At 35.0% G+C, this 72,089-nt stretch overlaps 1 pseudogene; it reads right to left on the minus strand.

Annotated features, from left to right (window-relative positions):
• Positions 1-35,081: 35,081 nt before the first annotated feature.
• Positions 35,082-35,367, minus strand: LOC143400374 (non-histone chromosomal protein HMG-17 pseudogene; annotated as a pseudogene).
• Between the last annotated feature and the right edge of the window lie 36,722 nt (positions 35,368-72,089).

A 72,089-nucleotide genomic window follows, 5' to 3' on the forward strand; every position in this document is an offset into this window, starting at 1 on the left:
AATTTTTATGATTTCTTTATCTGAAGTGTGTCTAAAGATATAATCTTTTTAGTTTCTGCTGATTCTCCCTCGATTATATGTTCTAGTTGTGTTTCTGTGATTAAAAATAATATTAACTATACTTGGTCGACCTTAACTTGTGAGAAACTGCATCTGACTTAGAGATGTTTTTCTCCAAAGAGGATTTTATTTATTTATACTGGGGCTAAGAGCTGGTAATCTGATACTTTGTCATCCTCAGAGTTTCAGTCTTAATCCAGATTTGTTAAGTCCAACTCCTTCACTTTATAGTCATCTCAAGGACGTGTCTTCCATCTCAGCATCACTCTAGGTATTAGGAGCTGGATTAGACAGACTCCTGGATATCATTAGCAAAGTAGACAACATAACCAGCCTGTAGAATCACAGCTTGTTGTGTGCATGTGCTGGGATTATGTTTTTATATATGTGACACATAACTGTGTATGTTACTTTGGAGTAGTGTTGATGGAACACAGAATTAGATAATAAGTGAATACTTTTATTCATATGTGTCCACAATAAGATGAGAAGGCAAATTCTTGTTGGAGATGTACCTATAACACTTTATTCTTCTAATTAGGTTAATACATTTTTTTTTCACTTTGACAACCTCTTGGGAAACAAAATGTAATAAGAAAATGCCTTTTTTTTTTTTAGTCTGTGAGTGATTTAATAGTGTCTGAAAATAATTTCACCTATTTGCTCATTGTTTTATGCAAAGAAATCCAAAAAAATATCCAATTAACCTCAAAATCCTGTGGGTCATTTAGAGTATGTTGTTCATATTACCTTTTGATAGACTACTCCACTGTCTTTGTGGTTTTGCTTCCTCATCTTGGCAAGTACCTTCAAGCTAGTACATGCATCAGAATGGCTGAACAGCTTCCTAAGGGTGGTCCATGAGATGGCTGCAGAGAAACCCCAGGCCTAGGTGATACTGCGGAGGCACAGGGTGAAAGATTACTCCTGCACCAGCTCTTTGCTGGCTGGAGTGGAGGAGGAACCTGAGGATGTGAGGAGGATGGGGATCAGGAGGAGGTGTGTCAGATACACTCTCCAGAATGTTCATTTTGAACAATCTGTTCGGAATCTCTATACAGTTTGTCCACTCAGACTTTTTTTTTTTTTTTTTTTTTTGCTGAGAATGTCACTCATGAACTACTTCTGAGGTTGTTTTGTCTCTGCTTTTGGCAAGCTTGGGATTATTTGGGACAATTTTAGGCAAGCTTCTTAAAGAACTCATGGATTTTTAAAAATTATTTATTTATTTATTTATTCTATTTACTTATACATAAAAGTAGAATATATTTTGACATATTGTACATATATGGTGTATAACTTCTCATTCTTCTGGTTGTACATGATGTGGAGTTACACTGGTTGTGTATTCATATAGATACATATGAAAGATATGTCTGACTCATTCTACTGTCTTTCCCATTCCTATCCCTCTCTCATCCCTTCATTTCCCTTTCTATAATCCAATTAACTTCTTTTTTTTTCTCTCCCACCCCTTATTGTTTGTGTGAGTATCCAAATATCAGAGAGAACATTTTTTATTTGATTTTGGGGGGATTGGCTTATTTTACTTAGCATGATAGTCTCTGGTTCCATCCTTTACTAGTAAATGCCATAATTTCATTCTTTGTTATGGCACAGTAATATTCCACTATGTATATATACCACATTTTCTTTATCCATTCATCCATTGAAGGGTACCAGGTTGGTTCCATAGCTTAGCTATTGTGAATTGAGCTTCTATAAACATTGATGTGGCTACATCTTTATAATGTGCTGATTCTAAGTCCTTTGGGTATATGCTGAAGAGTGGGGTAGCTGGGTCAAATGGTTGTTTCATTCCAAGATTTCTGAGGACTTTCATACTGCTGTCCAGAATGGTTGCACAAATTTTCAGTCCCACCAGCAATGTATGAGTATACCTTTTCCCCCATATCCTTGCCAACATTTATTGTTACTTGTTTTTTGATACTTGCCATTCTGACTGGAGTGAGATAAAATCTCAGTGGTTTTAATTTGCATTTCTTTAATTTCTAGAGATGTTGAACATTCTTTCATCTATTTGTTGACCAATCCTATTTCTTCTTCTATGAAGGGTCTGTTCAGTTCCTTTGCCCATTTATTGAATGGGTTATTTTGGTTTTTGTTTTTGTTTTTTTAGTGGTAAGTTTTTTGAGTTCTTTATGTATCCTGGAGATTAATGCTGTATCTAAAATAAACCAAAATAAACTGAAGTGTTTATGCTTTAAAGCCAAATAATTGGCCATTTAATATGTTTTGCATACAATCAACATTAGAGAAAAAAAGGACTACTGTATTTATCCTAGGGCTGGGAGGTGGGAACTCTTCTTCAATCAGTCTATAATATCAGATACACACTACTACTCACATTAAAGGGAAAAACAAATTATAAAAACAAATTAAATTTAGGAATACTTAAAAAGAATGATGATGAATATTGTAAGAAATATGCATTACTAAAAGTGCTTAAAATAATGACACATTGTTAAGTACTTGGATTAAAGTAAATTTTTAAAATTGCCTGAAAATACTTCATAATGATAACTCTTTATGGATCCATGGCTCAGGTTTTAATGATTGCTCTTAATATTAATTATCAGAAATCATAATCATAAGTGGCTGTGTCACATAAAGCCTTGTAAAACCAAATTCATGAGATTAATTCAGCTAGATTTTTGTATTTTCACTTCATTAAAGGGTACTGAAGAACAGTGGAATTGTCTTTTCCCTTAAAAATAAAAAGAGCTGTTCTATAGCACCTTCTGCATAACAAGTTCTTAATATGCCTTATAATTTATGACAAATATAAATACTACAATTACTCCTTAGTGCTTAATTACAGAAAAGCAGAAAATTTAATTCTATACTTATAACATTGCAATTCGGGAAATTGAATTAAGAACATAGATCAAACAACCAGAAGAAAAATCCATGCTTAATTTTATAAATGCTTTATTGAGAAAGGCACAAAAGAACAAACATGTGTATATGTATATATCTATAACCATCTCCCTTTATCCATAAGGGATTAGTTCAGAAACTCTCTGCCAATAAAAATGTGCCTTATATAAAATGGTGTAGTATTTGTTTATGACCTATACAATCTTCCTGTATACTTTAAATAATCTCTAAATTACTTGTAAAACGTAATACGATGTAAATGTTATGCAAATAGTTGTTACACTGTATTGTTTAGAAAATAGTGACAAAAAAAGTCTGTATTTATTCAACACAGACACATTTTTAAAAATATTTTCTATCCAAGTTTGGTTGAACCCATGAATGAGGAACATGCAGATGTGGAAGACCAAATGGATAGTGATATATTGTAGCTAATCTAATTGTTTATGTAATTGCAAATTTTAAAAGTGCAGTGTCTTTAGTTTTGTTCAGAATGCAATAAGTTGAATATGTTTTCCAATTCTATATTCAAATATATGTAGACTGTCGATGTTAATTACTCAATTAATCTTTCCAAATGTGACAAAGAAGAGATTAGAGTGAAGTTGAATTTATGAACTTCTTGAGATTACTGATTCTCAAAAATCTGAGCAGCTAGCTTGTTTTGTTTGTTTTCCTCTGGAAATCAGGATGATAGGTGAAAGAACAAGAAAAATGTTAAAATCAAATTAGAATTTGAAAGAATCTCTGAAAGTCAGCAAGCATGAACCAGATAGCAGAGAAGAAATGGAAAGTTCCAAAGGAAGAATTAAAAAACTGCTGAGAGACACAGCAGTGAGGAAGGCCAATTACAGAAAGCATACTGTGGCTACAGGAGGAGGGTGAAAATAACAATAATTATGTCCAAATGATAGAAACAATCAGTGAAAAAAGTCATTTTTCTAAAGATACTGAGGTAAAGGGTGTGGATGTCACCTAGGACAGAGCCTGTCTTCACATGAGATTTTTTTTTATCTTTCCATTTAAATGGAGGCAGTCACCTGAGTAGGCAGATTGGTTTTATTAAGGTAAACTAATTGTGTGCTTTTTATGACAGCAATTCTATTCTCAGGCATGTATTCTAGGGCAAACTGCAACAATACTGCTGCTGCAAAAGGTGGAGGTAATTTAAGTGTTTCCTGGTAAAATTTCCTAATTTTCCTAAAATTTCCTATTTTACTAGGAAATGTGAGTAAATGTATACCATGGTGAAATTTTCAAGGCTGCAAAATATTGATTTAGATGTGTACATGACAAAATACATATATATTTTTGCCTTTTAAAATTACGTTTATTGATGAATAATTCACATACATTCAAGTTTACCTTTTCAAATATACAGTTTGATGAATTTTGACAGACCTCTACAGTCAAATAAAAACAATAATAATCAAAATATACAAAATATCCATCATCCAAAAAATTCAGTTATGCCACTTTGCAGCTAATTTCCTCTACCACACTCATTCTCTGTAGTTTTGCCTTTTCTAGAATATTATAGAAATGGAATCATGCTATATATTTTTATGTGCTCTTTTTTTAAAAATCTGAATCCTTTCCCTTAACATTATCCTTTTGAGATTCTTCTGGTGTTGAATGTATCAACAGTTCTTTGTGTTGCTAAGTAGTGTTCTATTATCAAAATTGCTATAGTTTTCCCAAAAAGCTCATGTGAGAGATAATTCAAGAATGTTTCCATGTGAAATGTTTGGATTCTGAGAGTCTTAACCTGATCAGTGCATTAATCCCTGTCAGGAATCAACTGTAGGTAGCTGTAGGCATCTAGGGTATGGCTGGAGGAGGTGTGTTATTGGTGATGGGCTTATGTCGTTTATATTTTGTGAGCTGAACTTAGTCTCTCTCTGCTTCCTGGTTTCATGTCCTGAGCAGCTTCTCTCTGCCTCACCCTTCCACGCTGATCTGAAGCTCTATTTGACTCACCTCATTACCAAAGCAAAAGCAACAGAGTCAGCCACTGAGAACTCTGAAACCATGAGCCCCCAAATAAAGTTCTTCCCTTCTAATTGTTTTCATCAGGTCTTTGGTCATGGCAAAAGACTGAAATATAGGCTATATGAAAAACATGTTGATCCTTTTACCATTGGATGTGTATTTAGATTGTTTGCATATCTAGACTGTTATAAATAAGCAGCTGTGAGCATATGCATACCTATATTTGTGTGAACATATACTTTTAGTTTTCTTGAGTAAATTGCTAAGTCATATGGAAAACATGTTTACCTTTATAAGAAATGATAATATGGTTTTAAGAGTCAAAACCAAGGGTGATGAATCATAAATCTATTTCCCAGACCTTTTTATTTTTTATTTATTTATTTATTTATTTTAATTTAATTTTTTTTTTTAAAGAGAGAGTGGAGAGAGAGAGAGAGAGAGAGAGAGAGAGAGAGAGAGAGTTTTGAGTTTTTCGGCAGGCACAACATCTTTGTAAGTGGTGCTGAGGATCGAACCCGGGCCACACTCATGCCAGGCAAGCGCGCTACCACTTGAGCCACATCCCCAGCCCCCCCCCCCCTTTTTTTTTTTTTTTTTTTAAAGAAAGAGTGAGAGAGAGTGAGAAAGAGGGAGAGAGAGAGAGAATTTTAATATTTATTTTTTAGTATTTGGCGGACACAACATCTTTGTATGTGGTGCTGAGGATCGAACCTGGGCCGCACACATGCCAGGCGAGCGTGCTACCGCTTGAGCCACATCCCCAGCCCCCCAGCCCCTTTTTATTTATTTTTTACTTTGAGAGAGAGTCTTGCTAAATTGCCTGGGTTGGTCTAAACTTTCCACTCTCGTGCCTCAGCCTCTGGAGTCGCTGGGATTGCAGGCGTGCACCGCAGCACTTGGCTGTACATTCAGTTATAAGAGTTAGTTTCATATTGTGGATCTTAAGTCTTCTATTACATATGTGTTTTGTCAATATTTTCTTCTAATCTATGGCTTATAATTTCTAACAATCTTTGAAAGCACACATTGTAATTTTGATCTGATCCAATTCACTTGTTTCTTTTATAATTTAGCTTTGGATACCATAAAACATACTTTGTTGTCACAAATATTTTTCATGTTTGTTTCTTCATAATTTTATATTAAGGACTTAGATTTATATTTATGATCCTTTTCCACTAAATTTTGTCTGTAATATATAATAAGTAAGAACAAGCCTAATTTTTTCCCATGAATATTCAGTCATCCCAGCATCATGTTAAAACCAATATCTTTTCTTCATCAAATTGACTTGACACCACATATACATATGTACATGAGTGTCTTTCTATTCAAACATAAATTTCTTGAAGAGTCTTTCTAGAGTTTTATCAATATTTTTAAAAGCATTATGCTTTTATCTTTATTCCTTTAATTTTCTATATTATAAATTTTAATTCTTTTCTTTCTTATTTACTTTCTCATACTTGATTTGAGTTTAATTTGATCTTTCCTTTCTAGTTTATTACATTAAAAGCCAATATCATTATTAGAAGTTTTTATTATAAGAATTTAATGCTATAAATTTCTTTCAAAATAGTGCTTTTGCTGTATTCCACAAATTTTGATTATGTTGTTTTAATTTTCATTCAATACAAAATATTGTCTAATTTACTTTGTGATTTTTTTGAACCATGGATTATGTAGAAATGTGTTCTACTTTGCGATTACTTGAAGATTTTTTCACATATATATCACTGTTACTTATAAATATATAATTTAATTTTAGCATAGTCAGATCACAGTTTTTATGATTTCATTTTTTAAAAATGTATTAAAATTTCCTCTGTGGCTCAGGTTATGATGTCTCTTTGTGAATCTTTCATCTTCTCTTGAAAATAATGTATATTCTGATGTTATTAAATTGAAAGTTTTAAAAATATCAATGAGTTGATTTTTCTCCATGGAAAAATTTCTTGTTTGAAATATGCTTTTTCTGATATTTACACTATAGTTTTCCTTTCATTATTGTTGCAAGGGCATATCTCTTCTATTCTTTTAATTTTACTGTCTATTTCTCTTCACATATGTGTCTTGCAAACATTTATCCCATGTACAGCTTTGATAACCAACTAACAACTTTAAAAAAAAAAATTCCTTTTTAGTTGTAGGTGGACACAATACCTGTATTTTATTTTTATGTGATGCTGAGGATCGAACCCAGAGCCTCATGATGCCACAACCTCAGCCCCTAACAATCTTTATCTTTTCGTTGCAGTGTTTACACCACGCCACAACCTCTATGCCACAACCCCAGCCCCTAACAATCTTTATCTTTTCGTTGCAGTGTTTACACCAATTACATTTAAAGAAAACTATTTGTTTGAGTTTGTATGTATTTTTTTTTCTTTTTTGTTGTCAAATTTTCCCATCTTTTCTGTTTTTTCATTTTCTTTTTTTATGCCTTCTGGTATTGTTTACATTATTCTATTTTAACTCCATTGAGGACTATCTCTGTTTTCTAGTGATTTTTCTAGTATTTCTAATTTATATCTTTAGTTCATAATGGATTACCTTCAGATAATATTGTACTTCTTCAATGTAAAATAAAAACTTAGAGTATTATTTTAAGTTTCCTCTTTTTTGTGTGTGTGTTCTTCTTCTACTTGAACTTTAGCAATTATAACCACTAAAAATACCACTTTTGTTTTTATGTTTGCTTTTAAAGAGATATAAAATAAAGAAATATATATCTTATAAATTTTCTTACATTTTTGTGATAACTGTCACTGTTAATTTTTTGTATAGTTATAAATTTACCTGGTGGTATGCCTTCTCTCCTTAAATGATTTTCTTCACCATTTATTTAAAGTTTTGGTTGGATTGCTCTTTCCCTCAGGAATGCATATCACTCCATTTTCTTCTGGATTGCATGCTTTCTGATGTCACTTTTGTATTTATTTCTTTAAATGTGTTCTGTTTCTAACTTGAATAACTTTTAATACTTTTAATTCACCTTTGGTTTTCAACAGTTTGACTCTGATATACCCATATATGTAATTATTTGTATTTGTCTTGCTTTGAATATTCTGAGCCTCTTGGATCTGTAGTTGATTATCTTTCATTAATTAATTCTTCATTACCTTTCAAATTCTACAACCTTTATCTCTTCTCTCCTATGGTTGTTAGGGACTCATAACACATAAGTTAAACCACATATCAATAGTCTTAGTTATTGTTTTTCTTACTTATTCATATATAGATCTCAGTTTGGAAACTTTCAATTGGTATCAATATATGTTGTGATTTCTCTAACGAATTCAATTTTTAAATAAACTTGGAGAAAATTTTCTAAATTGATATCACATTTTTATTTTTGTCATTTCATTTGATTTATTTTATATTTTCATCTCTATGCTAAAATTCCCCATCTAGTCATTTAAGTCTGAACACCTATATCTTAGTTATTTTAAAGTCCTTGTCAAATAGTTTCAATATATGTATACTGTCTCCTGAATCTAGTTCTATTGAATACCGTATCTGTTGATGATGGGCCTTTTTCTCATGTTTATTTCTGCCTTTTGCAAATTTTAACATCAGATTTTGGACACTGTTTGAAAAGGATGGCTAGGCACTGAGGTAAACAGTTTTCATTCCTGGAAATTAGTAAACTCAGGTAATGTGGGGGGACTCAGACATCTATCTGGTCACTAGTTCTTATGACCTTGAGCCTACAGGCAGGGATTAGGGGGATGCACATTCTCAGAATTTGTATTCCTTTCCCCACAGCAACAAAATTGCATTTTATACTAGGGAAGTCTTGAACACAAGCAAATACTTGCTTCAACCTAAATGGCAACAGCATTCTGCTTTGTATTTGTATAGGATTCTTGAAGCAAGAGAGTTCCTAGCTATCCTCTAGGAACAAACCAATTTTGCTTGAGATCAGAAGAAGGGAAAATACCCCTTAAGAGAAAGGCATCCTTTGTGTTTTACTTATTTGATGACATCTCATCTTTGTCTGAGATCAGTAAGCAGGAAGGTTTCCTGCACCATATCTACTCATATCTAGAAGCAGATTTTGCTTTCCATGAGAGAGGAATTCCATAACTTATGTGTTTAATGATTGTTCCTTAGCAGAAACTTACCATCACTTGCATGTGTTAATTGCATGTGTTTGCATCTATATTCATTAGGGATCTTGGTCTGAAGTTTTCTTTCTTTGATGTGTCTCCGTCTAGTTTTGGTATCAACAAGCAGTTGCCTGGGACTTTCTCATTTTAGCATTGAAAAGTCCCATGAAAACCTGAGTCCCCAGCAAACCAAGAAGGTTGATCAGCTTCCTGGTATCCAAGTCTATAAAAACAGACATTTTCCCATATTGAACCATATTAAAAATTCAATCCCCACCTTTAAAAAAATCATGATTCCAGATGACTTAAAGGCCAAGAATAAAATACAGGATTATATCTGAATGATTTTGTGTTGGGAGGAGTTACTTTTAAAAAGAAAAACAAAAATTTTCTAAAAAGATTCAAAACTTTGGCTACATTAAAATATAAAAATATGGGGACTGCAGCTCTGGCTTAGTGGTACATGTAAAGCACTGGGTTTGATCCTCAGCACCACATAAAAGTAAATGAACAAAACAAAGTTAATGGGTCCATCTACAATTTATAAAAAATTAAAAACAAATAAAAATGGAAATATGACTGGGTGTGGTGATTCATGCCTGTAATTCTAGCAACTTCAGAGAGTGAGACAGGAGGATCACAATCCAAGGCCAGCCTCAGCAACTTAGTGAAGTCCTAAGTAACTTAGTAAAACCCTGTCTCAAAAACAAAAAGGAGAAAGGGCTGGGGATGTGCCTTAGGGGTAGAGTGCACCTGGATTAAATCCCTAGCACCCAAAACAAAACAAAACAACAACAACAAAAAAAACAAATTAAGGTTGATAGTTATCTCTAGGGTAGAAAGAGGGGAGGGGAAGTAGACAGTAAACTTTAAGTATTTTGAGAGGAAATTTTTCTTTTGCAATAAATGACATTCATAATTAGCTCTAAAATATAATAGATAAGTGGTCACCTCAGTGGAAGACAATCCTTGATTCTCTCAAAGTTCTTTTGAGATTTATCTGTGTTAAATACACAGTAGAGTCAGTTTTCAAGGATGTGAAATGGTAATGTGTTTTCTAAGCCCTTGTGATACGTCTCTCAGAAATTCTCTCCATGACCTTTTGGTAATTAGTTGTTATATAGGAAACCTGTGGATTATTATTCCCTTCAATATAAACTTCTTTTTTGTAATTTCTAAAAAAAATTTAAATTACATTATTTGTATTGATAGTCACCATACTGTATAAAACTGCACCAAAGTTTCTTGCTCCTGCGTAACTGTGGCTGGAAAACTGGAAAACATCATTTTACGTTCTACTTCAATGAGATCAAATGCTTTAAATTCTGCCTATGTGTGTGAACATGCAGTCCTTGTCTTTCTGTGCCTCACTAATTTAATTCAGCATAATTATTTTCAATTCCATCCATATCACAAATGAAAGATTTCATTTTTCTTACAGCCAAATGGTAATTTTTAATACATTACTCTGTTTGTGGATATTTAGGTTTTGTCCACTTCTTGGCTACTGTGAATAACACTGAAATAACTAAAGGTAGGAATATAGATGCCTTTTCAATATACTGATTTTATTTCCTTTAGGTAAATACCCAGGTGTGAATCTTCAGATCAAATACTAGTTCTATTTTTAATTTTTTGAGGAACTTCCATACTGTTGTTCATAGTGACTATACTAACTTACATTTCTCCCCAAAGTGTGCAAGGGTTCCCTTTTCTCCACCTCCTGGCTAGCACTTTTTATGTTCAGTCTCTTTAATAGTAGTTAATCTTATTGCAATGAGATGATATCTCATTATGTTTTGCATTTTCTTGATGTTTAGTGATGCTGTTTTTCATATACCTATTGGCAATTTGTATGTCTTCTTTTTGAGAAATTATTTTATTTATATATAATTCCCAATTTTTTAGTTTTTTTTTTAACTTTTAGGTTTTGGAGTCCCTTATATGTTCTAAATAATATCACCATGTTAGGTGTATACATTGCAAGAGTATTTTCCCATTCTGCAGGCTGGTTTTGTATGCTGATAATTGTTTCCTTTGCCATGTAGATGATTTTCAGTTTAATGTCTATTTTTCTATCGTTTCTTGAGTTTTAGGGGTCTTGCCCAAGAATAACCATTGTCTATTTCAAAGTTCTAAAGCATTTCCTCTGTTTTCTTCTAATATTGTAGTTTGGGGTCTATCATTTAAGTCTTTAATCCATTTTGAATTGATCTTTGTGACTCATATTTGTGACTTCTGCATGCGGATACCCCATTTTTTTTCACCAAGATTTATTGAAGACTGTTTTTCCAATGCATAGTCTTAGCACGTTTGTCAAAAGTCAATTGACATAGATGTGTGGGTTTATTATATGCTCTCTATTCAGCTCCATTGTTTATCATGTCTGTTTTTATGCAAATATCATGCTTTAATTACTACAGTTTTATAGTATGTTTTTAAGTCATGTCATGTAATGCATCCTGTTAGATTCTTTTTGGACAAAATGGTTTTGGTGATTCAGGGTATTTCAACTTTCATATAAATTTTAGGTTACTTCATTTTTTCTATTTCTGTGAGAAATACTGCTGGTATTACAACAGAGATTATATTGCATGTCTTACTTGGTCTGAGAAGTATGGACATTTTAATATATTGATTCTTCCACTTCATGAACATAGAATGTCATTTTGGGGGGGGGGGTCCTTTTCAATTTATTTCATCAATGTTTTATAATTTTCACTGTATATCTGTCACCTTTTTGGTTAAATTTATCCCTACATATTTTTTGTATCTGTTGTAAATGGAATTACTTTCTTGATTTCTGTTTCAGATAATTTGATGTTGGCATATAATAACACTCCTGGTATTTTTAAGTTGATTGAAACTCCTGAAACTGCTGAATTCATCAATTACCTGTAACAGTTTTTGGCACAATCTTTGGAGATTTGTATATATAAGATTGCATCATCTGAACACAATTGCAGTGTGACTTCACATTTTCTAATTTGGATGCCTTTTCTTTCTTCCCTTGCCTAATGGCTCTGATTAGCGCATCCAGAGCTATGAAAAACAAATGTGCTGAAGGTGTTCATCTTTGTCCTATTCAAGATTTCAGAGAGAAAGCTTTCGTTCTTCCCCTCTTCAGTGTAATGTTAATGTTTGGCTTATAATTCTATGAAATTATGGCAAAGTACATTACTTGTAAGCCTCATTTTTTAGCATTTTTATCATGAAGGGATGTAGAATTTTATTAAATATGTTTCTTACAACTATCATGATGGACATATGGTTTTGATTTTCTTTCTGTCAGCATGGTATGTGTTAATCAGCTTCTTGTTTCTGTGACCAAATTATTTGAGAACAACATAGAGGAGGAAAAGTCTATTTGGGCTCACCTTTTCAGAGGTATAGTCCGTGGTTCTGTGGTTGGCCGACTCCATTGCTATGTTTACAATGTAAGGCAACTATCATGGCAGAAGAACATGGCAGAGGTAAGCTGCTTAGCTCATGACAACCAGGAAAGAGAGAGAGAGAGAGAAAGAGAGAGAGAGAGAGAGAGAGAGAGAGAGAGAGAGAGAGAGAGAGAGAGGTGTCAAGGACAAATATAATCCAAGGTCATAATTTCAGTGACTTACTTCCTTTGATCATGCTCCACTTATCCACAGTTGCCACCCAGTAGTCCATTCAATTTAGTAACTTATGAAATGAATTCATCCACTGAAGACGTTACAGTTAGTTCTCTTACTCTAGATATTGCATCTCTGAGCATTTCTACATTGCCTAACTTATATCAAAACCATAAAAATCTGCACAAGGCCCAAGAAAGTTCTTGTCCATGTTGCAGTGCAGATTACATTCAGTTCATCAACAAGAGTCTCCATGGTCTTAACAGTTTCATTGTTGCCCAAAAGTCCAAGTCCAAAGCTTCCTCTGAGACTCAAAGAAAACACTTAGCTGGGAGCCACTATAAAGATCAATAAAAAGTTTCATACATCCAACATACAATGGTACAGAGTTAACACTCCCCTTTGGAAACGGAGAAACAGGGACATGGAAATAAGGGAGGGACCAAAGCAAAACTGAACCCAGCTGGGCAAACAAGTCCTGTAGCTTCATGTCTGGGAATCCGGGCGCATAGTGGCAAGAGGTGAGTCTCAAAGGGCTTGGAGAGCCCTGTCCCTTTGGCCTCAGTGGCTTTAGCAGACATGGCCTCTCTTTTTGCCTGGCTCAGCTTGCTTCCTGCAGCTTTTGTCAGCAGATGTTCCACATTCCTGGCATCTCTTAATTCCTGGAGTCTCCATTGCAGCTTTAGCTTTATTTTCACAGCTTCATGAGCTGCCCTCTCTGGGGCTGCCTGCAGGGATTCTGAACCTGCTACACTTTGCCTGGCCTCTCAGGCTTTCCTTTGAAATCTTAGTGGAAGCCTTCATGACCCCTGGATTCTACTCTTCTACATTTCTGCAAAACCAGCATAATGTGGACACTGTGAGTGTCTGCAGCAAGTTTTAGTAATGGCTAGGCCCCCTTGGACTGGGGCTGTATGAGCTGCTGAGTGCCTATGCAGCGGAGAGTGGTAAAATTACTCTTGAGGAAACCACTTTCTAGGAACCCCTGTGTGAGCAGGTTGCCCCCAAGGGTTCTTCTCTGCAACCACACCTTTCCTTGGCCTCAATTTCAAATGTGCTTTTTCTCTGGCAAATTGAAAGTTTTTCAAATCTTTTTTCTTTTGCTTTCTGCTACCATTTCTCCCAGTAGATTTGTCTAAAGGCAACCAACAACAACCATTCCTCTGCATAAATGTTGTGCTGATTTGAAACTTCTTCCACCAGATGAGTTAGTTCCTTTCCTTTAAATTCAGTCTCACAGAAACTCTCAGATCATACACATAATGTAGATACATTCTTTGTCCAAATGTAACACTTGTAGCCTCTGGTCCAATTTCCAATAGAGTTCTTTTTTCTGTCAGAGTCCTCATGAGCATTGTTGTTACTGACCCAATTGCTCTAGGTAGTCTGGTCTTCTGAGCTCCCAACAAAATCACCCGATAGGAACTGCTTACCACATTCTAAGACTTCTACAACCTTCATTTCCAAAAACTTCTCCAATTACCTCCCACAAAATAGTTCCAAAAGCTTCTGAACCATATGCTCAGGTTTCTCACAACAGCCTCACTTTTCAGTACCAATTTCTTTTTAACTTTTTATTTATGTGAACAAAATACCTGACAAGAGCAACTTAGGGGAGGGACAATTTATTTTGGACTCATGGTTTCAGAGGTTCAGTCAATGGTTGTCTGATTCCATTGCTCCATTCAGTTTGAGGCAAAACATCATGGCAGTTGCGGATGGAGGTGAAAATGCAGCTTTACTCATGGCGTCCAGGAAGCAGGGAAGAGGGCAGGGGCAAGATATAGTCCTTACTTCCCCAGAGACTTTCTTCCTCTACCCTTGTTCCATTTGCCTACAGTTGCTACCCGCTAGTCCATTCAAATTATTAGTTCATCGAATGGATTAATCCACCAATGAAGATACAACTCTCAAATTCTAATGATTGCAGTTCTGAATATTTTACATTGCCTAATACACAAGCTTTTCTAGGTACACCTCAAATCCAAACCACAACACAGTAAATCACATTTATTTGTTTGTACATATTGAGCCATCCTTGCATCCCTGGGATGACTCCCTCTTGATTATGATCAATAATCTTTTTAATAGTTGTTTGCATATTCAATTGGGTAGTATTTTCATGAGAATTTTAATGCTTATGTACATAAAGAATATTGGCCTGAAATTTTGTTTTCCTTTCTTTCTTTTTTTTAAATTAATTTTATCTTTATCTTCTTTTGGTATTAGTAATGCTGGCCTGTAGAATGTGTGTGCAAGAACTCCTTAATGTTCTTTTTATTTTTTTATTTTTTTAGAATGACTTAGAAAGAATTAGTGTTTTTATTTAAATGTTTGTTAGAATTCAGCAGTAAAGTTGTGTGGCCCTTAAGCTTTTCTTTGATAGGAAGATTTTTATTACTGATTCAGTCTTGTTATTTATTTTTGGTCTGCTCAGATTTTCTAATTCTTCAAGATTTGTATTTGGCAAGGTGTACGCATTTAGGAATTTGTTCGTTTCTTCTTGAATGTCTTGTTTGTTAGCATAAAGTTGTTCATAATCATATCTAACAAACTTTTGCTTTTTGTGGTGTCAGTTGTGAATGTCTCCTTTTTAATCTCTTATTTTGGTCTCTCCTTTCAAGATCTAGCTCTGAGTTTGTTTATTTTCTTTATCTTTTCAAATAATCAGCTCTTTGTTCATAGGTCTTCTTGATTACTTTTTAAATCTCCATTTTATTTATTTCTGCTGTAATGTTAATAACTTCTGTGCTCATTTTTTTCCTACTAATTTTTGGGGTTTTTGTTTGTTTGTTTTTACTAGTCCCTTTGAGGTGCTATAAATGTCCCTTTACTACTGCTTTTAGGATATCCCATACATTTTGGTATTGGGTTTTTCCATTTTCATGTAAAGTCAGTCAAGACCTGCAGAGTACCAGAGCACCTCTATATCTGTAGTTGATTTTTTTTTTCGCCATTGGTGGATTTCTGCCTAATCTTTCATTATACTTAAGGGTCTGTATCAGGAGCATTAAAATGGGGAATTTTCCAATCATAGTATATTTATGATTCATGGATAACTAACATATTTTATGTGTGGGGCTTTCATGGGGTAGCATTAATTCTCAGAGGTAAGAACTCTTTGAAGGAAAAAAATGATATTTTTGTTGCCATAAACTTGAGAAATCATTTTCCCCTGCTGTTTCCTTTCCTCCTCTCACTGTGTTGACAGATTTTCTGTGCTTCTGAATAGCTTTCCAAGTGCTGGAGTGACTTCCTTCAGAGCTTGCTTTCTTAAAGTTCCCACAAACCCAAATCAATATTATCCTGATCGTCAAAAACTCAATGTCAACACATTTTGAAATAATCAGAGTAAAGATTTAATTTTTTAGTTACTTTATTTTCACTTCACTTATCTTCAAACACAAATTCAAGGTGAAGAAATGGAAGCATTTATTTCCACTGAAATTAAAATATCTTCTGGACACAGAAGTACTTTCTAGCTCTGGATAAAAGGTGAATTGATGAAAGGAAGAAAAAGTAATGGAATTTCCAGAAAACTTCTTTTTAAAATTAGTGTTTTATTTATTTTCATATGTTTAGAAAAGCAAAAGGTCATTTAGAAAGAGTAGTAGAATATAATATTAAGCCAAAGAAGGTTTAGAAACATATGCCTAAGCAAGGAATGGTAGATGTGACATCAGTAAAGATGTCTCAGGATGACTGTGAGGAGACTGAAAGTAAAATAAAAATAGAAAAAGGTGGAGGCATCCAGTGGAGAAGTTAGATTTGGTTTCTAAAATGCTGAGAGGAAAAATGGATGAGTCTTGGTGGAAATCTAAAAATGTTTTTAATAGCTAAAATGTTACAATCCCAATTACTCAAGACTTACAATACTTGATAATTCTAATTTGAAAATAGTAAATGTAATGCATCCACATTTTCTTTTAGTAGCTTTATGTTTCTCATGACCCTTACATTGCTCTAAACATTTTCACGTTCTTTCCTAATTATTTACACAGTGGTGTGCTCTCAGTATAAAATCAAATATCATTTTATTACTTTAGGTAGACCTTTATAAAAAAAGATTATGCTATGAACTAATCAACAAAAGGTAAAGCTGACATTTAAAATAGCCACCCACCTTTTGGCATTACCTACCAAGTCATTCCAAGGAATAAAGCCAGTGATTGCCTCCCCCCTGTCCTCACTGAAACTCAGAGGATACGGAAACCAAACTTGGGCAAGCTGGCACTAAGATGGTTGGATTCCATGCCCTTTAGCTGACTACTCAAGTAAGTGTCTACCTATCAATGTTTTTTTCTAACCCAAACTATTTCTAAGTTGCTTTTTGAACACACAAAAAAAATGCATCTTTCCTAGAGGAAAAACATATTGTAAACTAAATAGAAACCCAGACATACCTATCAAAGTAACTTTAGTATGTATTTAACAAGGAGAATATTAATTGAGATGATGTTGTTACTGAGTCTTAAATTGGCATTAGGGATGAGGTAAGGAAAGACATGTAGTCAAGCAGAAAAAAAGGAGAAAGAGATATTCTTACTATTATAAGTTCAGGGTTAATTATGGGAAAAAAATGTTAAAATAAAGCATTTGAAGTTATATATGTAGGTGTTGGGTGTAATGCCTTAAACTAAGTACATTTTTAAATTTTCTTTGAACATTAAATTTATTATATATTTAGGGTGTACTTACTCCAGAAACAAACATTTTGGCTTACATAGTTTAGAAAATACATTTTTAAAAATAATTCTATCAAACTTATCCTAAATTTAAAAAAATTCTCCTTGTCGCAAATTCTTGTAATGATTTGCTTATCCATCATTTTACATAGTAGACCATGAACTTTTAGAGGGCAAAAGTATTTTTTATCATCTTTGCACTTTGCTGTACTTAGCAGCCATTTTAGGTAAGACAGGTGTTCAATAAATATTGAATGACAGAATGGAAATTGTCCAAATGTTCTCCTTTCTGTAGAATCTTTTCATCCCTTACTTTTGACTTCACAAATCCTCTAATAGTTTCTATTATTAAATTATTAATTCAATTAAACAGAAGCACCCTTGTGAGCCACAAGGAAGGGCTTCTCTATAGCTACAAGGTCAGGAAGAGCAATCATTTGTAAAACAGCTGTAATACGATATGCCTCTTGATATTTCTTGCTAACTATGAGCCTCATTTTTTATTCAATAGGCATGTTCCAAAATGAATGAAATGTTATTATTTTGGAGATACTTATCGAATTGTTTTGATATAAATTAAAAAAAACCTATCACAATCTTTATAAGATGCAAAGAACTATGTTTCTATCCATTGTCTTTTATCCTTTATTTATATTGTGAATTCCCATGTTTTATACCAAGTTATCTTGAGTCTGGATATATTTGTTGCTCAACCATGACATTCATAAAATATTTCCCTACTGTTTTTAATGTCTAAATTATGGATACTAAACATTTTTTATGGAGTTTAGTAAACTAAAAATAAACTTTAAAAATGATTTCATTTTAGAATTACATTTTTCTTCCCATTTTCTCATAAAACATATTCCTCTGCAGGGTGGAATGGGAAAACTAGAAAAGCACAGAAAAGAAGGTTTTGGTTCAAGAGTCAAGAGAGAAGAACAGTGTTCCTCTAGATCCAATGGGACTACCAGGGCTGGCAGAAGCAGCTCTGTCCCGTTTCTGGAAATGAACACCTTACTGTCCAGTGGTCTGTATCTGCACAAAATCCCCACTTGATGCACATAGTTAGAAGATGGCATTTATTCTCCACCGCCATCTTCTGTGCATCTGTGGGGGTAATTAGATCTACTTTCAGCATATTCCACTAAGGAGAGTAGTCTGTGGCCTGGAAAATAGATCACACATAGAAGAAAGTGCAAGACTTTGACAAGTAAGCACCAGATGATCTAGAAAGGACGCGATGGACTGCAGACTCATGCAGTTTTTCTCAAAGTGTGCCCTGGGGCCTATAGCATCATAGCACTTTGTTAGAGATGCATGGTATTGTTTCCACCCCAGACCTACAGAATCAGAAACTCTGAAGATGGCAACCAGCTGAAGGTGCTATAACAAGCCCTGCAGATACTTCTGATGCCTGCAACAATTTGGGAACCCCTTCTCTCAGGGGTTCTCTCATGCATTTAGTCTTACTATTCCTTGCTCCAGGCATTGCTGTAGCTACCTCCTCTGCATGGATTGCAGTAGGTACAAGCTGACAGTGCCCTGCCCTGTGTCTGTGCCCTATACTTCTTGCCTCCACCATAGGATTACTCATTGGATGCCAAAGATACAAAATACAATGAGATTCAATGCAATCTGGAAGTATAGGTAATTCCAAACTTCCTGAAAGACTAATAATCTTTGACAGGTAGAGAGATAGGAACTAGAGGATGTACACAGTTTTGATATGCATTCTACATCGTTGCTTAGAGTTCTGTGAGACCAAGCAATCAGCAGCCACCAATTCAACAGTGCATTCTTAGTTTACTCTTTTTGTACTCTGCCTTTTCCTCAGGTCAGTTCTTTGTGATTGCATTTCCTAAAATAGTAGTAGCACATAAACCTTTGCCTCAAGCTTTAATTTCTGGAGAAACCAGGATACGACAAAAATGCCATTGCAACATCATGGCTGCAGCCCTGACATGCCCTTTGTTCATAGAAAATAAAATGAAAATTTATAATTCATGTTTTTAAAAAGTAGTATAATAACATTTTATTACATTTAACATATTAAGTGATAAAAACACCTAATAATAAGCTAAGATATTGAATATATGCATTTTATTTCTTATTTGTTAGACAATTATAACAGATACTCAATGCTCTCATTGAGTATGTGTTAGCATACTTAACACATTATTCTTCTTTTCTCTGCATCTCCACAAAACTGAACAGTTATGGCCTTTTCATAATTACAAGCTTCTGTACACCATTTGGGAATAAGGAACATATTCCTTGAGCGCTGGATTTACCCTCTCATAAATGACCTCATTTTTATGTTATTCTTTTGGATTTCCTTTGGTAGGAGTCCTTTACTTCACATATGGTATAATGAAAGCCAGTATACATATAGAGGCATGCTAATGCTTTTCAGGATCTACCTGGGGGACAGGAATGCTTAGTCCTTCCTCTGCTGTTTAGATAATGCCATTGTAGTTCCTTGGGTGCCTAAATTACTGTACAGAACTGTCTCTAGTCCTGGAGAAAATGACTTCTGAGCCCAGGCCATTTTTTTTGTGCTGATTTGAGAAATGTTTTGAAAAAGCCCTTGAAGTGAAATATTTCCTTCAACTTGCTCACTATGGTGTCTTAGATTTTCCATTAAGGACCAGTTTTCTTCAGCATATGGATTGTTTTCTAAGTGTTGGTTTCTAGGAAATTAGAATTTTTTCTCATTTCACAACCATTAATGTTATATATAAATTTGCTTACATATTTATAAATATCAATAACCTAAAGTCATAGGTTAAGTCAGAGAAATGGGAAGAAAAAGGAAGAAAAGGAAAAAAAAAGTTTTAAGATTTCTTGAAATAATCAAAAGGACTTTGCGTGGAAGAAAAATATTTTCTTAGTTTTGTCTATTAAAACCAACCTCAAAAAAACATCAGCTTAATGTATCTTTGATACCGTTGGTTAGCACGAGGAGTCCTGCTTCCTCCAATGTTGAAGTAAAACACCAGAGAAGCATTTCAGGGCAAGCATAGAGTAGAAATAAGAAGCTTTATTAAAGGACAGTAAAGCAGACTTCTCCTGAGTGGAAGAAGAGGACCTCAAGGCAGAATCCGGGGGATGAGGAAGTCCTGTCCCTTTTATAAGTCTAAAGTTTCCTTTGTTTTCCTGAATTCTTCTCCCTTATTAGTTCATTTTCCCACTGCTGCATAGTGACTGGAGGATGTTGGTGTAATGGCCAGGGGATGACCAGGTGGGCTGGAAGGGACTACGAAGATTGCTAGGCAGGAAGGGAATCATAGCCCAGGGATCATTGATTAGCAGCTCCCTGACTGCTCAGGAGGTGATTAATTAACAGCCTTTTGGGGAGGTGGGGTATCAAAGGACTTTGGAGACATGAACATTTCATTCTCCCAGGGGCTCTTTCTTGGACTTAAATCCAACTCCATTTTCTCCATCAGACCCGACTGATTTACCTAGTTACACTAACTGCCTATCTTTAAATCTGGCTTCATCTTCTCTAAGGTGTCTATATCTAGATCATTATGGTGTTTTGGGACATGCATTAAAATATCACTTTTGGGCTGGGGATGTGGCTCAAGCGGTAGCGCGCTCGCCTGGCATGCGTGCGGCCGGGGTTCGATCCTCAGCACCACATGCAAACAAAGATGTTGTGCCCTCCGATAACTAAAAAAATAAATATTAAAATTCTCTCTCTCTACCTCTCTCTCTTAAAAAAAATAAAAAATAAATAAAATATCTTTTTCTTCCATTTTAAGCATATTTCAAATTTCATGGTCCTTGGAATCAAACCCAAATGTATCTACTTTTCATACGTATCTAATTCTCTTATGATTGTTTCTCTTTTGTCAATTCCAGCCCCACTCTACTGCTTATCTCTGATTATCCCTCTCTCTCTAATTTGCTGAATCTTTATTAGTATTCCACATCATAATTTCTGAATCAGTCTTATCCCAACATAAATATCCATCAATAGTGATGTCATTACCTAGCTCATAGTCACCTCCCTAAAGTTGATGCCAACAAAACGGGTAATTGGATAAAATGGCAGAGGTGCATATTGGGATCAATATAAAGTAAATATTCTAGGGTTTTATATTTTAAAACTGGAAAAGTAGACAATAAACAAAAATCCATCAGAAGGTCATGAGAAGAGGACATAACTGAAGCTATACAAATGCCATTAATTTAATTTTCTTTAAAAATATTCTATTGCACATCTCCATGGGTTTTATGATAATTTTGATGATGATTCTTAGTGGTTTTAAAATATCCAACCAATCTATATGCACTACAGTTGATCTGAACACTTCTACATATGGAGCTGTATTGATTTTTTTCAATTTCTAAAAGAACTACTGAGTTAAATTCTACTAATGTGTTGTCTTTCACTACATATTATTTCAAAGCAAATAACTCTGTTATTTTAGCTTTGAATATTTTTATTTAAGCAAAATTATTTTACCCACTAATGATGAATATAATGGTATCCTAAGAAATGGTTATTTCTTTTTTTTAAATAATTGACAAGAATGCACATTTCCTGTTTTCTTAATATTTTCTTCTAGAAGTTGCCATACCCATAGGATAAGGTTCTTTATTTATCATCTCTTTTATATCTGTTCTCACTCATTGACAATTTAATTTGTCCCTCACTCACTTAAATACAACAATATGCAAATAGTTACTAAATCATTTGTCTTGACCCTACTTCTCCCTGAGTTTCACAAATGCATCCAACTTCCTACTCTTCAATTACTTGGTTGAGCATCTTGGACACAGGTGCCTAAAAGAGTAATTTTGTTTCATTCCTCAAATCTGTTTCTTCTCAAAATAGAGCTATTCTGTACATATGTTCCTATGCCAAAATCCTCAATTCATTAGACTCATTAGATTCTTTTTTCCTTTCACCCAACTTCCAATCATCAGTAAATCCTGCTCATAGCACCTCCTTTCTTTTCCAGCTTCAAATTAGCTGAAATGTCATCATTATCTACATAGAAGACCACAAAAATGACAAACTAGAAACTTTGCTTCAACTCTCACCTCCTAAAATGTACAGCCAAATAGGAGAGTCAAACGTTTTATTTATACAAGTCAGATCACATTTCATCTGCATAAAATATCCCAGTGGGTTCTAATCCCACATAGAAAGCCATCTCCTTATCTTGCCCTGACAGTCAAGGCTCTAGATGGGTCTACCTGACAGATTCATACCTACCTCATAGTTCTTGTTACCCTAGTTCTTTTTCATTTTCCTTTATTAATGTGGCATGTTCTTCTGTCCTTTAAACTGCAGTTTATTCCCAAGTTAAGCCTTTGCATTTGCTAGTATCTGCATGGTATGTGTATTCTTTTAATACGTGCATGCCTGCTTCCTTTCTGTCATTCAAATCATAGTCCAAATGTCACTTCCTTTGATGTCAATCTTCAGAGACTTTCCTAGACCACTCTATAAAACCAGCTCCCAAATCACTGTTTAGATGATATATTATTAATAACAGTATCATCTGACATTCTTTTTTTCTTTTAACTCATCCATCATTTTCCTTTCTCACTGAAATGGAAGCTCCAGAAGAATCAGCAACTTGCATCTTCAGAATCTTGAATAATGGAAGTAATTCAATAATCATTTGTTGATTAATAAATTAACAGGATAGGTTTTATAGCTATAAATCAGAGTATCATTTTGTGATAAATCTGGACTTCAGTATTGTTTTACTTGCTAGTTTTTTCTTTCATCATCTCTTTCAGAATTTAAATTTAAACTTTTTAATAGGAAATTATTTTTCTGAAAAAGAATTAAAAATTCCAAGCTAGTAAAAGCTGTGTGTTCATGTCTTTTTCCTGTGCCTCCTTCTCATCTCTTTAATTTTCACCTTCATCCTTCAAACAGGAAACAAGTGTTGTTATATTTTTGTGATTTCTTCCAATTGTTTATGTTTATAAAATATAAGTATAGACGAATAGCTAAAATAAGTGTTTTTTATTTTCTACCTTTTTATTTTTTTATTTTTATTGGTGCATCATAGTGGATGGAATTCATAGTTGCATATTCGCACACAGACACAATATAACAATATAATTTGATTTCTTTACCTTTTTTAAAACACAAAGGTTAGCATAATATGAAAGCTATGTTGACTTACCCCCTTTTTTCATTAACTATGTATTCTGGCAATCTTAGGAGATTTTTCTCATTCTTTTTACAGCTATATCATATTCTTATTCAGTAGATAAATTATAATTAACAAGACCAATCCTAATTTCCTATCAATGGGAATTTAACTTTTCCATTAATTTACTTCTAGTATTAATGCTGCATTGAATAACCTTGTATGTACTTCGTTATGCACATGAGCAAATCCCTTGGATACTACTCAAATTCAAATAGCTGTGTCAAAAGTTATATGCCTTTGTACTTATGAAAACTATTGCCAGCTTGCTCTCCATAAATCTTATACAAATTACATGCCTATCAGCTCTGTATGATAACTGTTTCCTCATAACTTTGCCGACAGGAAATTTTATCAAGTATTTGGGATTTTTCCAATCTAATAGATGAAAAATAGAATAATTTATCTTATTATGACTGGTGGTTGAGCATCTCTAAATATGTGTAACAGCCATTTCTAATTTCTACAGAGTGTATGCTTTGCCAAAATTTTCACTTTGACTCATGTATTCATTCAATAAATATTTATTATGTAAGGCAGTAATCTGCAACCTTGAGCTATATGTCAGACATATAGATGAGACATACATTGCAAACATACTTAGATGTGTTGACTTTGCTTATGTTTTCTTTTTCTTTCGGACAGGTAAAGGTTTTGATATGTAACTGATTTTTTTCTTTCTTCCTAAACCTTGTCTAGAACGCTGCTTCTGCCAGTCTCCACTCAAATTATATAATTTGTGTACTACTGAAGGAGCTCCTTACCTTTAGGAAATTATTTATCTAGTACTTTCAAAAAAAAACTACTGCCACTGGGTTTCTCTCCTGTCTCTCTTGTACAGTTTCTGCCAAATCTCACTGATTTCTACAATTTGTTAGTTTTTACTATATGCTTCCCATGTCTCTCCTTATTGCACTGAAAATGGGATGTGTGAGAGAACTCTTTATTGCTTTTCTATAATTTCCATAAGGAACAGGCTGTGGGTGAAGAGCTCATACAGGTATCTATGTTCATATCAGACATCTCTATTTATTTTTATGAGATGCTTGTAATTATACTCCCTAAAATGTACATCTTCTCACATACACACACACATACACACACACACACACACACACACACACACAAAGAATCAGGGGAAAAAAAAACAAAAAAAACTTTTGCTGCTTCCACAGTGGCCAGCTGGGAGGAATGATGTAATGAAGATGTGTTCATCAAAGGGTACTAGTATTGGAAGTGATTTATCCAATCAGAAAATCATCAGAAAAAGAGGATGCACAGAATTACAAAGTGCAAAATGTCAGAGAAACTGACTTCTAAGACAATGTAATTCTATATAAAAAATATCTCTCTAATATCTTCACAGAGGGAACTAAAGACATACATATGCTACAGGTGTTTATCACTCAAGAAAAGGTGAATTCTATAAATCTGGCATCATCAATACTAAATCATTGAATATAATCTTTACCTTAGCTTGGAGAAATGTGAGTCAGATTTATGGTTTTCAGTTGATAATCTCGCATGAAAACTACTTGGGATATGTTGGTTCTTGACAATGCTTGTTTTGTGTAGCATATTTTTGTAGACCTGCTGAGATGAAAATGAAGGGAAAACTTTTAGATCACAGTTCACCCAGTTAATAAAGAGCTAGGTCTGCCTGAGACACCTTTCCATTGTAATGAAATGAATAAGCTGTCTGCGGTTTGAGTCTCAGAGCAGGTTTTCTCCACCAGTCTCAGTGTTGAGGTGGTGGCCTTGTAGTGTGCCTGCTGCTCCCCTCTACCTGGGAGGTTGATGGTCCTCAGCAAGGTGGAGGCAGGCAAGAAGGAAATTGCACAAGAACATGTACATGGATGTTACATTGGGAACTTCAGTTACAAATCTGTATAGCTGTGCCATTTTGATTTGCTCTGCTTTATATACCATTTACACAATAAGAATCCAAAGTTCATTCACTTGTCTTCTGTCTTAGACAATGGGAACCACAGAGTTAGTTCTGAAACTGAAGATTTCACTTAAAATTGTATCTTGATCTTCGGAGTGATACTGTTTTTGTTACTAACAGAGTAAATCTTGTTCAATAAAAGAATTGTGTTGGCATTTGCTAAAAATATTAGGCGGTAGACTGCAGTTGGAGGTGATGGACATAGAATTGTACATTGAAAAAGAGCACCAGCAGATCTGAGTAACTTAGAATCTGTGTTCAGAATAATTTTAATTCTTTCAAAGAATGTTCTTTTGAACTATGTCTAACCTGCTATGAGCAGGTTGTGTAGACCTGAATGCCAAAGGGATTCTGCTATTCCACATCCATGATTACTAAATTTAGCTATTACAAGCCAATTGTTTCTTAATTATTCTTTGGCAAAACACTTACTAGATAATGGGCTAAGTTAAATGCTACCCGATGTAGTTTTTAAGAAGTTTATTTACCTATGTGGAACTTACTCCCACCCCATAACTCTAAGAATCAGTATGTTTTTTCAATTACATATTCTCTTTAATATTATAGACATTTTAAAGGGGAAGATATACTCTGGTCTTTACCATGTACTAAGAATTTACTAATGGCACAACCTGTTTATGTACAGTAATATAAATATTTTGGAAATAAATATAAATCATTGGGGCACTAACACAAAGATAAAAAATAAAAAAGAATCTTGAAAATTCAAGTGGGTGAATTTCATTTTCTGCTATTCCCTGTGTTTATCAAATGCAGTCATTAGCATTTTAGAGCCTTTTGTATTTGTAAAAAGTAGTTTATCATACAATGACTAATCATCAAAAGATGATAAATTTAATTTAACATAATACTATTGAAAATAAATTGTTCTCTGATGAATGAATATGTATGTCATCTGAATCAATTTTACACATAATCCTGAAAGCCAATGAATTGAGATAATTATTCAGAAAATGTTCAACAACAAACACCATCACTGAATTCAAGTATAACTGAAGGCTGTGTACTTTGTAGTTGGAATAACAGGTGAGTGTTCCATGGTTTGAAAGCCAAAAAGAGTTAGCCAGGTGCAGATACTTGGGAGATCAAGGCATAAGAATTGCAAATTTGAGGCCTGCCTGGGCAATTTACTGAGATTCTGCATCAAAAGGAAAAGAAAAAAAGGGCAGGTCTGAGAATGTGGCTCAGTGGTAGAGTGGTCTTGAGTTTAATCCCTAGTACCACAGAAATCAAAAATAAGAGAGGGAGAGGGAGAGGGAGAGGGAGAGGGGGAGAGAGAGAGAGAGAGAGAGAGAGGGGGGGGGGGAGAGAGAGAGAGAGAGAAAGTGAGTATATATCTGTTCTTATATTTCATTTGAATGCTGTAAATTATGTACCAAAAACCAAAATAATATATAATATATATATATATATATATATATATATATATATATAACCTTATTTTTAAAATGATATATTTTGTCCCATTTGGTACTTATGTCCCTATTTTTTTATTTCCATATTTTGCTCAAAATAAGTATTAGAATTGTAGAATGTTTAGAATTAGATATTTAGTGTATAATTTTCTTTTCATATAGGTATAAATTCATGATACTCTAGGAATTCCTAATTCTTGAATTAAAAAAAAATGTAATAAAAATTTGGAAATTTTGCAACTATAATTCAGTCCAGACATCCAAGAATGTTCCCTCAAGGTGGTTTCCCTATGGTGTTAATACAAAGAAACTGGCTAAACTGGCTTCTGTTTCCTCTGTATATTTGCTGATTTATAAGAATTTTAATTTTTAAAAATTCCAGCTAAGGTTTTACAAGTATTTTATTTTTATGACATTATTTGTATCAATTAGGTCTGGTTCCTGTGATAAAATACTTGGGTATTTCTCTCTTCAAGCCTATCCTATAATTATCTATTTCTAGTCTTTCATTTGTACATGTTTTTCTTCAAATAGTGCAGGTTAGCGATTTACAATCCTAAAGATTATTGTTTTCCAAATGTATAAGGTTGAATTAACTCTTAAAATGTGTAGCCTTTAGTTTCTTTTGTCACATATGCACTATAAAAACATTCACATTATCCATAATAATTTTCTACACCACTTTTTAAAAGTTAAAATATTATTATTTGAAAATTAAGGAATCAAATATGTTTGACTAGCTGGAAGCCATATAACTCAGGTATTCTTTCTGAAGAGGCTTGCCACTCAGAGCTAGCTCTGGGCATGGGGTTTTTACCAGTGACAACAGGATCATAAACATCTCTCACTGCCCTCCTCACCAACTCCCTATCCCTTGTATTGGTAAGAATCACATTTTGCTGTGAAATGTGCATGTTTGGAATGTCAGGCTGCTCCATCCCATCAAGCGGATGACAGTCAGTCTGGAAGGCAGCTGTGCACGTAGATTAATCAACTCCACTTTATCTGCTCAAGAACATCTTCTGTTTCTTTGGGACTGAAAATATGTCTAGCCATTTTCCAATGCACTGTGCAATGAGTGCACACTTGGGAGATTTTTTGTAGATGACTGTTTTCTTAGCTAATCTAGCAGAACAGTTGGCATTATATTCTTGAGTACTTTGTAAAGCCGTTTACAGAGCAAAAGAATGGATGCAACTGGACTTTCTCACAAAAACATCCCATGCAGGTTTCCTAGGTTGCTCAGGACATGAAGACACCTTAGTGAATTTCTCATTGCCTTGTGATGTGGTTCTCCACTCTGGTCCTTACAAAGTCTGCATTAAAATCACCTTCCAAGTTAGAAGCCCTGAGGTCAAGGTCAATGACGTATTTTCCACATGAATTTTCAAGGCAGTTTAAAGTGCAAACACCTGAAGTGACATCTGGGCAATCTAGTTCGCACTGCCCCTTGCATTTGGTCACTTCACCCTACAGGCACACCAAGCTCTTCCTGGTTTCTGCAATGCAATCCTCACTTGCTCTTGCATGACTTTGAGGTTTGCTCTGCATAACCCATCAACTCTTCTTCATTTGAAAAAATCTTCTCCATTCTTTAAAACCCTTCTCAAATATTATCTTCCCTACTAGTCAATAACTACATCTTCTACATACCTACAACTACTAGTTCCTTTTTCGAATTAGTTTTTTGTTTGTTTGTTTCTGTTGTTCTGATTAAACATTAGGATGCCATTAAGTATTTGCTAATCTGATTTGCTCTTGAATGTTGAATTCTTAAGGACAAGAATCATGTTTTATTTTAAAAACCCTGTAGTTATTTGATTTTTAACAGCATTTATTCTGTTGTTGCAACAACCTGCCAAATTTAAATTGCAAAAATACCTTTAAAATGTATATAGAAATATGGATGCTTTCCATAATAAGAGACATTTGTTTACATATTTATAATTATATCATTTAACTTAGAAAAGTGTTTTAGAGACTTCCAAAACTGTATCTGTAGCAAATCATGCCTTCATAAATTTCAGCTGCATTCATTTTTAAAATGGGTTGAAAGGAAATATCCCCTGAGAACCCTGAGATACTTTTCAGTTACTTGTTATTGAGGTTCATTTTACCAAAGTTATTTTGAAGATATATATATATATATATATATATATATATATATATATATATATATATATATATATATCTTTATAAGTTTCTTAAGCTTTTTTCCCCTTTTATTAACGAATCTTTATAAGAGCCATCAGAGATAAAATTTCATTACTTTGTGTCCAGCTTAAACCAAAGCCATTTACTTTTAACATTGCAGAAAAGAGTCTATAGCCTGAATTATTTCAGTGATTAACAGTACTCACTACCAAGGGAGCTGTATTTGTTTTAAGTCTAAGTCACTGCGTAACAAAAAGGAAAATCTATTTCCTTTTGTCTTGTCTTCAGAAAAGACAGAAAACAGCAGGTTACCACCCTCTGCAGAGACCACTCATCATTTAGAGAGCATCAGTAAGCCACCCTCTTCTAGACTGAACACTCTGGTTCTTTAGCTTGGCGATGGCTCCTATAGTCCACCTTGTTAATAATCTAATAGTCCTTATATTGTACCTTATTATACTCTTAAAGTTGACATTGTTAGCTCCTCCACACACATGATCCTGACTCCCATATGTTGAAGATTGCACAATACTTTTCTAGGTGAAGATTCAGTACTTTTTATTCTTGATTGCTTACACAAAACAGCATTCTTACCTAGACAATTTGTCACATATTTTTCAGAACATTCCCCTCTGAAAACTGTTTTATGTGTTCCAGAGATGATTAATATAATAAACTAAGAATGCAAGAGAGAATATTCTATGAATACTTATATTATAATTTGAGCATATAAATTTAGCCAATTAATTATACATCAGAGGACTTTAAATAGATAATTTAAAATATAAATATAGTAACCTAAAATAGAATTTCAGTCCATTTCATTTAAATGTTATAATCCAATTGAATTTGCAACTTTGTAAAAACTTGGTATAGTACAGATAGTGGGAAGAAAATTTAAAAAAACCTTCAAGCTTACCAGGAACAGGTCACTGTTTTAGGAATGATGACGGAGGCCTACTGTGGATCCAAGTACATTACTCCCATTTTCTCATCAGGTATTCCTGGAGACCAGGCCCCTAGGGGTGAGTAGCTGTGGCCCTGATGTAATCTATGACCAAAAAAGATTAAAAGTACTATTTACACTAGGAAGCCGGCAGTGCCTCCACTTGGCACAGGGATTGTAATAATTAGAAATTTCTTTTTATGTCAAATGTTTTCTATGATATGTTAAAACTAGTCTAAAATAAAAAGAGGAGAGGGGTGGGGAGGGGAGGGAGGGAGAGAGAAGAAGAAGAAGAAGAAGAAGAAGAAGAAGAAGAAGAAGAGGAGGAGGAGGAGGAGGAGGAGGAGGAGGAGGAGGAGGAGGAGGAGGAGGAGGAGGAGGGAGAGGAGGAGGAAGAGGGGAGGGAGGAGGGGGAGGAGGAGAGGGAGGGAGGGAAGAGAAGAGATGGGGGTGGGGTATTTCATAAAATAAAATAAAGATCAGAGGAGTAGAAGGAATGGACAGTGAGAGAGGAGAGATGGGAAAACAGTGGAATGAATCTGACCTAACTTTCCTATGTACACATATGTAAATATTACAATGAATCTCACTATCAATATATCCATAGACAATAATTAAAATAAAATGTAAGTAAATAGCAGAATTATCAGTAGGGAAAAGGGAACAGGGGAGGAAGCAGGAGGTGGGTAAGGGTAAATATTATGGAATGAATTGGGGCAAATCATAATTCATGTATTCATAATTATGCAAAAATGGGGCTGGGTTTGTAGCTCATTGGTAGAACAGTTCCCTAGCATGTGTAAGGCACTGCGTTTGATTCTCAGCACTGCATATAAATAAATGAATAAAACAAAGGTTCATCAACATCTTAAAAATTTTTAAAAATATGCAAAATTAATTATAATATTATACATAGTTAATATTAACCAATAAAAAGCGAAAATAACTCCAAATTACTTTATAGCCACAAATATGTAACTCTTGGTTTAAACACTTTCTTTTTATCTCCTTAGTCCATGATAGAAATAGACTGGAAAAATTCCTAGGCAAAGGAATAATAGATACTCATCCTAGTGTGCTGACATTGATGAGGCATTGGAATAATCTTGACATTTTTAGAAACTATCCTTGGGTCATTTCTAGACATTCTAGTCATTTTCTATTTCTGATAGAATGTAGGTATCACAAGTTGTAGATCCTTTCTTTGTAGTAATGGCATACTTCAAACAGCATGGGAAAGGTAAGCCCTCATTTTTCACTGTCCATACCTGCCACAAGAAGAGTCATGTTATGGGCAAAGACCAAGAACTTGCAGCTAAGGGTGGAAATTTAAGCTGATAAAATTTGTATTTGTGCCTGTTAGGTTGTACCTGTGTCTTTTCTTTAGTCTGTTTTATTAGAATATCTTCTCTTGCTTATTTTCTCCTTTAGGATTTCATTAACTGGACTGTTGCAACAAATTAAGCCTGGGACTTTTTATTGTTAGGAAGAAAATGCTTACCATGAACAGATAAGTTGTAAACCTGGTGGAGAAAAAGGAAGAAGCATTTTCCAGACCCCTTAGGATTACATTGTGAAGGCAAAATATGTATTCCACATAGATACATTGATCTAGTCACATAGATGTATTTATATTTAATAATTTATCTATCTCATTCTTTTTATCAGTTCATCTACCAGAGAAATTACAAGGAATTTGTTTAGATGATTGTGAGAAAGTTAGTTGACTATATAGCAGGAAGTCAAGAAGGGACAATCACAAGACAACTGGGCCTCCAGGGTACTGGGTGAAACTCTTGTTACAGACAATCCCACCATAGAAAGCAAGCTATACATCAACAAATATGAGTGCATAGCTCAAGGGAATGCTTAAAACTTTTTTAAAAAAAAAAAACCTGAAATATATTTTACTCTTTTATTTTTAATTTTTAAGAGGCTTTCAAGAAACAAGTTTCATATAAAAATGTATTTCTGTATATTTGCAGCAATAACTTGAAAAATAAAATTTCAGAATCCATTTAACATAGAAGTATTCCAGCATCACAAAAATAAAACCAAACAAAAACATAAATAAGAAAAAAAACTTAGCATCAAAATGTAAAAGATTTAGAAATGTAATAAAAATATGCAAGATCTCTATACTGAACACTAAACATTTTGGCAAAAATAATTACATTATAAATATTTGAAGGGATATACCTTGTTTTTAGACTCAAAATCAATATATTTAAATATTCTGTATCCCTGTATTCATCTGTAGGTTCAATGCTTTTATTTTTATACCCTTGCCATGCATTTCATACCCAGACTCTGTACCCTTCACAGTGCCTAGTAATCCATTTTCTATTTTCAGATCTTTCTTTCTGTCTTTCATTTCCACATGCAAGTGTATATACAGTACTTGTTTTTCTGTGTCTGTCTTGTTTCACCTAATACCATATCCTACAATTCCATCCATTTTACTTCAAACGATGGAATTTTATTCTTCTTTGTGGCTGAATAATACTTCATTTTGCAAATATAACATATTTTCTTTATCCTTTCATTTTTTGAAGATCACCTAGGCTGAATCCATATCTTAGCTATTAAGAATAGTGCCACAGTAAATATGAACATGCACTTGTCTCTTTTGTATGTTGACTTAATTTCTTTTATTTTTTTTTTTCAATTCTGGGCCACATAACCTCCCAATCAGGGAGATTAATGACAGCACTGGAGAACCAGAAAGTCACTCATGCACTTGCTATGAAGAGGAGGGTCATGGGAAAGGGAAGATATCCCTGATGCTTTCAAGGGAAGCCACATGGCCAGGAGACCCCCACCCATCATAGCACAGATAAGAAGCTGCTCTCAAGTTCCCTAGGAGTGACTCCCATGAGAACTCAGATGTCTCTTAACAGCAGATAGGCACAAAGTCAATTTTAACCAGCTTGATCTTAAATACCCAGCAAAAACAGTTAAACCAAAACACAGCCATTCCTGGGCATTAAAAAAAAAAGAAAAGAAAAGTTAAATCTAACTTAAGAAGTACCCTTGTGTTAGCCTCCCAAAATAAATAAGACCGGAGGCTACAAAAAAAGAGATTCTTAGGAAGGCATTCCTAATAACTACCAAGTGGAACTGCCAAGTCAGAAGTTTTAGTCAATTTAATGCCTACAGAGCTTCCTAACTTCCTACACAAGTAGGATTAATATTTGCTAACATGATTATCTAGTCCTAAGTAACAGAAATAAAGGGATCTCTACTAGACACAGAGGTCATACTAGTAGAAAGATTTTACAAGATCAGATGACATTAAGGAGCTTAACTACATCTTATGGGAACGGACATCTGTAACATTAAAAGTTAAATGTTATGTTTACATCTCTGATAACTGAGGATGTTAAAGATTTACTTTCGCATATAAGAGCCTCGTCTACTCTGGCTTTATGATGGGGACAACTTCTCAGTCCTTCATTCATTTTCACTGTACACCTGGGAAGGTCATCACTGGAGCGTAGTGTTTCTATTTTTAGTTTTTTGAGGAACTGCTATGCTGTTTTCCTTAGTGGCTGTAATAATTTACCTTTCCACCAACAGTGTGTAAGTGTTCCTTTTTTCCCACATCCTTGTCAGAATATGCTACTTTTTTTTTTCTTTAAAAATAGCCATGTGAGCTGAATATGGCGGCAAACACATGTAATTTCAGGGACTCAGGAAACTGAGGTAGGATGATCACAGATTTCAGGCAAACCTCAGTAACTTAGAACCCAAGTAACTTAATGAGACCCTGTCTCAAAATTTAAAATAAATAAATAAATAAATAAGATGTGCTGGGGATGTGGCTTAGTGCTTAAGCTCCCTGGGTTCAATCCCCAGTACTGACCCCCACCAAAAATGCAAATCTCTCTCTCTCTCTCTCTCTCTCTCTCTCTCTCTCTCTCTCATACACACACACACACACACACACACACACACACACATCCATGTGTGGGGGCTAATGATAGTATTTTTTCCTATACTGCTAGCCATTATTATTTCTCCTATTTTTCAAAATTATATATTCAAATCATTTGTCCATTTTTTAATTGGATTACTTACTCTTTTGTTGCTAAAATTTTGAATACTTTACATATTCTGGGTTTAGATTATTCTGTTTTTATTTGAAAATTTTTCTGAAGCCAAATTGTATCCTGTTTTATTAAAGATACTTTTCATAAGCAATTATGGTATTTCAGGCAAGATATGGGCAGACAATCATTAACAGTATACAACAACTTTCAAACCCCCTTCTTGGATGGACTACCATAATCAGAAATCCACTGTAAAACCCAGTGAAGTCTTCATTTGATTCTCTGAATAGGGAAAGTTTATAATGAGGGTTTCAATTTTCAATTTCACATTTAGCATGCTGTTTAATAACTTTCCATGAACCAATCCTGACTTTCAAGAAATGAGAAAAAATAGCAAAATTTATTAATCTGTAGATCTACCATCTAGAAATTGTGGATTTCTGCTCATCTGAGGGACACTATTCTCAATGTTGTCACTGGAAAGTCCAGTGCCCCCACACTGATAAAACCAATTGTTGGGAATCAGGTCCCAACAGGTCTGAGTTTAGGGGAATTAAATTTATGTCCATGGCAGAGGGAGGGAGAGAGAGAGAGAGAGAGAGGGAGAGGGAGAGGAAGAGGAAGAGGAAGAAGAGGAGGTGGAGGAGGAGGAGGAGGAGGAGGAGGAGGAGATGATAAAGATGAATTTGAGTTTTTCTGTACCACCGGGTATTTGTGCCAAAGTGGCTATGTGTGCCAACATCAGGGAATCCCTCCTCTTGGGAACCAAGGGGAGGTCTCTCAAAGCTAGCAATGAATAAATAGTGTTTTTCCCCACAGCAATCCAGCTTTGGAGAAATTCTACTAGTTATGAATACTCCTTCCCCACAAAACAACAACGAAGTGTTCTGTGTGCCAACAAAGTAGCTTTAAAGAAAAAAGTAATAAAATTTTGAATTTTTAAATAAAACTTGATAAAATATAGCATTTCAAACCATACAGTCATCAGAAGTACAGTTATGAAAAATCCACACACTTGGCATCTCCAGCATCCTCAGCTTTCTCTTCCTGGTCTGTTTGGCATCTCCATTTTCTGCAGGGTTATTCCCATCTTTGCCAGCCTCAGCTTTTCTTATTTCCCTTTGAGTACCTACTCTCCCTTCTTTGCAGGGGCCTTTTTAGGCTTGGGCTCTGGCTTTGGAGAAGCAGGTTTAGCAGACAGCCTGTCGGATCTTCTCTGTGGTTCGTCCTTCACCTTGGCTTCATCTCCTTTAGCATCACCATCAGCCTTTCTCTTGGGCATGATAGCAACAGTGGTGGGAGGGAAGCACTGGACACGAGGATGCAGCTGCACACTTTGGCCAGTCCAGGGGTCGTTCTTAGCCTCTTCTTCTTCACACTGCCCTGAAAGGTTGATATTTTTTGATGTAGACACTCATCACTATAAATCTCCCTCTTAGTGTTGCTTTTGCTGTATCCACAGGTTTTGGTATCCCCATTTTCATTCGTTTCAAGGGATTTTTATATTTCCCTTCTAACTTCCTCAACAACTTAGTTTAATCAAAATACATTGTTCAATCTCCATATATTTGTACAATTTCTAAAGTTTCTCTTGACGTCTAGTTTCATTGACGTCTAGTTTCATTCTCCTGCAATCAGAAAAGAAACAGGGCATGACTTTGCTTTTGAATTTGTTAAGATTGTTTTGTGCCTAAGATATTTTGTATTCTAGAGAAAGTTCCTATGTACTGATGCTGAAACAAATGCAGCTGTTGGATGGAACATTCTATAAATGGCTGTTAAGTTTATTTGATCTGTAGCATAGTTTAACTCTGATGTTTCTTTATTGATTTATCATCTAGATAATTTATCCATTGGTAAGAGTGGGCTACTAAAATTCCTCACTATTGTTTTAATGGAATCTATCTCTTCCTATAGGTCTAATAATTATTTATAAAATTGGATACAGTGATGTTACGTACATATAGGTCTATAAACTACATAGTTTCAATAATTTGATCCCTTGGTCATTACATAGTGACCTTATTCTTGAAGTTTTTATCTTAAATTTTGTCATATATAATATTCACTACTGTTGCTTGGATTCATATTCCATTTTCTTGGGATATCATTTTCTATCCCGTGCATGTTCTTTAGTATTGAGGTGAATTTCTTGCAGACAACATATTGTCAGGTCTTGTTTCTTAATCTATTTAGCTATACTGTATATTTTAATTGGAGACCTAAAGACACCAGTCATAAAGGAAAGTTTTGGACTTGTGCCTATCACTTGTTAAATTTTAGTTGTATGACTCTCCTTTGTTCAGTTCTTCCTTTTTAATAATCTTTGTGGTTTGATGATTTATTGTATTGATTTTTTTTAGTTTTTCCTATTTATCTTTTGTGTATCTAGTCTTCTCATGTAATTTATATTTTCACATACTATGATGTTGTTATTTCTTCTATTGGATGTATTATTTTTCCTTAGTCATGTTTTGTAAGGCTGAACTGGTGGTCAATAATTCCCTGTTTTTACTTATTTTGGAAGGTTCTTATTTCTGCTTTGTTTGTGAAGGATGTCCTCACTGAGTGTAGTAATCTTGGTTGGCAATTTGTTTTGATTTTTTCTTTAGGACTTGAAATACATCATTCCATGCCCTCCTTGCCTATAGTATTTATGCTGAGAAATCTTCCATTAATCTAATGAGTTTGCTTTTAAATATGAGTTCATGTTTTTTCTCTTACACATTTTAAAACTCTGTCTTTGCTTTGTGCTTTTGACAGTTTGACTATAATAGGCTGTTGTGAGAATTTGATCATGTCTACCTGTAGGTCCGTTATATATAGCTCTCTATGTCTTTCTCAAGATTCCAGAATCTTCTGTTGACATTTCATTCAATAGGTTTTCTGTACTACTTAATCTTCATTTCTTCTCCTGAAGAAATTCCAGTGAGTTTGATATTTGATCAATTAATTGGGCTGGGATTGTGGCTCAGTGGTAGAGCGCTTGCCTAGCACGGGTGGGATCCGGGTTGGATCCTCAGCACCACATAAAAATAAAGGCATTGTTGGGCTGGGGATGTCGCTCAAGCGGTAGCGTGCTTGCCTGGCATGCGTATGACCCAGGTTTGATTCTCAGCACCACATACAAACAAAGATGTTGTGTCTGCCGAAAGCTAAAAAACAAATATTAAAAAATTAAAAAAAAAAATTCTCTCTCCCTCTTAAAAAAAAAAATAAAGGCATTGTATTGATCGATTAATTGTGCTCTGAGGCTCTTGAATGCTCACTTCATTATTATTTAATTTTTTTCTGTCTGTGATATTTTGAAAGACTTCTCTTCAAGGTATGAATTTTCTTTCTTCTATATGATCTAGTCTTCTTTAGGCTTTAAACTGAAAGTTTTCTACAATATATTTAGCTCTTCATTTTCAACACATCTATTTTTTTTTTCAAATATGCTCTTTGCTCATCAATATTCTGCATTGTTTTCCTAATTTAAATGTCTTTTTCTGTATGTACTGTATTTCACTGAATTGAAAAAAAAATCATTCTTTTAAGTTTTTAGTGAGACACTCCATCAACTTGAATATTTTGGGAATCTGTTACTGGAATTCTGATCTGTAGGAGGTGTCATAGTACCTTGTTTTTTTTCATATTTCTTGTATTGCTATGTTGGGATTCCTGCACCTGGCAGAATGGACATCTCAATCACTTTTATGGGATGACCTTTGTAAGTGTCTTTTTCCTTGAAATATGTCTTGGGGTATTGGTTTGTTATGCAATGTTGGGTTTATTTCTTGTGTATCACAATAGTGTGATTTCTCTCTAGCCTATAGTGAGTTTGAGCACAGAACATACTATATCAAAGTTGGAGATTTTCTCTATGGATCACAAAAGAGAGGGACACTCATTTCAGACCCACGTGGTGTAAACAGCTATGTGGTACTCTCTGTGTGGTTACTCCCACATTGAGAATAGTGGCCCCTATCAAGTGAGAGGTTTTCATCAAGCACTGTTGATATTGGCTATTCCTTGTAAGGGTCTCTGGTAGTGATGAGACACCTGAATTACTTATCCTTTGATGAGACACTGATGCGGGCTCTGGTGCTTCATGGGGAGAGGTGGGGCAGGAATCACAGCAGCCCCACTTTATGGCACTCACACTCATTCTTGTCAGCAGTACATGAGCAAATAAGAGATGAAGGCAACTGACAGAAAAGTCTCCTGTAGGCACAGTGACAACAGGAATTGTAGAGTTTTTCTGTGTTGCTTCAATGGGCATGCCTGCCTGGGAGCAGGACCTCAGACCCTCTCTGCCCCTGCATGCCTGGCATGGAGCATTAGTGGGGTCTTTTCTTTCTGGCCTAATTCTTTCAGCTATAGTACTTGCCAGGGATCAAGTATGAATGGATTGTGGCTGGTGACAGACAAAATTTCTCTCAACCGAGGTTTTTGTAGGAGTGAAAAAGAACAGAATGTGTCCACTGCCTGGCAAATTTTCTCTTCAGACTTTTGTAGGCTGTGTATTTCAGGGGGCAGGTGACAGCTAGAGCTTCAGTGTTGCTTAAGACTAACCTGGCTTACCTCTATTTTCTGGGGAACAGTGGACTGCAGAATTATTTCCCTGCTTTGTTAGTAATAGGCATCTATGTGTAACACAGATGAAAAGAATGGTAAGAAAGGAGTGTAACAGCATTCAATCCTGGTACCACATGAAACCACATGTGACTGACCATGCCCACTTTCATGGGGGATTGGCTTCCCAATCTTCAAGTTCTTAAACCATTTTCTTCCATATAGCAACACCTGTTCTGTACAGTGGAGCATTCTCACTGGGTTTGGGTTGAAGTCACTACACTGGATCAAGTTTGATTCACAAGTCAGTGCAGTGAAATGTCTACGTGTTCCCAGAGATTGACATATTAAATGGTTTCTGCATAAACATTTGGAGCAGTCCAAATTCAGATAATAGGTCCTTATTTAAGATGGCTTCTGGCTATAACACCCTAAAGGTTCACTGGGAGTTGAGATGAATTTCTTAGTCAAAGCCAGGTGTTCTGCTGATTTTAGATATCTTGTTTATTTTGGCTGCAAATCTATAAGGGTTATGAAACTTTCCAGTTGCTAAGATTGCTGGTATCTAAAATGATAGATTTTTTCTGGGATTTTTTTCACCTTTGGCCCTGCAGAGGGGAGATCTCCCTTCCTGGTAGCTGTGGAGCCACAGTGGCAAGTGACAGGATATTTTGTTTCTCTAGATTTTACAAGGTTTCTGTCTTTTTCCTGTTGATTTCCAGTGTTGTTTCATGTTCACTCATTTTAAAATGCATCTCTGCATCTGTTGGTCTGGTCATTCTTTGTGGAGGAGCAAGTGAGTTCTAGGTGCCATGAGTTAGTCATCTAGCCACCCTCCCATTTTTATAACAGGGCTTCTACTGATTAAGTCAGATTCATCAGGATGGTCTTCTGTACTTAAGTACAGCTGATTAAAAGACCAGTTACAACAGAAAATACATACATAGCAACATGCCAGTTAGTATTTGATTGAAAGCCTGGAAAAAAATGTATATACACTACAAAGTATCTCCTATGCTCCTTTCTATTCTTGAATTTTGTGTATCCAATCTGGCACAGTTTAAAAGAAAGAATTAAAAATTCAAAATATTGAAAAATTGTGTTTTTATTTTTAATCTCAATTTTTTGTGCATTTTTTTTCCTTTACTAAGTCTATAAGGAGTTGCTCTGATCAATACAAAACAAAATTCAGAAGTTTGATTCTGCCTCTTACAGGCAAGACTGTATATCAGACAATTATAACCACATTGAAAGTCTAAAACCAAACCACAAAAACAAATCCTTATAGTGGAATAAAATTGGAGAGACGGCAAAGTCTCAGACATCAGTGTGCTTACTTTTGAGGTTGAGTGCTTTTGTGATTGTTGCAGTGCTAATTAGTTTATAGAGTCATTGCTAACAGATTAATCATATCATAAAATAACTGAGATTTAAAGACACTATGACATTTACATCTGGAAATCAAGGGAAAAAAAGGTTAAATAATTTCCACTAGTTGCTGTTAGTAAATGAGGTAGGAATAAACACAGGCGGCCCACTTTCTTTCTTTTTTTTTCTTTTTTTTTTTTTTTTGTAGTTGTAGATGGACAGAATGTCTTTATTTTATTTGTTTATTTATATGTAGGTGTTGAGGATCAAACCCACTGCCTCACACATGCTAAGGCAAGTGCTCTATCACTGAGCCCCAACCCCAACCCCAGGTGGCCCACTTTCAGATTCTGTTTTGTTATGGGGTGCTGGGGACTGAACCAGGGCCTGACATAGGCTAGGCACACTCTGTAAACTGAGCAACACCTCCAGCCCCTTAGGGAACTGTTCTAAACCTCTGTAATGATTTTTTTTTTCAATAGTCTTTTACCATGGAAAAATGAACTCAAATTATATTGACCATATGGCAGTTGGAAAAATTTATCATCTAATGCTTTGCTTCTTTATTTCAATCTCTTCCCTTTGTTAATTCCTTCTTTCTCTACTAAGAAAAATACCTGAAATGTATAATACCTGTGTCTTGACTTGGGTGCATTTATTACTCCTCTCCCCAACAGATGGGCTATATAAGAGAGATTTTTTCAGGTACCCCGGGGTCCTCTTCTTGAATTCATTAGTTTTATTAACTATAAAACTTGGTGGACATTCAAACTTATAATAACTGTTTTTCCCACATATCTGAAGCTTAGAACCTTAGTCTAAATTTTTTTTTTCTAAGCCATACACATTAAAACTTTTAGACATGGTACATACAAAGGACTGATCACAGCTTAATGTGAATCTGAAAAATTGTTATTTCCTAGGTAAATGTGGAGTCAAAAAATTAACATTCCACAGAGTTTCTTCTGTAGATTTGATTCCATTAAGTTTTACTGACTTTAAATAACTTTCATTCAAACACCAGGATTGAATGGCTTATTTTCACATGAAAAATAAAACTACATTCAAAAAGTAAAAAGCATTAAACAAAAATAAATAATAAAGAATCTAGAGTAAGGATTGTACAAAAAATAAAAGAAGTGAATTTTAGTAGCCTTATTGAGATATAATTTGCTTAACATAAATTTGATCTGTTAAAAGTATACAGTTTATTTGTTTTCCATATATTTATAGTCATGTAACCATCATTATAATTCAACTGTAGAAATTTTTAATAACTCCGGGGGTGTGGTGGTGGTGTGGTGGTGCATGCCTGTAATCCCAGTGACTTGGAAGGGTGAGGAAGGAGAATTGTGAGTTCAAAGGCAGCCTCAGCAACAGCAAGGCAAGAAGAAACTCATTTAGACCCTGTATCTAAATAATATAAAAAATACAGGGTTGGGGATGTGGCTAAGTAGTGGTGTGCCCCTTAGTTCAGTCCTTGGTATTCTCCCCCCCAAAAAAGAAAGTTTTAATAACTTCAGAAATAAGCCCTGTACCTACTGTCAGTAATTCCCCATTCACATCTCTGCCTAGCCCTAAGTAACCACTAATCTATTCTACTCTATGCCTCTATAAATTTACCTGTTCTGGACATTTTATATTAGTGAACCCTTATAATATACAACCTTTTGTAATAGGCTTCCTTCATTTAGTATAATGTTCTTAAAAGCATATCCATATTCTAGCATATTTATTAATACTTTATTCCTTTTTACTATGGATTAATATTCTATTGTGTGGCTATACCACATTTATCAATCAATCAGTTGATGGGAATTTGGTATGTTTCTACTCTGTGTTATTATGAGTGATTTTGCTGTGAACATTCATGCATATGTTTTTTGATAAATCTTTTCATTTACTGTGTTTCTATATTTAAAAGTATAATTTTTAGTCATGTTAATTCTATATTCAACATTTTGAGAAACTGTGAAAATGTTTCTCTGGAAAAACAACTATTCAAATCCTTTACCATTTTTAAATCACATGATTTGCCTTTTTTGTTACTGAGTTGTAAGAATTCTTTATTCTATATCTCAGATTTATTATGGGATGTATTATTTGCAAATGTTTTCTCCCATTGTATGGATATAGTCTGTTCATTTCTTTTTGTGTGTGTGTGGATTTCAGATTTTAAACATCAGCAATTTCTTTAAATATTTGGTATGATTTAAGAAAATTATTTGCTGGATGAAGAAAAATAATCCTAGGATTATTTATTACAAGTTGTAAAGAGGTAGCAAGCATGGTGTTCTATGGTAACTTGGTCACCTATCGTTGAAATGTCTGGCTTAGTATTCTAAAATATTTAGAATGTGTATTTATATCTTCTTTTATGCATTATGCATTAAAGTTATTTTATGCTCTCAGTTAATACTCAGATAATGTATATAAGGATGTTTCAGATAAGAATTTGAAAATAATACCAATATAATTACCAATACAATTTTATAGATATAATAAAATTCTGTCTACTGAGTTTTCTATTTTTCTAATGAGCTTTAGTTATCCCATTTCCTACCAAAGTAGGACAAAATTTTGTAATTAGTATCATAAATATTTATAAAAGGCTACAGTAGACACAATTGAATTTTTAAAAATTCTGTATAAATGCTACCTTATTGACTATGTCAACTATTTCACTTACAAATGAATTTTTTTGCTACGACTGCATTCAGAATCAGTAAGTCTCAGTAGATTTCCAACACTTATTAAATGAGCGATGACAAATTGCTGTCAAAATAAAACATAAGCATATTCCCAATGTTAACATTTGTCTAAATTTTTAATTTCTTGAAAAGGAGAATATCATCACAAAACTCTCAAGAATAATAGTGGTACAGTCTACTGTATTCTTTTATCCTGCTCTAGTTGATTCACTCAATTACCTGAAATCATGCACAACTTTAAACTCATATATTGAAAATTAATTATTTTAATCTATAATTACATAAAGCTCATGACTTTATTGGTACTGTTGGTATGAGGATGGTGAAGGCTTTATATTCTGAGCAAATTTTATACTGTGTCCCATTTTATAAGAAGCCTTTAAAGTCAATCAAAAAGTATTCATTGAAAATTTGGTTAAAACAAAGCGATAAATATCATGTTTGTCATTCTCTATGATAATCACACAAGAATTCTATGATTTTAATAGTGAAGATAATAGGCATGAAAAATGAGTCATTTTTTGTAGCAGGAGGAAACCAAGACAATATAAATAATATTTAAGTGACTATATACAATTAGTAAGTGGTCCTTCAAATGACTCTCTTTCTTTTCCATTTAACTAAGCAGTCTTCTACATAATCATTTTACAAATTTAATCATTCAAATATTTAAATTTTATAAATTGTTTTAAAATTATTGTGATATACTCACCATAGTATCCTTCTAGAAATAGTATTATAATTGTGCATTCTAAAAAGCCACAAAATAATAAAATGAGAAAATTTAAAGTCATCACAAAGTCATAGCAGGTATATTCCAGATGAATTTAGGAATGTTATGGACAAAAGGATTTGTAACAAGTATGAGTGATAAATAAATAAATAAATTTTAGCCTCATATAAAGTTTTTATTTTCCAGAGAAAGCTTTTTTTTTTTTTTTTTTTTTTTTTACATGAAGGCTCTAATTTAGCATAATGCAATTCGAATCCTCATCCATTGAGGGCTTTGTGTATCTCTGGGGTTTTTTGTCCAGGGCCCAGCCCCTGCTGGGACAAGTCTGCTGTGGGAGATTGAAATTCTCTCCTTCACTTCAGCTGCAGCTGCCAGCTTTGCCTCCCAGGCCTTCGTTCACCAAAACAATGATTACCTTGGACACTTGCTAAATCATGGAAATCTCATTTGCACCTAAATACAGTCTATGTACATGAATAATAATTGTTCATCTTTCGGGTAAAATTACATAAGCATATAGAGAAGCCACATAGTTGGACATGTTTATGGCTGCTTGGCTGAGAGTTTTCAAAAATCATTACATCAGGCTAATTAATCTTTCAAATTTGCACAAGGAGATCTGTCCACAGTAAACAGTGCCAACATTTTCTTCTCCTCTATGTTGCCTCCTCTCAAACCAAACAGCCTTCCCCAGCCAAATTGAACATAGCCTTAATGGACAACATTTTCGGTGCCTTCTGACATGCATGATATTCTAAACCAATGGCTTTACATGCAGAAAAAATATTCTTTATAATCATGGAGACATGATCATGGCATAATAATGAGAAAGAGCATGCAATATGTTTTTATATATACCCAATTTGAAATTTTGTTTCTATCTCATGTTAGTCTAGGCTTATACTTTCTAAGCTTCAGTTTTTGCATGTTTGAGGCAAGCAGGGTAATCATAACTTAAAGATTTTTTAAGAGACCTGTTCAAGGACATAGCAGCATAAATAGCCAACATAAGAACCTAGAACCAAAGTTCATGTTAATCAATATGTTCTATTGTCATCATAATTTTTCTGTAGCCTTTCCACTTCTCACAGTGCTGTTTATATTCTTCAGGATAGTGAAAGGGTCATACTTAAAACCTATCAGCAATAGGGGAAAATTCACATTATCTTGTATTTCTAAACAATTGAAATTAATACCATGCATATTACCCTTTAAAAATTGTCCAGCAGTATTTCCCACAGCTCATCCACCATCTCTAACTGCTTTTCTTAAGAATTGAATGCAGCCTGCAAAGGGCAGGTAGTGGTGACATGTATGAAGAAGTGGGAAATTAATACAAATAGTGCATTTGAAGAAATAAAAAGCCTAGGTCCCTTTTTCTTTCAAACTTCTCAATTTTTGTCATGGATGTTCTGTCATCATGATGAAACGTGTTTCTCAATTATGATGACTCTCTCTAATAGACTGGAACTTTGGACTCTATTTTTTTGAACACTAGCACAGAATATGACAAAGAGAAATTCAAGAAGAAAGTGAAAGAGAGAAGGTTAATAGTGCTTTTTGATGTTGCTGAAATCTAAGTAATAACCATAAAGGGTTACATAAATGAACATAAATCTGCAGGCTTTTAGAATGAACTTGACTTTTGTTTTGTTTTGTTTTGTGAAGAACTTGCATTGAACTCTTGAGCTTTGTCATTACATGTACTTCTTCCAAAAAACATATGATGGACTAGATTAGAGAAAACACAAGATTTATAAATTATTGTTTTAACTCTTATTTTTGGTACTTTTTGCATAAACACACAAAAAAATACTTTGCTTTACAATGTTCCTGAATTGTCCATGATAACTTGAAGATACTAAAAATCCAGACCACTAGATTTCATTGGATTAGCACTTTTTTTTTTTTTTTTTTAATCCAGTGAAGTTCAGGTCAAAAGCACTCCATAAACTGAATTTTCAGTTGCAGGAAGTTTTTAGCCAGAAAACAGGAAAGAGTATTAATCAAAAGTGAAAAGGTTTTGCTGAAAGCAGAACTGTCTTGGAAAATGACTTTAACAATCACTTACTATGTACACAATTATTTTCTAGTTGCAGTTCATGCCAATATTTTAAAGAAAACTGATGGGAAATTTCATTATTCAAGTATGCACTATATATACAATGAAATCCCAGTCACTCACTGGGGCAAGGCAAAAGTGACAGTAAGACTGAATATTTAAAAACCTAATTGTTCCATATTATAAAAGGAGAGCTTTCATTACAAATGTTTATTTCCATTATGAGGTCTAAATAGGCATAATATTGTTCAAGTGAGAATGGCTTCTGAGCCATATACACTTTTAAAGATATTTTTTAAATATCTCTAATGTGATGAATGACTGGTACTATTATTCCTATTTTCAATTTTTTCACATATTTTACCAGTTCAGGAAGGATCTAATTTAATATCATAGTCTGTAACTTCTCCCACATATTCATAGCAGTTACTCAAGACTCTGCTTGAAACACAACTAAGTCCATTAAAGGTGCTAAAGGCAGTGTTTAGTTATTTTTAGAAGACATTTCTTTCTTAAAGAAGACATAAGGCTTACAGATTCAAGATAAAAGCCAAGATATTCTGCCTCATGAAAATAAAAAAATCAACCCAAAGAGATTTATTTTTCTATACTTCAAATGTCTAATGAATGAACCATTCCCTTGCCCCAGAGGCTTCCATATAAGGTCATGAATATACATGCAACATATCTATCAAATTAAAAAAATAACCAACATTTTATTAAAAATAAATCTTAGAATTAGTGAAACCACTTTTTGCCTCTAATATATTCTTTGAGGTATTATTGAAATAACTGATTAAGGTAAAATAATCTGTCAATAGTTTCTTCTTTTTCAATTCCGATCATAGATTTGCTTTAGCTTATCTGATAAAAGGTAGAGCTGTTATGTAGTTGGGAGATAAAACAAGTATAAATCACCAAAGTACTCTAAAATGTACTTTAAAAATTAATCCTGTAGAGTAAAGAAACAGTGTCTTTTGAGTTTCACCACCAGTATCAGTCTTTGAATGTCACTTGTTCTACTTCATGGAAATAACACTGGTTCTGAAGCTCATTCTCTGAGGCAGAAGTGATTATGCCTTCTCTTGAGAAATTCAAACAAACTATACAATTAATGCAACATACTGTACAATAAAGTCAATACAAATTTCAGATGTGTTTTCGTCTACTGACATTACTTTTTCCATGGTTACCTTATTATTTTTCTGGAAATTTGCCTTTATTTTTGGAGATAAAGTATATGAAGTACCTTTACATTCATGCACAGAAGTTTAACATACATTAAATTTTTACATATAATCAGTTTCATTTTTTCACCTTTCACTAAGCTATTCAATTGGTTGTTAATTTTTTTTACCACGGTGTATCCTTTGTCTTAGTATGCTTTTTTCATTCAATCATCAAACATTAATTACCAACCATGGCTATAAATATTTATTTGTTCAACAAATATATCTTGAATGCTCATTAAATGGAAGAAATTCTAATGTGGAATTTGGGTATAAAAATGCATGTTCTTGATGATATTATCCTCCTAAAGTTCATAAAATGTTAACTAGCAAGCAGGATGTTGTTTGAAATAAAAAGCAATAGTGTTATTTTAAGTCCGTTAATCTAAAGAAACATTACCAGAGAAATGCCAATAGCTAACTGCAATTACATTATTTATCTTGGTAATTAGATTGATAACATTTAAAATATATCATACTATGCTTTAAATTAAATAAGCAAAGTATTTTTATACCTGGTCTTAAGAAATGTTTTAATAGCTAACAACATTGGTAAAAAAATATTTTTAACAACAAGATGTTAAAAAAAAAAAAATGAAAGAAACTTTTAATTCTAACCAGAGTCTTAAAAAGAAAGGAATCAAGGTGGCTGAATAGTGGCGTCCTGTGCAGCACTCCTCCTAAGAGGAGAGTCATGGCAGCAAAGAAGAAACTGCTTAAGGAATGTGAGAGAGGTAGAAATCTGGAAATTAACAAATACAAGCAAAGAACCCTAAATGGCATGGAAAGTCAGGAAAGCAATTCAGAGAAGAGAACACAGCAATTGGTAACTTCAGCCCAAGCCCCCTTAGCTAAAGACAAGGAAATTGAACCTGTCAGCAAAAGGTAAGTGGGAAAGTGCCAGCAACTCAGATCCCAGCAGCAGACCAAAAGTCCTAACTGGAGGGGTATTCCATAGAAGTAATAAGCTTCAAGTTCAGAATCCTGGCTGGTGTAGAAAGGACTCTGCTGCTACAGAAAAAAAAAAAAAAAAGTACTCATTATGACCCTCCATCAATCCCCAGAACAAAATTATCTTATTTGTTTATTTTTATGTGGTACTGAGGATTGAATCCAGTGCCTCACACAGCCAAGCAAATGCTCTGCCATAAGTTACAGTTCCAGGCCTCACAGAACTAAATGATCACAATAGCAACTTCTAGATACCATCTTGGCTTGGGGGCCAGCAGCTGAAACTTTGACCAACCCTGCCAAAAGCCTCAGAATGGTATGAAATTCACAGGGAAAAAGCCCCATCAGTAGCCTCTAGCTTCAGGATCAGTGATAGCTATAGCCAAAAGCCAGAGGCTCAGAAACACTTTTCCAGTGGGAATTAGGGAAGGTCTCCTTCCTTGCCCACAACCTTGAAATTGTAGCCTGTGGTTCACAGTCTTGGCTTTACCCATACTGGTACATCTAGAGTTGGAAAAATTCACCCTAGCCCCACAACTCCAGGAATTCATGTCAGTGGGCCCAACCCATGTTAATATCTTCACTAGCCTGCAAGATCTAGAGATATTCTCCTTTCCACAGTTACTAATGCCACCATACTAGCACAATCTGCTCATCTAGTAGAATCTGGGAAAGGCCCCATACCATCGTGTGACTCCAGAAATGTGGCTACTGTTGCCACTTAGCATGACCTGTGCTAGCTCTGAGTGTGTTAGGGACAGTGCTCTCTCCATGTTCTATAGTACTAAGATTGAGGCATTTGCTGCTACAAGCACCAGTGGCACTAGGGCTCCATGAAGCCTGGAAACATACATCTTTTGAAGCCTATGTCCACTACAAAGTTACACACTAATTATAATGAAATGGTGCAGCATAGACAACTGAGGTACTCATACACAATGCTGATATCAGCCTAAGATAAAAAGATCATCCAACAATGAATATGCTTTTGAGCTCCCTGTATATGGAGCATATCTGTCAAATGACAGTCCATATTCCATCTAAATGGAAAATTTTTTTTCTACAAAAACTACTTCATAAAACAGAAAAAAATGAACATAACATCTAATGCACAGACAATAAAATAAGGACAAAAAACACGTGAAAGAAAATATGATACCTCCTTAGGGGAAAGAAAGTTCTATTTCTCCAAAGTCCAGAAATAGAACTCAATTTGTAGGAAATATATGAAGTGCCTTAAAACAGAATTTAAAATAATGACCATAAGGAAACTTAGTTAGACACAATAGAATATTGACAAATAATATAAATAAATGAGAAAAAAAATCAAGTTTTAGATAGAAAATTTACCAGAGATAGAAATCATTAAAAGACTCAATCAGAAACCTAGAAACTAAAATCTTCAATTAATGAAATAGAAAATACAATTGAAAACTTTCACAACAGACTAGAATAAGCAGAAGAAAAATTTCTGAGTAAAAAGATATTTAAAAAAATTAAATTAAACAAAAATTAAATCATTATAAAAAATGAAGAAAGACTACAAAACTTAGGGAACAACATTTAATAAATAACTATTCACATTATGGGAATTCCAGAAGATGAAGAAAAGGGAAAAGCATTGAAAATCTATTCATGAATCATAACAGAAATGTTCTAAACTCTTCAAACAAATGTAAGGATATTCAAAGTCAGTAAGTTCAAAAGATCTAACAAGATTCAGCAAAATAGACTTTCAGCAGGGCTTATTATAGACAAATTGTTAAAAGTACAGTACAATCAATTCTAAAAATCTCAAGAGAAAAATCAAGTGACATATAAGGAAAGGGAAATTATTAAACTTTTAGATTTCTCAGAAGAAAACTTAAGGGCCTAAAGTTAACTTAAAGGCCACAAAAATCATATACAAAATTAATAAAAGATAAGAAAAAATAAAGAGCAGAGATTAAATAAAATCAGCACTAAAAAGCAATACAAAATATCAATGAAACAAGTACTTATTTTTTTGAAAGTATAAAGAAAATTGACTACCCAAGAAAAACACTGAGAAGACCCAAAGAAATTCAGAGATAAAAATGAGACATTAGGGACTCAGGTTGTGGCTCAGTGGTAGAGTGCTCCCCTAACATATGTGAAGCAGTGGGTTCAATCCTCAGTACCACATAAAAATAAAACAAAGGTATTGTGTCCCCTACAACTAAAAAATAAATATTAAAAAGGAGACATTTAGAACTCATATCACAGAAATAGAATTAAAAGAAATTACCATGAATCATTATGTGCTGGAAGAAATGGAATAATTCCTGAGCACATACAACCTACCAGAGGTGTGTCCTGGTTCGGCTGACATATACACCTGAGACTAAGGGACAGAAAGGTTGTGTATTCTGCTCCCCTTGCCAGAAACTGATGTGCCTGAGTGTCCTGTAGGCTATCAGCTGTGGCCAGTAACACTGTGCTTACCTGGATTCACATCACCTCATCCACTGGCCCCACATGTCTTACCATGTAAGAGAAAAAGGATGTAACAACAGTCTCTACTCCCATAGTGTCACGGAGCAGCAGCTGGTAGATCCAGTTGTAGTCTTTTTTTGTTTGTTTTGCTCAGGTACAGCAGGACCTTTAGCTAAGCTTGATAATAATCACTCTACCTTTATTAAGTCTTTATTATGTTTTATGCATTAGAATAATGTGCATTCTCTGTTTTAATCAACATAACAATCCTGAATTTAAGTATCAAGTATCCCAAACATTAGTACTGCTAAATATTCATTGATTTTACATAGTGATAGACTAGTTTGGAAATTGCTGAATGTCTAAACAGTGGTATAGAAAGTAATTCTCCAAGAAATGTGTCCACATAGAATTTATCAGCCTTATTCAGTCATAGAGCAACTTAGAGTAAATAGGTATTTTAAGGAACACAAATTTGAACAGATGGTATAGAAGTAAATCAGCATAAAATATGGTATCCAATGAGGAGTGGTCTAAGAAGCATTTGAAAATAGGTAGAGTTTAAGTCATCAAGGTGGAACTCATGCCACTATCTTAGAAAATTGACACTCATGATATACATGGAATGGACAGTAATTCATGAAGGTAGCTGTGGTTTATTCTTAGAAAAATAACATCTACTTTAAAACTTCCCAGAGAAGATTGATATGATATCACAGGAGCAAGGAACTTCATCTGCTTCTCACTCCCAGTCACATTTGCAAGGTAAAAAGATGCTGAGCCACTGAGATAATCCCAGCCTGCCCCTCCACTGTGTTCAACTTCTCTAAGAATGTGGAAGGTTCTTTCCTGAGTGCAATATTACGTAGAGCCCAGGACTAAAGCCACTGTGTATATTAATACCCTAGGACCCATATAAAATTCAATCTAGTCCTAGTTCTGTTTGTTTTTCTAAATTTGCATCTAAACCCACTTTTTCCCTTTTTCTCTTTCTGATATCATCAAAATAATTTTATTCTGTTTTTGTAGCATTTATACATCCTTTATACAAATTCATATTCATTGCATGAAGTGCCTTTGAAGAACTCCCATTTGTGATTAAAATATTTCACATATTTTTAACTCTAGTGATTCTGATCAGATTAATATTGACCATAAGTTTAGGACTTGGGACAGGTCAGGAAGGAAATTTCTTTTCATATCACTTAACATAAAGTTAGCCTTTAAACCAGACCTTTCTTTGAAAATGTGTAATCATGGTATCATGAATCATTTATTCATTAAATTAAATATGCATGAACATTTGTAGGTATGGTGGCAAGCATGGGTCTGAACAATATCCAAATTATAACTTAGGTTGAACCTTTAGTCTTCTCAGAGGGATCTATTACTGTCCACATTTCACATTCGTGAAAATGAGGCACAAGGAGGTTAAGGTAGGAATTGTAGCTCTAACAGCCTAGTTTCCAGACTGCTCAGCGTTAACAATGAATTCTCAACAAACAAACCCTTTTATTATTTTTATAGTTTAATTGCCACTTCTATGACTATGGGCTTGAAAAGCAGACAGCATTTTCAACTAAAATGGCACAAGGAAGCGCAGGGCTGCCTTCTTACGAACTCTTTAAGAGATTCTTGGAAACATTTTGTTATGGACATGTTCTTTTAAGACTAAAGTTTTAAAAAACTGAACTATACAACTTAGAGTTATTTAAAATTCTTCCATTCCATATCATTGTTGAAATGCTACAAAAACTAAAATTCTCGCAGCTATATTTTACATATTAAGAGTGTTTTTCTGGATATATTTAATTGGAGAAAATCTGTTATATGAACAGGATAATACTTATTCATTCATTGCCAGAAACTTACAAAAAATACATCTGGTTAAAACATCATGATAAAGTATTTTTACGTTAAAACTTTTTTTCTTGGCTCAAGGTGAAAAAGAGCAAGTTATTAAAATGTATACAAAGCCTCCTGTCCTAACCTGAGTTTCTTACTTTTTGTATGCATTTCACTTTACAAAATTCAGTGTCAACAGAACCTAAAGATAAGAGCAATTCCACTTGGGTACACTAGGATTTATGTAAGTAGTATCTCTGAGATTTCACATCTTTCCTCCCCAAATCCCATGTGTTCACTCTCCACAACCTTTAGCTGTGACCAGGAGAAGCTGTTGGGTGGGCACTGGCCCAGATCTCACTTCCCTGTGTGTGGGGTTATTGAGATAAAGCCATAGAACACTCCAATGCCTTGTCAGAGGTGCTATCTTCTCCAACAGCTGCAATCTTCCCTCCCCACACATTAAGACCAGGAAAAGGATTCCTTCTAGCCAAAGCAACCAGCTCAAAGTGAATCAAGTCTGCACTGGCTCATGAGGAGAATCTCCAATATACTATGTCAAGGGGAGTAAGTCCCCATGTTCATTGGCTTAAGGTAAATAAGTCTGCATCTATACTGGCTCAAAGTGAGCAAATACATATAGTGAGCAGGAAAGGGAGGCACAGTGGTCCAGGCCTTGGAGAGGATGGCTGCTGGGCTCTGACCCTTGCCTTGAGGCCTCTCAAAAAAAAAAAAAAAAAAAAAAAAGTCTGCCTTTTTGAAACATTTGCAACATCAATTTTCTTATAAAACTTGTGAAGAAAAATTAAAAATAAATTTCTTCCAAAGCATTGGAGAGAGAACAAAGAGGAGGTCAGAGGGAACTGTCCCAAGGAAAAGTCTCTATGATGTGTATCACAGATGGGTGCCCAGGAGACTCCTGGTGAATGCAGATGAGCTGCTGCCTGGAATCCATGTAGAGAAGCCTGAGCCAGTTGGCACACCTCACTCCCACACCATGATATCAGCATCCACAGAGCTCAGGGTCTTCTGCCTGTCTGCTGGTTCTGTCTGGGCTGGGCATTTTCACTGGAACCACCCTGTTTCTGGCCACTAGTCAACAGAAGCAGAATATGCAGCAGAGTTGCTTGGTGCATTTGATGATTCTCCTCCTCAGCCTCTTTCAACCTCTGCTGCTGTGATGGGGTTGCCCTGTGGAGGTCCCTTGAGCTGCTGGGCACAGGGTGAGGCTGGAAGCTAGGCTGTGGGGCGTGTCCTCATGGAGGAAGCTGAGAGGAATGTCAAGCACATTGTCACTTCCAGCAGCCTTCTGCTGGGCTGCCGGGCTTCTTCAGGCTGCTGTTGCTCATAGAGCAAAGGAAGGGCAGGTTCACTAGAACACTTCTTGGGGCAGACCCTGGGAGAATCCAGAGGGCCTGGGCCATGCAGGGACTTCACCTGGTGTACACATGCCTCCCGCTGGGTTCTCCGGGGCTTGAGGATGACCATTCATGATAGCATGGTCAAATTTTCCACTGGCCATGGAAACCCAGGTATTTTTATAGGGGTAGTAATTAATCTCAATCATGATTTTTATAATTGTGGGATGCAGAAGTTTGGGGTGTGCCTCACTAGAAGGACTGGACAAACCATTATCCTCACCCTGGCTCAACCCTGGGTGCCCCCATTACCTGCTGTATGGTGGGCCTCTGCATGGGATCCACTGTCAGGATTTCATTGATGAGGCTCTGTACTCCCTTGAACACATGAGGGTGAAGGTCATATTTATCCTTCATGATCCGCTTCTTTAGCTGCTTTCTGCTTGCTGCCATAAATGGGCATCTCCTGTGAGTATAAAATAGAGAATGACACCCAGGCTCCAGACATCTGCCAGGAGGCCCTCATATTCCTTCCCCTGGGCAACTTTAGGGACAATGTATAAGAGAGTGCCCCAGATCCTCTTCAGCATCTCTCTAGCTGTGAATCTGGTGCTCAAGCCAAAGTTGATGAGTTTGACACTGCTGCTGGCATCCACCATGACATTCTCTGCCTTCAAGTCAAGGTGCACAATACCCTGCTGGTGACAGTACTGCACAGCTTGCAAGATCTGCCTGAGCTGTCTGTGGGCCTCCTCCTCCTGCATGCCATCAGGTTCCAGGATGAAGTCCATAGCCGTCCTCCATCTTCATGCTCTACGACAATGCAGATACAGTCAATGGTCTCAATGACCTGGAAAAGCTGGATTGTATTTTGGTGGTCCAAGGCCTTCATCATATCCAGTTCAGAGAACAAGGGGAAGTTGGAAGCTACTCTTGCCAAAACCTTCACTGCAGCCTGAGTCCCAGTGAACAGATGGCTGGCAAGTTTCACCTGGATGAAACCCCCTTCCCCAGTGTCCTGCAGGACCCTATAATGGTTCGTGATGGCAGGCTTATAGTGGAGCTCTGCCCCTGCAGACTACTCTCACTGCTCATCCTAAACTATAATAAGGATGCTAGCTTAAAATATATATTAATACACCAAAACAGAAAAACAAAAACAAACAGCAAAAAATTTAAAAAAATTAAAAAAAAAAACACTATCCAAAGACCACAATTACCAGCCACTGGCCACCAGCCACCAACCACCTCCAAATGTACTAACTATCTGTGCATCCGACTGGTCACCACCAAGAGTTTCCTGTTCTTATGGACAAAAACCCAGCTGCAGCCACTCACTTATATGTCTGCCATTTGAAATTCCCTCACAATGGCTTCTTGAAGTTCAGAACAAGAAATGACCCAGTTACACCTGGGCATAAACCCCAGTGGTCATCTCACTTTTGGGCCTTCAGGACCTTTTCCACTTTCATAGTAAGAATAAGAAAGGGCACTGGAAGGTCTTGTGCTTTAGTGGGTTCTAGAAATTGCTATTTCCTTGCTTAGAAATTAAAATTTGTAGGCTACTTCAGAGGTCTTTTGAAGTCTGAAAACCTGTAAAAATCTGGCTTTGAAACACCTCATCATATTTACCCTCAAGGCTTCTGTTTCACTGCTACCCTGAACTAAGGAGCTTTTCACCACTGGGCCCTTGCCTCATGATGGACTACATCACCTTGGGCAGAGCAATGGAGTCAGCTGTCTAGGAACTGAGACCTCTGAACTGTTAGCCCCAGAGAAGCTTTTCCTCCTCTAAGTTGTTCTTATTGGGTGTTTTGGTCACAGAGACAAAAAGCTACCTAAAACACAGCCATGCACCATTCCACTCAGCTTGACGAATGTACGTGTGTGTGTGTGTGTGTGTGTGTGTGTGTGTGTGTGTGCAGTTCTGGGAACTGAACCAGGTCCTTGCACATGCTGAAGAAGCTCTCTTAAACCAGAGCATGCAATAAACAAGAGCCTGGGAGTTGGTCCCCACTAGATGTGCTCTGTGAGAGGAGAGTCCTTCAGGTTGCACTGGAGAACATTAGATAGGGAACTGAGATCTTGATGAAGGAAAAAAGATCCCTGGAAAAGCGAATTCATGACAATCATAAAAGCTAGTACAACTTATGTTTTCTATAAGATGTAAGAGAATAATGTATAAAAACACTCAATTTCATTCTATGGTTTTGAATAAATACCATATATAACACTGTAATATTAATAACTGAGGGGGAGGGGTTGGGAGAGGTTGGGAAAGACTTACAACAGCTGCATCTGTACACTACTGAAGTCGTGTTGCCATAGGTTCACACCAGAGTGGCATCTCTTTCTCATTTTCAATGCAACCCCCATGGAAACCACAAAGAATATTTGGAGAGCATACCCAAAATGAGAAGTAAAGGAATTGAAATGTTTCACTACAATTATCAATAGGAGGGAAGATAATCATATAATAAAGCAAGTTACATTGAATCGAAGATTGTGCTGGTCTCCTTATAAGGATATAATGCACACTGAACTAGGGCCCACCCAGTTGTCCTTATAAGGACACAAGCCATGGAGAATCAAAGGCCCCACCCTGGTCTCCCTATAAGGACACAAACCACACTGAACCAAGGGCCTTGCCCTGATCTACTTATAAGGACTCAAACTACACTGAAACAAAGGCCATGATAAAATTCAAAGTCCTGCTCATGTCAAAACCTCTACAGAAGTTATAGAAGTGCTATAAGCACTTATCCTAGCCTATGAACTATCTTAAGTGAGAAAAGGGACTGGATCTTATTTAATTTTGTATGCCCTGTGCCTAGTACAGAACATAACACCTAGGAGTTTTTCACTTAATATCAGTCAATGACTTTTGGCTGACTGGATGGGTGGATGGATGGACAAATACATGGATTGACAGATAAATGAGTAGTTGAAGGCATGGATGGATAGAAGGAAGGAAGGATGAATAGTTAAATGTCTGGTTGTGATACCATCTTTAAATCAGAACAGGGTGCTGAAACCCAAGAAATACCAAGGCAAGAGCAAAAAGTAAATTTTACTTAAGAGTGAGAGACAGACAGAGAGACACTGAGACTCCTCCAGATAAGTACAAGATCTAGTGAAAATCTAATAAGATCAATAATGAGTATATAAGGCCAAAATTAAGTCTCCCATCTTAAAAAAAAATCATCTAGGACCTAATGGCTTTACAACTGAATTGTACAAAACACTTAAAGAACTAATTCCAATTCTACTTAAACTATTCCAAAAATTTGAAATGAAAACACATGATTAAACTATTTTCATAAAGCCAGCATTATATTGATACCAAAACAAAAGAAAGATAAAACAACAGAAATATAGACTCTGTTTTAATCTTTTTGCATTGCTGTGACCAAAATACCTGTGAAGGATAATTTAGAAGAGGGAAGGTTTATTTTGGCTCACAATTTTAGAGGTCTTTCTTTGTCCATAGACAGCTGATTCCATGGCTCTGGGCCTACAGTAAAGCAGAACAACATGGTCTACAGCATTGCAGAGGAAAGCTGATACATGACAGAGAAATGGGGTAGGGGATGCAGGGAAGTTGAGCCATTCTAAGGCACACTCCCAGTGACCCACCTCCTCCAGCTACACCCTCCAGCCTAAGGTAACCACCACTCAGAACATTCCACTTAGAATGGACTGATTGGGTTATAGCTCTCACAATCTCATTTCATCTCTGAATATTACTGCATTAACACAGGAAATTTGGGGAGAAACTTCATATCCAATCCATAACAGACACATATCCCTTATTTGCACAGGTAAAAATTCCTCAAAAATACTAGTAAACTGAATTCAGCCCCATATTCAAATCAACACATACCATGATTGGATGGGATGCATCCCAGGGATTCAAGGAGGGCCCAAAAAACTGAAATCAATAAAAAACAATACAACACATCAAAACATCAAAACACACATGATAATTTTAATATAGGAGTTCTAAATATGATTGAACATTCCTTTATGATAAAAATCTCACAAATTAAAAAAAGGAACATAGTTCAAAATGTTAGTGACTACACATGAATAACACATAGCCAATATCGTACTAAATTTAAAAAAAAAACTGAAAATATTTCCTAGTGGACACGATAAGATGTCCACTTTCATCCCTTTTAGTTAATATAGTAATGAAAGTTTCAATAGATACAATCTGGAAAGAGACAGAAATCAAAGGCATCCAAATTGGAAAGGAAGAATTTAAATTACCAGTCTTTTCAGATGACATGATTCCATACATAGAAGGACTCACATACTCTATCAAAAAAACTGTTACAATTTATAAATAAATTTGCTAATGTTGCTGGATGCAAAATCAACATGCAAAAACTGTAGCATATTTGTACAAGTATAACAAACTTGCTGACAATTAAGAAATCAATTCTATTCAAAATTATAACAATGAAATCTTGAGGGACATGCTTAATTAAGAAAGTGAATGATCTCTATCATGAAAATTATAAAACACTGATGAAATAAATAATAGAAAAAATGGAAACATAGCTAGACGAGATATGGCATGCCTATAATCCTAGCAGCTCAGGAGGCTGAGGCAGGAGAATCTTGAGTTCAAAGCCAACTTCAGCAAAAATGAGGCACTAAGCAACTCAGTGAAACCCTGTTTCTAGTGAAATACAAAATGGGGATGGGGATATAGCTCAGTGGTCGAGTGTCCCTGAGTTCAATCCCAATACACCCCCCCAAAATATGAAAACATACTGTTCATTGATAAAAATGAATCAATATTTTCACATAAGCATACTACCCAAGCAATCTATACATGAAATGCAATTGATATGCAATGACTCCCATCACAGAAATAGAAAAATATTCTAAAATTCAAATTTAACTATAGAAGACTCAAAGGAGCCAACAAGATTCTCCAGAAAGGAAAATAAGAGCCAAACAAAACAAAACAAAATCCCATAATGCTAGAGCCATCAAAATGTTTAATTTCAAAACACTACTAAGTTATATTAACTAAAACAACATGGTACTGGTATAAAATTAGACACACAGTCCAACAAAACAGAACACAGAAAACAGAAATTTAGCCAAAATCATAGAGCCAACCAGTTTGTTTTTTTTTTTTTTTTTTTTAATGAAGGCACCAAGAATATGTAGTGGAAAAAAGGCAAACTTCAATAAATATGCTGGCACCATTGGGTATGCACATGCAAAAGATTAGAACTAGATTCTCTTCTCTCTCTACATTCAAAATGGATCAAAGATCTAAATGTTAAAGCTCAACAGTATAAATAATACAAAAAAAAAATCAAAAGTGAAATACTTAAAACCTTGGTGTAGGCAATGATTTTTTAGGTAATACCACAAAAGCTCAGGTAACAAAAACAAAAATAAATAAATAGGATTCTATTATACTAAGAAGCTTCTGCACAGAAAAAGAAATAATCAACAGAACTAAGGCATCGTGTCTGCCTTTAATCCTAGTGGCTCCAGGGGCTGAAGCAGGAGGACTCTTCAAAGCCAACCTCAGCAACTTAGAAAGGCCCTGTCTCAAAAGACCCTGTCTCAAAATTTAAAAAAGGGGGATGGGGATCTGGAGAGGTGACATAGTGGTTGAGTGCCCCTGGGTTCAATTCCTGGGGGGGGGGGGGGAGGAGTAGAAGAAAATATTTAAAACTAATCATCTGATAAGAGATTGATCTCCAGAATATATAAATGACCTCAAAAACTGAATACCAACAAAAACCAATCCAATTAAAATGGAGTTAAAGAACTAAAATACATTTCTCAAAAGAAGATATATAAATGGCCAAGGAGTACATGAGAGAATGTTCAGTCTCACTATTCATCATGGACATAGAAATCAAAACAAAAATGAGATATTGCCTTACTTGGTTACCATGACTCTCATCGAAAAGGAAAAAAAAAAAAAGTGGCAAATGCTCAGGGTGATGTTAAGAAAAAAAAATATCTTACACCGCTGGTGGCAATGTAAATTAGTACAGCCATAATGGAAAACAGAATGGAGATTTCCTAGAAAATCTAACACTAGAATTATTATGTGATCCAGTGATTCTACTAATGGGTATATATCTAAAGGAGATGAAATCATTATACTAAAAAGATTTTTGCACTCCAATGTTTATTGCATCATTATTTATAATAGCTAAAATGTGCAATCCCCCCGCCCCCGATTATCTTCAGTGCCTGAATGGGTAAAGAAAATGTGGTATATATGTAAAGTAGAATACTATTCATCCATTAAAAAGAATGAAATCCTGCCATTACAGCAACATGGATGGAAATGGAGGTTATTATTTTAAGTGAAATAAGTAAATGTGGAAAGACAAATAGCACAAATTCTCATTCATTTATGGAAACTAAGAAATAATTCTTATAGAAGAATTATATGGAATTATGGTCACCAGAGACTGGGGAAGGCAGGGCACGTTGGGAAAGAATGAAGTTGAAAAGGGGCACCAAAACACAGAGTAGAGGAATTCATTAAGGCTCTATTCTCACATAGGTATCAGTTAAAACAATATGACATATTTCAAAATAACTAGAAGAGTATAAAATTCCCAATACATAAAGTGATAAATGCGTTAAGAGATGGAAATACTTACTGTTCTGATGTGATTATTAGACATTGTATACACCTATTGAAGTACCCAATAAAAATGTGCAAATATCATGTATCAAGAAGAAAATTCAACGATGAATTCCTTGGTAATGAAGGCTTATGCAGAAATAAGAAATACTGAGTTTTGTGGGTTTAAATAACTTTTAACTTTTATGCGTTAAGTGTATATCTATTTTTAATTACCATGGTTGTGTAGTCCTGGTTTTCCTATTTGAATCCATCAATTTTAGATGGATAGTCCTCAATTTTCAAATTCAAAATTATTATTAGCACTTGAGGTCAGAAATACTAACCCTTTGTTATAAGCGTATGTCATCAACAGCTGGAAAACTGCATCTTTGTGAGTCTCTCAGGTTCATAGAGGCGATTCAAGCTGAAGATGGAATCTACAGTTACACAAATGTCAGCAAGAATCTCAGAACATGTTCACAAAAACCCGTCTGCAACTCTGACAAGTTGAGAGTGTTGACATAATATGGATAGTTTTACATGAAAAACGTACTGATAAGATTACATAATTTCCTTGACAACAAATAAAAAAAATGAAAACATAAATGTTTTCAAAGTCCATTATTGAGAAAGTGAAAGAATAGCTTGCAGAATTGGAGAAATTATTTTCAAGTTATATTTCTGATAGAGATTCAATACGCAGAATATAAAAAGAGCTCTTCTAACTCAACAAAAAATGAATAATCCATTTAAGAAATGGACCCAGTATTTAAATACACATTTCCCCAAAAGATAACACAAATAGCCAATAAGCACATTGAAATAGACTCAACCTCATTAATCATGAGGTAAATAGAAGTCAATGCCATGATGATACTACTTCAAACTTATCAGGTCAGGAATCATCATAATTATCATAAGATGAATGTTAGAGAACTTCTTGGGGAACTAGAAACCTTATATATTGATTTTAGGAATATAAAATAGTTTAGTCTCTGGGGAAAGTGGTATGACAGTTCATTCTCTAACAGCCTGTTATGGATAGAGTTATTGTGTTTCCTCCAATATTCATATATTGAAATATTAATCCCTTATGTAATGACATCAGGAGTCGGGACCTTTGGCCAGTGATCAGCTTAGTGTCCTTATAAAGAGCTCTCAGACTTCTGCTTTCCTCCTTGTACCATGTGGGGACATAGAGAAAAGTGACCATGTAAAAATCCTTGAATTAACACCAAATCTAATGTCCCCTTGATCTTGGACTTCTCATACTCTCAAATCATGAAAATTAAACTTCTTTTGTTTATAAGCCATCTAGTTGGTGGTATTTTGTTATATCATCCTGAACTAAGAAACAGATAGAATTATCATTTACCCAGTGAATCCACTTCTAAGTATATTCCCATTAGAATTGAAAAATAAGGACCCATGACTTGGAAACATTATGGTAAGTGATATATTCCAGGTACAAAAGGACAAAGAATGTGTCTTATTATATCATTATGTTCATGTCTACTTACATGAAATATGTAGAAAAGGTAAATCTATATAAAGAAAGAGATTACCAGAACTTGAGAGTCCTCAATGGGGAAATAGGGGACTGAGAAGTGATTGCTTATTGGTTACAGAGTTCCTCTTAGGTAAAGAAAACATTCTAGAAGTGACAGTAGTGATATTTAAAAAATATTGTGAATGCAATTAATGTCAATGAATTGTATACTTAAAATTGTTAAAATTGTCAATTTTATATATATTTTACTTCAATAAAAACAATAAACATCTTCTTATGTTTAGTGCATTTTAATTTACTATATCTACTTGGATAAGCATAACTATGCCAGAAAATCAAATAATATAATTATTGCTGTCTGAAAAAATGTGAATAATGACAACTTTATTTAGTACTACAGTTTTTACAGATACTATTTTAAGAATTCTATCATTATTAATAATTCCCTACTCACCAGTATCCTGTGAAGTAGTAATAATTATTGGTTTAATCACTTAACAGTTGAGGAAACTAAGGGACAGGGGGTTAGGCAATGTATTCAAGATACAGAAGATAATAAAGGATTAAGCCAAACAACAATTTCCAGAAGTCTGGTTCCAGATATCCTCCTTACCACTAGTCTGGGCCATTTTGACATTTTGTACTTAATTTTCTCATCAAAAAGTAAAGTGTAACTGGTCAGACCCAGGTAAGGAAATGCCCATTCACAAGTGATTTAAATTCTTTTTAATTCTTTCATTTCAAGACAAGTTTATTATGCTGTCTACCAATTCTCCCTGGGACTGATTTAATTGTTCCCACTACTAGTTTTTATTAATATGTGGTGAGTTGTTACCAGTAGACTTGCATTCAAACTCTACATGTCATGTCTCATTTTCAATCTGCCACTTGAAAATTGCTATTTAGTCAGCTTAACTCTAAAGAGCGATGATGCTGAAAAGACCATTAGAACATAGAATTTGTTACTGACAGAGGCTTTCCTCTCCTTTATGTACTGACTGTCACAGTGGTCAGTCATCTCCACAGTGACAGGAGGGTAGGTAATACTGCTGTTGGAGCCCAGGCATAGTGATGCATGCCTATAATCCCAGTGGCTCAGGAGCCTGAGGCATGATTATAACAAGTTCAAAGGCAGCCTGGGCAACTAAGCAAGACTCTGTCTCAAAATAAAACGAAAAACAGTAGGATGCGGCTTTGTGGTACATTGCCCCACAGTTCAATCTACAGTACAGTACAAATATGCACACACACACACACACACACACACACACACACCACACACACACACAATTGCTGCAAGGAATAAGACCCATACTCTGTCAGTCATGTCTGTGTCCTCAGCACAGGGCACTGTGCTTGGCATGTTAAGTGCTCAGAACACTTTTGTTGTATGAATGAATAATGGAATGGCACACATACTGCTAAGTAATTTTCCAAAAACTCCCTAACGTGTACTAATTCATTATGGAACATCATAGGAAAACAGCGAACTGAGTTGTGCACCTTGCGTATGTGCCTGTGCTGTACTGGGGTGGGAGTTTTACTACATTTCCAGAAGTCCCAAAACACCACGAGTTTACTTAATGTTGTTCCCACTTTATATTTCATATATTTAAATTTGAATGATTTGATAATCCAAAATACAACACTAGACATGAAGAAGAATGAGGAGAATAAATCATTTCTGGCCAGCGTGGAGGAAGTGATTTCTTTGTTTTCAATATTTATTGAACACATCTAAGCAGAGTTAGAACTCTATTGCAGCTGAGAAGGTGAAGCAAGCAGGGAGCGGAATTCAAAGAGGAATTTGCTGTCAGGTCTGTGCAAAGACAGGGCTGGCACTGAAATAAACCTGAAGGTAGGGTTTCCTGACATTTGCACCACAGATGCCTCTCTTGCCCTGAGCATAAAGTATAAAAAGGGCAGCACTGGAGACAAGATGATTGAATAGACAGTCCATGGGCATGAATCTCAGCATCAAGGCAGCCAAGGAGAAACTGTTTTTCAAGGAAAATGAGAGAGGAAGGACTCTGAAAATTAGCAAAGAAATGGCAGGAACCCTAAGGAGCATGAGAAGGGCAACTGAGTAAAATGAACAAAGCAATTCACAACTTTAATGCTAGCTACCAAGACAGAGCCAGAGAATCTGATACTGTCAGCAAAAAGGTAAGTGAGACAGTGCCAGAAACCATATCATAGCAGGAGATTTTCAGACCTAACTGCAGAATCCCATGGTCCTTACAGACTTTAAATCCAATTTGGGGAGCTCTCTGGTCTAAAAGTGACTTCTCTGCTATCTTTATAGCAGATACTCAGTTGGCAACCTCCCTGGTCCCTATCACTCAAACTATAAGAGCTACTTCTAGATGCCATGGGACTGTGGGACCTAGTTATGGAACCTGTAACCAGGTCCAAGCCAGGAAATTGGGTTTGTGAACACCTCACTGAGTGGAACAACTTCTTCAACGTCCTGCAGTTTCAGACTAGTGACTGCTATAGGCACCATCCAGATCACACTTCTGCTTACCATGCAAACCTCCACAAATCTGGGATTGCAAACCGCTGTTGCAAACTGTCTGTCCATTGGAATCTAACAAAGCCCCCAGCTAAGTCCCACAACTCCAAGAAAGCATTTACCAATAGCTCCAACCCCTGCCTACACATGGCCTAGCTTGATTCTAGACACAGTTGCAGAGCACTGATTTCATCTATACATGTCCACTGAAAGCTGGGGAATCTCTGAGTTATGTCCTGTAGTTTCAAGAATATGGTTACCACTTGCCATAAGCAAGGTGATACCTGCTACCTCAGTGGCAATTGGGAAATTCCCTTTCCCAGCCCTTGACCTTGGGATCACAATTGCTGGTGAAAAAAGCTTGGGCATCACTCAAGTTTCTCCTTGGGAATGAGAAATGGGGCTCATTAATATTCTTCAGGTCCAAGATTTTAACTGCTTACTCCAAAAGGCTTTCCATATTAGAGTTTGATGCACATGATCTTGGAACATTCCTACCCCTGCCCTGTAGCTCTAGCTACATGTACCAAAGCCACAAACACTAGCACTCTTTGTGCTCAACCTATCAGACTTAGGGAAGCCTTTCTCCCATATCAAACACATCAAAGAGCATGGATTCCAGGACCACAAGCCTAAACATTACTTTCACATGCCCCAGAATACCAAGGAAATATCTTCCCCATAATCATGTATTTCTGACCTCTACTTCTGGTTGCAAATGTTCCAGTACCACTTGTGTGTTTTCCCCTGGGACATTGAAGAAGATGTTATCAATGGTGAAAATGGAGAAAATATTGATAATCCATTTCATAAAATGCAGCAGTAAATTTGCCACATATCCAAAGAGATGTGAACATTCAGATTCAAGCAGCTGAAAGGATCCCGAGTAGATATAACCAAAATAGATCTTCACCAAAGCATGACATAGTCAAAATTTCAAAAGCACATGAAATATAGAGAATCCAAAACAGCGAGAATAAAGCACATAACAGAAGGACCATGAGATCTACAGAAGGTTTCAAAGAAGAAATCATATAGGCCAAAAGAAAATGGGATGGTGATTTCAAAATAGTGAAAGAAGAAAGGTGCTAATCAAAAATACTGTACCCAGTGAAATTATCCTTTGAAGTTAAAATGAAATAAAGTTTTTGTCAGATAAGCAGAAACTAAGACAATTAAAAACTATCAGACTGTCCCCATAAGAAATACTTAAAGGAATCCTGAACTAGAAAGGAAAGGATGGTAACTACCTTCTCAAAAATACATGAATATACAAAATTCTATGAAAGAAAAAGAGAAAAGAAGTAAAATTTAGTATGACAGGAAATTAAAAAATCACACAAATCAATAATAAAAGCAAGCGGCATTAAGGAGCCAAAAATACACAAATTAAACAGAATACAATTAACAAAATAACAAGAGGGAGTTCATACATTTTAATAATAGTCTTTAAGTAAAGAGATTAAATTCACCAATCAAATTCACCAGCTGAGTGGATAAAAGAAAAAAGTCAAACTATGTGCTGTGTATGAGAAACTAATTTCAATGGTAGAGATACAAATAGAGTAAAAGGGAAATCTCAGAAAAAAAAATATACCATGTAAATGGAACTAAAAGTGAGCAGGGATAGCTATACTCATATCAAATATAACAGACAACAAAGAAGATCATTAGATATTGATAAAAGAATCCAGGTAAAGGGAGAGATAACAATTGCAAATATATACACCCAACAGAACTATACAAATATACAAAACCAATATTTCTAGATCTAAAGGGTGAAGCAAATTATAATACAATATAATAGGTAGTAGCTTACCCTAAAGGGGAAATCCAAAAACGTCTAGAAACTAATCAAAATGACAACATATCAAACTTTGGGAAAGAGCAAAAAAAAAAAAAAAAAAAAAAGCAGAACTGATTTGGAACTTTATAGCAATAAATTTATTAGAGAAAGAACAATCTTGTATAAACAAACTAGCAATGCAGTTCAAAGGTATAGAACTGCAAAAGCAAACCAAAAAATAAAAATAAAAGATGTTAAATAAATTCAACACTAACAACATAAAATATCAGTGAAATGAAGAGGTTTTTAAAGTACAAACTGCTGGGAGCCATCAGCCAAGTAGGTATGACAATTTCCTTGCCAGCGTACTCCCATGCTGTCTAGTGGAGGTGTGGATTTGGGCAGAGAACATGGATTTCCCCAGAACGTGTTTGTAGACGGCCGGTGTGAGTTCGGGAATAAAGAATTGCTGTTTGAATCTACAAGCTGTGTGGAGGCTCGTGATTTGTGCCCAGCCAGAGACTGCAGCAATAAACAAAATTGAATAAACTTTAGGTCAACTATTCAAGAAAGGCAGAAACACAAATAAACAAAATCAGGTATGAAAAAGGAGACAATATAACCCATATCACAGAAATAGAGAAAATCAAAAGAAATTAATCTGAATAGTTGTATACTAAGAAATGGAAAGCTGGAAGGAATGTAGAACTTTCTGAACACATAAAACCCACAAAAATTAAATAAAAAGGAAATAGAAAATCTAACCAGACCAATAGTGAGTAATGCGATTAAAAATCTCCCATATAAAAATGTCCAGAACCTAATGGATTTGCAGCTGATTTAGACAAAATATTTAACAAATTAATTGTATTTTTACTGGTAAACTTTTTCAAAAATTTGAAATCAAGTCACTGTTCCAAACATTTTTTTTTCATAAGGCCAGCATTATATTGTTACCAGGATCAGAGAAAAATGTGACAAAAACAACAAAATATTGACATATCTCTTATGAACACTGATGTAAATGTTCTCAAGTATTAACAAATTGAGTTTAGAAGTATATAAAAATGATCTTATACCATGATGAGGTGTGATCTATCCCAGGAATGCAAGATTGGTTTAACATTCTTAAATCAATAAATATTATACAACTTATCAACCCATCAAAAAACACATGATTATTTCAATAGATGGAGGAAAAGCATTAGCTAAGATTCAAAATCTCTTCGTTATAAATCCACTTAAAAAGTAGGTATAGAGGAAACATACCTCAAAATACCAAAAATAATACATGAACAAATCATACCATTTATAACACTATTAAGGAAAAGATGAAAGCATTTCCACCAAGATTTGCAACAAAGGAAGAAAGTCCACATTCATTACTCTCATTTAATATAAAAATGGAAGTCTTAGTATGAACATTCAGGTGAGAGAAAGAAATAAATGTAGTCAAAATTGGAAAGAATAGTTTAAATTATCTATGTTGGCAAATGTTATAATCCTATAAATAGAAAAATTGTAATATTTCATCAAAATGCTATTCAAACTTATAACAATTCAATAATGTTGTGCAAAATCAACCTACAAAATTAGTAACATGTTTGCACACCAAAAATAAATTTGCTGAACAAGAAATTAAAGAAGAAATTCTATTTAAAATACCTACAAATTTTGTTAGTAATTTATTTATTCAAGGAAGTAAATTATCTCTACAATGTCATTCATAATCTTCTGAATAAAGGAATTATAGAAGATATAAAAATATGGAAAGATACCCTATGCTCATTGATCAGAAGAATCAACATTGTTAACACGATTATCCAAAGTTATCTATAGACTCAATGGAATTCTTATTAAAGTTTTAATGGCTTTCTTCACAAAAATAGTTTAAAAGAACTCTAAAATTCATACTGAACTATAAAGCAACCAGAATAGCTAAAGAGATCTTGAGCCCCTTCCCCCGCAAAAGCTGGAAGCACCATGACAGACTTCAAAACATATTACAAAGGTATGTTAATCAAAATAGCATGGTACTGAGACAGGGGTAACGGACAGGTAGTCAGCATAGATAATAAATAATTGTGCCAGAAAGAGGGGGGCTAACACTGGGGTTGTAGCTCAGTGATAGAGCACTTGCCTAGCATATGTAAGGCACTGGGTTTGATCCTCAACACCACATATAAATAAATCAACAAAATAAAGCTATTGTGTATATCTACTAAAATAAAAATATGAGAAAAAGAAAAATGGGGGCTAATTATCAAAGAAAAGGAAATGGAATGCTTATAGTTCCAGAGCACTTCCCCGCCTCTCAACAAGTTACCAACGCCTCTAGGAATCTGCTGCTCCAACACAAGGAGTTGCTAATGAGTCTGATCTGGGCACTTCTTTTTCTGCCTTTTGGGCAGGTATGGAGGATAGAGAGAAGTACCCCCCCCCATCCCCAGCAGCTCTTTTCCTGCCTTTTGGGCACATAGGCAGTATAGGAGGTGGGGTGAATCTGAGGTCTATAAAGGAGCAAGACACTCATCCCTCCCACAGATACCAGCTCTGAGTCCTCCTCTTTCCAGAGAAGTCTAGTATCCCTGTTCTGATCCTTAAATAAAGCTATTCTTACCTTCAGTTAGTTGTGGGAGGCCATCCTCACACTTGATTTGAGTTACCTCCCTGACTGGGTGAGAGGCGCTTAGGCACAGCTGTGTCAGAGCTTTCTCCACCCTTTTCCAGGTCCCAGGGCTTGTCCATGCAGGGGCGTGTCTGGCCACTACCCCAAGACCCAGTCGTCGCTCCTGACCTTGGGATGCTGCCCCCCTTAATCTTCATTGGATGGGATTTTCCCCGAGAATTTTTTGTTCCCCAATAAAAATCCACTCCCTGGCATGCTCTCTCTCTCTCTCTCTAGCCTCTTCAGTAAACCTCATTACCACAATAGGTGGCTGGAGGCTGGAGCTAGGAGGAGCCATCCTGGAGCTGGTTTAAAGATGTCTCTTTAATTTAAAACTCCCTATCGGTTTCTCATGTCTCAAATCTTAATTCATGAAGCCGTTGTGGGTCTCAGGCTACAGTTAGTCTTCAACACGGGAATAGGGACCTGATCCTGATTTCCAAGACTAGTATCAGTACTTGCATAAAAACAGACACATAAACCCACAGAACAGAACACAGAAGTCCGAAGCTTTCAGAATTACAGAGCAACTGATTTCTGACAAAGCCATCAAGAATTTAGAGTGGAGAAAAGAAAGCCTTCAATAGTTGTGCTGCTTCATTGGGTATGCATATGGAGAAGAATGAAACTAGATCCTTTCCTCTACCATACACAAAAATTCACTCTAAGTGTGTTAAAATTAAATGTTAAATCTGAAATAATGGAATTGCTACAGGAAAACAGAGGGGAAAACAGAAGAGACTGGTATAGGCAATGATGATTTAGTTAGAATCACAAAGTCACAGGCAAGAAAAGTAAAATTAGTAGGGATTACATAAATAACTAAGAAACATCTCACAGCAAAGGAAATAATCAATAGAATTAAGACACAACCTACAGAAAACTGCTTGTCTGACAAGCAATTGACACATAGAACATGCAAGTTACTTAAAAGGCTGAACACTGATAAAATATATATATAATTAAAATGGACTAAATAATTAAACAGAAACTTCTCCAAAAGAAGACATGCAGATGGCCAGCTAGTACTTGAAAAAATGTTCAAGTTCATTAATCATCAGGGAAATGCAAATCAAAACCACATTGATAGATCACCTCACTGTGTTAGAATGGTTATTATCAAAGAGACAAAAAAGGTTGGTGAAATGTGGGTAATAGAACTCATGTACAGTTAATGGCAATGTAAATTGGTACAGCTGTTATGGAGTACAGTATTGAGATACTTAAAAAAAACTAAATCTAAATTTACCATATTATCCAGCAATTCTACTACTGGGAAAATATGCAAAAGAGATTAAATCATTATAAATGAAGATATTTGTATTAGCTGGCCATCTAGTAACACCCAGTTTTATAGCACTCTTATTTGTATGGAATTACCCAATTACAATAGCTAAAATGTGTATTAAACCCAGATTCCCTTCAGTGGATAAACAATAAAGAAAATTTTGTTTGTGTGCACAATAGAATATTTTTCAGCCATAAAAGGAATTGAATATCATGATTTACAGCAACACAAGTCAGCCACAGAAAGACAAATACCACATGTTCTCACTCGTTTGTGGAAACTGTTCAGTCAACTTTGTAGAAGAGAATGGAATACTGGTCTAGAGATTTGAAGAATAGAGGGGAGTGGGAAGAGAATGAATTTGTTTAAAGGGCACCAAATCACAGAGTGGATAAATTACTTGTTCTCCTTTAGCACAGTAGTGTAACTATACATTTAAACAAAGTATGGTATATTTTAAAATGACTGGCAGAGTACAAGATTCACAGCATATAAAATGGATTAAATTTAAGAGATGGAAGTGCTTATGGTACTGGTTTGATTATTATAATATATATATATATCCACCTCTATGATACCATATAGAGCATATGTAGATATGCTAATATCTTTCATAACATATATATATATATTTGATATTGCTATAATGTATCATAGAGGTGGTTATTATGCCTCAATGATAAAAATAAAACAAAGGCAAAATTGGGGCTAATAAGAAACAGTTTACAACACATTGCAAATGGAAATGAAAAGTGCCTTTGAAATATAAGGAAAAAGACATCCTTTAATTATTGTAAAAGCCACTTCTGTGCACTTGCTTCTCAAAAATTCAACAAGTGTGTCAGGTAGTCCTATAGTTATAGCCCAGGAAGAACTTTACTTTTCAGGAAGATGAGGTGCAAGAGAACAATAAACCTAGAGAGAACTAAATTAATGCAGTCTTTTAAAGAAGTCTGAAATCTGAAGAAAAAAAATTGATTGTAGTGCAAACTTTTAAGTTTGTGTCACTACTGACTGCTCTGCTGTCACTCCCTTTTAAGAGTGTTTTAAGTATGTTCTGTGGAAGAACTTTCACTGTTTTAAAATATTTAAAATCATTATAAATTATTAGATAACACTATTTATACATTGAAAAAATAATTGTTGATGAGTAGAGCTGAAATGACTAATAGTAAATCACATTATTCACAGTGCAGTGAATAATGTTCACCTTTTGCCCAAATACCCTCGGAAGCCAGTTTATTCTTATGCTGTAACCATCCCCCATGCTGTTATCCCATTTACCACCCTTTCTCTTTACTTTTGTTTCCCACAGCTAGTACATGCCTCTCTCTGCAAATAGCTGAACTTGGATGCTGGTTTTGCTATATTCTCCCACATAGAAAGTGTAGAGAACCCAGGAGTCCCTGCCCCCTTGCTCTTTGCAAGCAGATGGGGGGAAGACTTCACTTCTTGACATGCTTTACACAGTTCTCATGGCTGACTTGCCTTTGTCTTATGGGAAGACATTCTTCACCCTCTCTCTGCAATCTAATCATTCCAGTATGATCTCTCAGGCCCCTTTATTTCTTCTGCTGGAAACAATGCTTCCTTCTCCTACACCTCAATCAGATCACACTGACTCATCTGCAAGGTCACACCTAAAAATTAACTTTCCTTCCGAAACCTTCCAACCTCAAAATCTGGGATTAGAAATATCTCTGCCATAATCCTAAACTGCTTCTACTTCCCTGATACATTTATCTATCTATCTATCTATGTATCTATGTATCTATCTATCTATCTATCTGATTTTAAGGACAACTTCTTGATGACTTGTTTTTTGTTTGTTTCTTTTTAATAACTTTATTTATTTTTTTTTTTTATGTGGTGCTGAGGATTGAACCCAGTGTTTCCCACATGCTAGGCAAGCACTCTATCACTGAACCGCAACCCTCGCCTGACAAACTTATTTATTAATCTTCTGATTCTACATATAAAGTTTATTTTCCTAACAACTAGTCTGAAAAGTGTGAGAGTAAAGAGAGGATTTATGGCTTTCTCATGTTAACCTCAGGCCTAATGCCTGCATAGACAATATGGAGAATACATATTGAATACATGAGTATATATTGAACATGGAAATTAATTTGATCAATTAATATTTCAGTTATAAATATAAATCACTCACATAGTATCTTATTTTTTGTGCATATGGATATCCACTAGTCTCTATACACTAATTGTATTGTTATGAAAGATATTAGCATATCTACATGTGCTCTCTTCTCTAAAAGAATTCCAAACTATTTTAGGATTCAAAACTTACAGGCACAAAAAAAAAAAAAAAATAAGTGTTTAAAGATAA

This window comes from Callospermophilus lateralis, chromosome 5 (assembly GCF_048772815.1).
Source record: "Callospermophilus lateralis isolate mCalLat2 chromosome 5, mCalLat2.hap1, whole genome shotgun sequence".
In the NCBI taxonomy this organism is placed as follows: Eukaryota; Metazoa; Chordata; class Mammalia; order Rodentia; family Sciuridae; genus Callospermophilus; species Callospermophilus lateralis.